Source organism: Danio rerio, chromosome 20, assembly GCF_049306965.1.
Source record: "Danio rerio strain Tuebingen ecotype United States chromosome 20, GRCz12tu, whole genome shotgun sequence".
Classification (NCBI taxonomy): domain Eukaryota; kingdom Metazoa; phylum Chordata; class Actinopteri; order Cypriniformes; family Danionidae; genus Danio; species Danio rerio.
This window is the reverse complement of record NC_133195.1, coordinates 18,177,190-18,249,042: the sequence shown is the minus strand read 5'-3', so window position 1 is coordinate 18,249,042 and position 71,853 is coordinate 18,177,190. Positions and strand designations below refer to the sequence as shown.

The 71,853-nt window shown below is 47.4% G+C and overlaps 1 protein-coding gene across 2 annotated transcripts; it reads left to right on the top strand.

Moving 5' to 3' along the window:
- The first annotated feature begins 46,707 nt into the window (after positions 1-46,707).
- Positions 46,708-69,981, top strand: si:ch73-74h11.1. Of its 2 annotated transcripts, XM_017352716.4 has the most exons (14): positions 46,708-46,840; positions 49,012-49,119; positions 51,739-51,897; positions 51,992-52,130; positions 52,704-52,873; positions 52,973-53,107; positions 53,182-53,367; positions 55,249-55,943; positions 58,117-58,259; positions 59,864-60,085; positions 60,172-60,411; positions 60,499-60,617; positions 62,969-63,274; positions 69,091-69,981. In XM_017352716.4, the coding sequence occupies exons 1-14, from the start codon at positions 46,784-46,786 to the stop codon at positions 69,883-69,885; spliced, it is 3,474 nt and encodes a 1,157-aa protein (XP_017208205.2). In that variant the 5' UTR covers positions 46,708-46,783; the 3' UTR covers positions 69,886-69,981. The 2 variants fall into 2 exon arrangements, with proteins under 2 accessions (XP_017208205.2, XP_073789421.1); XM_073933320.1 differs by lacking the exons at positions 51,739-51,897; positions 51,992-52,130.
- Positions 69,982-71,853: the final 1,872 nt, after the last annotated feature.

Here is a 71,853-nt window from a genome sequence, read left to right as displayed (position 1 = left end):
CTTGGGTCAAAAGCACCTAGGTTGAATGCCAGGGGGCACCCTGGGGCCTATACTATATGTAAAAGGAGAGAGGTGGACCCCTGGGCAGCTTGCTGGGGTCAGAGGCTCCTAGGTGGAAGATATTACAGCACCTTGGGGAATACATTGCAAGTCCAGGGAGAGAGGTGGACCCCTGGGTAGCTTGCAGGGGTTATAGGCCCCTATGTGGAGGGCTAGGGGCATCCTGGGGCCTATACTGCAATTCCAGGGAGAGAGGTGGACCCCTGCCTAGCTTGCTGGGGTCAGGGGCCCCTAGATAAATGTCCAGGGGGCACCCTGTGGCCTATACTGCAAGTCCAGGTGGAGAGGCGTACCCCTGGGTAGCTTGCTGGGGTCAGAGGACCCTAGGTGGAGGGCCAGGAGGCACCCTGGGGCCTATATTGCATATCCAGGGAGAGAGGTGGACCCCTGGGTAGCTTGCTGGGGTCAGAGGCAACTACATGGAGGGCCAGGGGGCACCCTGTGGTCTAAACTGCAAGTCCAGGGAGAGAGGTGGACCCCTGGGTTCCTTGCTGGAGTCAGAGGCCCCTAGGTGGATGGCCCGGGGGTACCCTGGGGCCTATACTGCAAGATCAGGAATAGAGGTGGACCCCTGGGTAGCTTGCTGGGGTCAGAAGCCCCTAGGTGGAGGGCCAGCAGGCACCCTGGAGCCTATACTGCAAGTCCAGGGAGAGAGGTGTACCCCTGGGTAGCTTGCTCGGGTCTAAAGAACCAAGGTTGAGGGCCAGAAGGGACACTGTGGCCTGTACTGCTAGTCCAGAGAGAGAGGTGGACCCATGGGTAGCTTGACGGGGTCAGAGGCAACTAAGTGGAGGGCCAGGGGGCACCCTGGTGCTAATACTGTCCCCTGCGTAGCATGCTAGGGTAAGATACCCCTAGGTGGAGGGCAAGGGGGCCCTCTGGAGCCCAGACTGCAAGTCCAGGGAGAGAGGGTGACCCCAGGGTAGCTTGCTGGGGTCAGGGATCCCTAGTTGGAGGGCAATGGGGCCCTCTGGGGCCCAAACAACAAGTCCATGGAGAGAGGTTGGCCCCTGGGTAGCTTGCTGGGGTCAGGGACCCCTTGGAGAAGGTTAAGGGGAACCTCTGTGGCCCAAAATGCAAGTCCAGGGAGAGAGTGGGGCCCCTAGGTAGCTTGCTGGAGTCAGGGAACCCTAGGTGGAGGGCAAGGGGGCCCTCCGGGCCCCAGACTGCAAAACCAAGGAGACAATTGGGCCCCTGGGTAGCATGCTAGCGTCAGAGACCCGTAGGTGGAGGGCAAGGGGGCCCTCTGGGTCCCAGACTGCAAGCCCACGGAGAGAGGGTGACCCCTAGGTAGCTTGCTGGGGTCAGGGAACCGTAGGTGGAGGGCAAGGGGGCCGTCTGGGGCCCAGACTGCAAGCCCAGGGAGAGAGGCTGACCCCTGGATAGCTTGCTGGTTTCAGGGAACCCTAGGTGAAGGGCAAGGAGGGCCTCTGGGGCCCAGACTGCAAGCCCAGTGAGAGAGGGTGACCCCTGGGTAGCTTGCTGAGGTCAGTTAAATCTAGGTGGATGGCCCTCTGTGGCCTAAACTGCAAGTCCAGGGAGAGAGGTGTACCCCTGGGTAGCTTGCTGGGGTCAGGGACACCTAGGTGAAGGGCAAGGGGGCCCTCTATGGCCCAGACTGCAAGACCAAGGAGATAGGTAGACCCCTGGGTAGCTTGCTGGGATCAGAGACCCCTAGGTGAAGGGCAAGGGCGCCCCCTGGGGCCCAAACTTCAAGCCCAAGGAGAGAGGCTGACCCCTGGGTAGCTTGCTGGGGTCAGGGACCCCTAGGTGGAGGGCAAGGGGGCCCTCTGGGACCCAGACATCAAGTCGAGGAAAAGAGGTTGGCCCCTGGGTAGCTTGCAGGAGTAAGAAAAACTTGGGTGGAGGGATAGGGGCCCTCTGGAGCCCAGATTGCAAGTCCAAGGAGAAAGGTGGACCCCTGGGTAGCTTGCTGGGGTCTGAGACGCGTAGTTGGAGAGCAAGGGGGCCCTCTTTGGTCCAGACTACAAGCCCAGGGAGAATAGTGGGCCTTTGGGTAGCTTGCTGGGGTCAGAGACCCCTAGGTGGAGGGCAAGGGGGCCCTTTGGGGCCCAGACTGCAAGCCCTCGGAGAGAGGGTGACCCCTAGGTAGCTTGCTGGGGTCAGGGAACCCTAGGTGGAGGGCAAGGGGGCCCTCTGGGGCCCAGACTGCAAGACCAAGGAGACAGGTGGGCCCTTGGGTTGCTTGCTGGGGTCAAAGACGCCTAGGTGGAGGGCAAGAGGGCCCTCTGGGGCCCAGCACCAAGACCAGGGAGAGAGGTTTGCCCCTGGGTAGCTTGCTGGGGACAGATACCCCTTGGTCAAAGGCAAGGGGGCCCACGGGGCCCAGACTGCAAGTCCAGCTAGAGAGATGGACACCTGGGTTAGATGCTGGGGTCTGGGATCCTTTAGTTATAGGGTAAGGGGGCTCCCTGGGGCCCACACTGCAAGTCCAGGGTGAGAGGTAGACCCCTGGGTAGCTTGCTGGGGTCCGAGACCTCCAGGTGGAGGGCAGGGGGGTCCTCAGTGGCCTAGGATGCAAGTCCAGGGAGAGGGGTGGACCTCTGGGTAACTTGCTGGGGTCAGAGACCCCTAGCTTGAGTGCAAAGTGGCCCTCTGTGGCCCAGACTGCAAGTCCAGGGAGAAAGGTGGACCCCTGGGTAGCTTGCTGGGGTCTGTGACCCGTAGTTGGAGGGCAAGGGGGCCCTCTGTGGCCTAGACTGCAAGTCCAGGGAGAAGTGGACCCTTTGGTAGCTTGCTGGGGTCAGGGTTCTATAGGTGCAGGGCAAGGGGGCCGTCTGGGGCCCAGACTGCAATTTCAGGGAGATAGGTTCGCCCCTTGGTAGCTTGCTGGGGTCAGAGACCCAAAGATGGAGGGCAAGGGGGCCCTCTGGGGCCCAGACTGCAAGTCCAGGGAGAGAGGTGGACCCCTGGGTAGCTTGCTGGGGTCAGAGACCCCTATCATTGAGGGTAAGGGGGATCTCTGGGGCCCAGACTAAAAGTCCAGGGAGAGAGGTTGGCACCTGGGTAGCTTGCTGGGGTCAAAGACCCCTAGGTGGAGGTCAAGGGGGCCCTCTGAGGCCCAGACTGCAAGACCAAGGAGACAAGTGGGCCCCTGGGTAGAATCCTGGTGTCAGAGAACCCTAGTTTGAGGGCAAGGGGGCCCTCTGGGGCCCATTCTGCAAGCCCAGAGAGAAGGTGGACCCTTGGGTAGCATGCTGGGGTCAGAGACCCCAAGGTGAAGTGCAAAGGGGCCCTTTGGGGCCCAGACTGCAAGCCCTAGGAGAGAGGCTGACCCCTGGATAGCTTGCTGGGGTCAGGGACCCCTAGGTGAAGGGCAAAGGGGCCCTCTGTGGCCCAGACTGCAAGACCAAGGAGACAGGTGGGCCCCTGGGTAGCTTGCTGGGATCAGAGACCCCTTGGTGGAGGGCAAGAGGGCCCTCTGGGGCCCCCTCTGCAAGCCCTAGGAGAGAGACTGACCCCTGGGTAGCTTGCTGGTTTCAGGGACCATTCGGTGAAGAGCACGGTGGCCCTCTGGGACCCAGACATCAAGTCGAGGGAGAGAAATTGGCCCCCGGGTAGCTTGCAGGAATCAGGAACCCTTGTGTGGAGGGATAGGGGCCCTCTGGAGCCCAGATTGCAAGTCCAGGGAGAGAGTTTGGACACTAGGTAGCTTTCTGGGGTCAGAGGCCCCTAGGTGGAAGTTCAAGGGGCACCCCGGGGAATATAGTGCAAGTCCAGAGGAGAGGTGGACCCCTGGGTAGCTTGTTGGTTTCAGAGGCCCCAATAGGTGGAGGGCAAGGGGGCCCTCTGAGGCCCAGACTGCAAGGCCAGGGAGAAAGGTGGGCCCTTGGGTAGCATGCTGGGGTCAGAGACCCCTAGGTTAAGGGCAAGGGGGCCCTCTGGGGTCCAGACTGCAAGCCCAGGGAGAGAGGGTGACCCCTTGGTAGCTTGCTGGGGTCAGGGAACCCTAGGTGGAGGGCAAGCGGGCCCTCTGGGGCCCAGACTGCAAGACCAAGGAGACAGGTGGGCCCTTGGGTAGCTTGCTGGGGTCAGAGACGCCTAGTTGGAGGGCAAGAGTGCCCTCTGGGGCCCAGACACAAAGTCCAGGGAGAGAAGTTGGCCCCTGGGTAGCTTATTGGGGTCAGATACACCTAGGTAAAATGCAAGGGGGCCCACTGGGCCCAGACTGCAAGTCCAGCTAGAGAGATGGACCCCTAGGTTAGATGATGGGGTCAGGGACCCTTTAGTTATAGGGCAATGGGCCCTCTGGGGCCCAGACTGCAAGTCCAGGGTGAGAGGTGGACCCCTGGGTAGCTTGCTGGGGTCCGAAACCCCTAGATGGAGGGCAGGGGGGTCCTCTGTGGCCTAGAATGCAAGTCCAGGGAGAGGGGTGGACCTCTGGGTAACTTGCTAGGGTCAAAGACATCTAGCTTGAGTGCAAAGTGGCCCTCTGTGGCCCAGAGTGCAAGTCCAGGGAGAAAGGTGGACCCCTGGGTTGCTTGCTGGGGTCTGAGACCCCTAGTTGAAGGGCAAGGGGCCCTGTGTGGCCTAGAATGCAAGTCCAGGGAGAGGGGTGGACCTTTGGGTAGCTTGCTGGGGTCAGAGACCCCTAGCTGGAGGACAAGGGGGCCCTCTGTGGCCCAGACTGCAAGTCGAGGGAGAAAGGTGGACCCCTGGGTAGCTTGCTGTGGTCTAAGACCCGTAGTTGGAGGGCAAGGGGGCCCTCTGTGGCCTAGACTGCAAGTCTAGGGAAAGAGGTGGATCTTTGGGTAGCTTGCTGGGGTCAGGGTCCCCCAGGTGGAGGGCAAGGGGGCCGTCTGGGCCCCAGACTGCAATTTCAGGGATATAGGTTTGCCCCTGGGTAGCTTGCTGGGGTCAGAGACCCCAAGTTGGAGGGCAAGGGGGCCCTCTGGGGCCCAGACTGCAAGTCCAGGGAGAGAGGTGGACCCCTGGGTAGCTTGCTGGGGTCAGAGACCCCTAGCATTGAGGGCAAGGGGGCTCTCTGGAGCCCAGACTGCAAGTCCAAGGAGAGAGGTGGGCACCAGGGTAGCTTGCTGGGGTCAGAGACCCCTAGGTGGAGGGCAAGGGAGCCCACTGGGGCCCACACTGCAAGGCCAGGGAGAAAGGTGGGCCCTGAGGTAGCATGCTGGGGTCAGAGACCCCTAGGTCGAGGGCAAAGGGCCCTCTGGGGTCCAGACTTCAAGCCCAGGGAGAGAGGGTGACCCCTTGGTAGCTTGCAGGGGTCAGGGAACCCTAGGTGGAGGGCAAGGGGGCCCTCTGGGGCCCAGACTGCAAGACCAAGGAGACAGGTGGGCCCTTGGGTAGCTTGCTGGGGTCAGAAACGCCTAGTTGGAGGGCAAGAGGGCCCTCTGGGGCCCAGACACCAAGTCCAGGGAGAGAAGTTGGCCCCTGGGTAGCTTGCTGGGGTCAGATACACCTAGGTAAAAAGCAAGGAGGCCCATGGGGCCCAGACTGCAGGTCCAGGGAGAGAGATGAAGCCCTGGGTAGCATGCTGGGGTCAGGGACCCTTTAGTTATAGGGCAAGGGGGCCCTCTGGGGCCCAGACTGCAAGTCCAGGGTGAGAGGTGGACCTCTTGGTAGCTTGCTGGGGTCTGAAACCCCTAGTTGAAGGGCAAGGGGCCCTGTGTGGCCTAGAATGCAAGTCCAGGGAGAGGCGTGGACCTCTGGGTAGCTTGCTGGGATCAGAGACCCCTAGCTGGAAGGCAAGGGGGCCCTCTGTGGCCCAGACTGCAAGTCCAGGGAGAAAGGTGGACCCCTGGGTAGCTTGCTGTGGTCTAAGATCCGTAGTTGGGGGGCAAGGGGTCGTCTGGGACCCAGACTGCAGTTTCAGGGAGATAGGTTCGCCCCTGGGTAGCTTGCTGGGTACAGAGACCCCAAGTTGGAGGGCAAGGGGGCCCTCTGGGGCCCAGACTGCAAGTCCAGGGAGAGAGGTGGACCCCTCGGTAGCTTGTTGGGGTCAGGGACCCCTAGGTTGAGGGCAAGGGGTTCCTCTGGGGCCCAGACTGCAAAACCAAGGAGACACGTGGGCCCTGGTTAGCTTGCTCGGGTCAGAGACTCCTAGGTGGAGGGCAAGGGGCCCCTCTGGGGCCCAGACTACAATTCCAGAGAGAAGTCTGAGCACCTTCTAGCATCCCTCTAAAGGACTTGAAAAAGGCCTGGTACTGTACACTGGTCTTTGGCCTGTAGGAAGAAACCACAATGAAAGAAAGGGAGAAAATCCATCAGTGCAAACCAGTGAGAAACACATTTCCCCCATTGACATTATTAATAACTAATCATTATTTAATAATAACATTAGTTACACAAGCATATCTGTGGACAAAGTTCTTTTTATTTGTTTTGTTGCTTTGTTTTTATTTATGTTTTGTTCCTATATTTTATCTTTGTATTGTACAGTGCACTAATATTTAACATGTCCACAATAATAATTCATAAATTTTCTTTTCTCATTTCAAGATATCTTTTTATTTATTTATTTATTTATTTATTTATTTATTTATTTATTTATTTTATATTCAAGAAAATTAATTTATATATTAAAATATTTGATTTCATATAACTGGAATAACTGTGAGGAGAATAATGACACCTTATGACCAGTTTTAAAAACACTTCACTGACTGCTTAAAGTTTATTGGTGTTTACTCCCATAATTCATATAAAGCATTATAGGGTGTAAGAAAAAGATGGATAAACCGTCCTGATTTTCACAGATCTGCAAAAATGACTAATAGCAATACTGGCCCTGCATGATCTCACAAAACTTAAGTATTTTACATTTTGGTGAAAAAGTAGAAATTCTTTCAAGAGGTAATTCCCTGCAGGTACAGTATGTCAACATGATGTCATATTGATATTGCACCCCAACGTAGTGGGGATTTTGTTTGCAAAAAACGGGTTGACGTCAATGTCCAGCGTCCAACCTAAAATCAACTAAAATCAACGTCTAATCATGTTACATCTTGATGTTGTGTGGATGTCACCACTATGACATCTATCAGACCAACACAACTTGAAATCAACCAAATATCAACGCCTTATCATGTGACACCTTGACGTTGTGTGGACATTATACACTATGACTATTATATCCGTGTGGATAATAAACGTTGCATAAGGAATAAGATGACACACAGACCGTTTTACTGCTCTCCGTTTTTACTTCCGGTTAACATCACAATGCATTCTGGGTGCTGTAGTGAAATAACAATGCCACGAATATAAAACATTTCCTTCCCCTTAAATTTGAAGGTCAACATTTTAATTTTGAACTAGCACCATGCAGAATGAATGTATAACATTCAGTTTACCATTATAACATTCTGTAAACACACATTTATTTATTTATTTATCTGAACGTTTCTTGATTAAATGTCTTAAATGTCCTTGGTAATTTAACACAACTAAATCCCTGGGAATGAGGGTGGACTACCTCAAACTCTGGCTTACCCTTAGGGGATTATTCTGCCCCAACTCAAATACTGTAAGGGTAGCCCCTAACGAAGTATAATCCAAAAAACGCTGAGGTTGACGCTGCTTTCTTATTGGATACCGGCGGCTTACTTGGTCCACATTTTCAGTCGAAACAACAGGAGGTGACAGTTCTTTAGTAGGTGGGGAATCTGTAATCTTGCTAGGCTCTGTAGTAACAGTCGCAGAAGCTGGTGAGCTGCCAACTGAATCACAGACGTCGGTACCTTCAGGAAGGTCAGTGAATGTACTGGCTCCACTCAGTAACTGATCAGTATGTCTCCTCCATAGAAGATTACCAGCAGTTTTAACCCTGTAGGACACGGGACCCGTCTGGGTTTCCACAGTAGCTGGAACCCATTTTGGACCGGTGCCATAGTTCCGGGCCAGCACCGATGAGCCTATCAAAAAGGATCTGTCTTTGGCTCGCAGTTTCCATCACTGTACCTGATTTTCTTGTTGTTGTAGGACAGTTTCTTTGAGTGTTGCTGGTTTAAGTAGCTCAAAGCTTGTCCTGAGCTCTCGATTAAACAACAAATAGGCTGGTTACACTTTGGTAGTTGCGTGTGGAGTACTGCGATAGCACAGCAAGAAGTTATGAAGGCGTTGATGAAATGTGCCTTGTCCAATTGAAGCTTTTAAAGCATGTTTCATGGTCTGAACGAACCTCTCTGCAAGCCCATTTGTTGCAGGATGGTAGGGTGATGACTTGATATGTTGCACTCCATTTGCAAGTAGAAATGTGCCAATTTCATGCGAAATAAATTGAGATCCATTGTCTGAAACAAACTGCACTGGTGGTCCAAATCTACTGAAAATTTCTCCCAACTTCTCAATTGTCTTTTCTGCTGACGAAGATTTCATTATGGCTACTTCAGGCCACTTACTGTGTGCAATGATGACCAGCAGCATTTTGTCCTCGACTGGACCTGCAAAATCAGCATGAATGCGATGCCACGGTTTTTCTGGATATTCCCAGGGGTGCAGCGGTGCCAGTTGTGGTAAGTTGCGTATGCTTTGACATGACGTACATGTTCTTGCCTTCTCTTCAATTTCTCGATCTCAATCTCCTTCATGCGAACCATTCCACAGTGTCCCGCATGCAGCTGTTTTAACACTGATTTACGCAATGTTGGTGGAATGATCACTCTCCTTCCCCACAATAAACAGCCTGTCTGCACTGAGAGTTCATGACGTCGAGTAAGATATGGTTTTAGCTCTAGGTCATGGTTCTCATTTTTTCCTGTCATGACGATATCCATGACCTTGGACAAGACAGGATCATTACGTGTGCCCTTGCACACTTGTGCAGCTGTTATTGGGGTCCTTTCCACTTGGCTAAAGTAGAAAATTTCAGCTACTTTTTTTTCTTTTACCTGGTCAGCAAGAGGCAATCTGGACAGTCCATCTGCGTTTCTGTGCAATTCTGACTTCCGGTACTTGATGTCATAGGTATGAGCAGACAATAACAAAGCCCATCTTTGCATCCTACTAGCAGCAAGAGAGGGGATGCCATGATAAGGACCAAAAATCGCAGTCAGTGGGCGATGATCGGTCAGTAGAGTAAACTTCCTTCCGAAAATATACTGGTAAAACTTGCGCACTCCAAACACAATGCTCAATGCTTCACTTTCAATTTGAGCATAATTTGCTTCGGCTTTGCTCAGACTTCTAGAAGCAAATGTGATCGGTTTCTCTTGACCGTTCGGCATGATGTGGGACAAGACAGCTCCCACACCATATGGGGAGGCGTCGCAGGCCAGCTGAATTGGCAGAGAAGGATCAAAATGAGTGAGGACTTCTGACTTCAGCATGGTCTCCTTTGCTCTTTGGAAAGTCTCCTGACATTCAGTGGTCCACCTCCAGCTATTCTCCTGACACAACAATTTGTGCGGGGGTTTCAACAGAGTAGCGATGTTTGGAATAAAACGTCCATAATAATTAAGCAAGCCGAGGAATGAACGCAGTTGGGTGACATTTTTAGGTGTTGGAGCATCCACTATGGCCTTAACCTTTGCTGGGGATGTATGCAGACCAGAGGCATCAATGACATGCCCTAGGTACTCAACTGCAGACTGGAAAAATTCACATTTGTCCTTCCGCACTCTCAATCCGTACTCTTTCAGTCTTTTTAGGGTATTTGCAGATATGCCTGGTTGAGATCAATTTTACTGAATTTTTGTCCTCCAGTCAGTCCTGCAAAGATGTCATTTATGAGCGGTAAGGGGTATTGTTCCGCCGACAACACTGGGTTCACAGTGACTTTACAATCTCCGCAAATTCTTATGCTACCGTCTTTCTTCAAAACGGGAACAATAGGTGTTGCCCACTTGCTTACACTGACAGGTTTCAGGACACCATCTTTTACAAGTTCAGTTAAGCTTGCCTCCACTTTGGGTTTGAGTGCATATGGCAAAGGTCAGGCCTTTAAGAACTGTCCTTTTTGAAAACGTCTCTGTTTTTCTGAAGAACATCCTCTAAATCCAATGTATTAGATGTCATCATGTGAAAGACCTGCCAGTTCACCTGCAGTTGTTCCAGCCAGGAACGTCCCATCAGTAAGGGGTAATCACCCAAAACCACATACAATTGCAGCTTTTTTATTTGTTTTTTTAGTTTAACGGTAACCTGGAGAAGCCCTTTCATGGTCACTGATTCGCCAGTGTAAGTTTTAAGGGTCACATCGGGTGGTTTTAGTGGCAGGTGGCTCAGAATTTCATGGTATACCACATCTGACACAAGCGACACCGCAGCACCAGTGTCAATCTCCATCTTCACTGGTTGTCCTTCCACCAGCGCTGTGACCTTGTATGACTTGGTTCCCCCTGCCACGGTGAGCACATGCAAAGAAAATTCATCATCTGATGTGTCTGTATTCTTCTTGTTCTCTTGGTCAACTGTGAATACTTGTTTCTTTTGTTTTCTTCTAAATGTTGTTTTGTGCTGCATTTTCCCTTTTTCTGTTTTATTTCTACATGCACGCTCTGTGTCCTTTCTTTTTACAGCTGCGGCACTCCATGTCCTTAAACCAACATGTGACAGGTGTATGTCCAGTTTTTCCACAACGAAAACAAGGGCCCTTCATTTCTGTTTGTTTTTCCGTGACCATTTGTAGTGTCAAGTTGCTCTCTGTTAATAGCCTTTTTTGAATTCCCTCACAGCGAAGTCCACACACTAATCTATCCTGTAGTGTGTCATTTAATGTATCACCAAATTCACAATGTTCAGCTAATTTTTTTAACACTGCTACAAACATTGTAACAGTTTCTCCTTCTAGCTGATTTCGTCGGTGAAACCGAAATCTCTCTGCAGTTACTAATGGCTTTGGGGAGAAATGAGCTTTGAGAGTGTTTACTATTTGCTCATACGTTTTCTCCCTCGGTTTCTCTGGTTGTAGGAGATTACGCAGTAGTGTGAATGTCTTTGGACCTATCACACTTAAAAAGGTGGGTACCACTTTATCATCAGTAATTGAATTTGCTGCCACAAAGTACTCAAATCGTTCTGTATGAGAACTCCACTGTTCACTGCTTTCATCAAACGGACACATATTGCCAAAAACTGTTGCCATTTTGTCCCATTTTCGGTCATCAACAATCAATTCAGTCACTTATCTGAATCGCTGTCGGTCCTCTCCCTTTAAAAGACGTGAAAGCAGCCGGCTCGTACTTTTTTTCTCTCTCTCGTGTCACTCACGCTGCTTCACTTCCGCGTTGTCATAACACACGCGCGAGTGCTTCAATCCTCGTTGCCACTTTATAATATCCGTGTGGATAATAAACGTTGCATAAGGAATAAGATGACACACAAACCGCTTTACTGCTCTCCGTTTTTACTTCGCTATATCAGATGACAACTACAACAACCGGCATTTCCGGTTAACATCACAATGCATTCTGGGTGCTGTTGTGAAATAGTAATGCCACGAATATACAACAATGACATCTATCAGATGTTAGATTTTGGTCACTTTCCAACACAACCTTAAATCAACCAAATAGCAGGCACGTCAGGTCACTACACAGAAAGGATGGGAATGTAGAGAGAGAATCCTGGAGTCAAACAGAAAAAGGTTAACTAAAAACATTCAGGTGGCCTATATTTACTGTTGCAGGGTCAAAAGCAAAAATAATAAATTGGAAGCTAATGAGGAGAAAATTAGCAAAGACAGGTGAAACAAGTAAACTAAATGAATGAGAACGAGGGGGTGAAGAGAAACAATCAGGAGCACAAACAAAGGAACACTTGGCTAATACAAACAAAACAGATAGAACTAGCTAATCAACCAGGACCCTTGACAAATATAGGAATGATTTTCAATTAAAATGTTGCAATAAAAATAATAGTTGCAGTGAAATACTCTAAATAATAGTTACATATGGAAAGTATAAAGTTTTGAAATTGCTACAATGTGTCTTGTAAATGTGGTTTACCTTTATTTAATTGTATCATTGATTTACCTGACATGGTGGCTTAGTGGTCCGCCCTGTCGTCTCGCAGGTTCGAGTTTCAGTTGGACCAGTTGGCATTTCTGTTTGAAGTTTGCATGTTTCCCCTCTGTTGGTATGGCAAGCTACAATCTACAAGCTACAAGCCATAAGCTACAACCTACAGCAGCAACAACAACAACAACTACTACTACTACTACTACTACTTAAAAACAACTCCAACAATTGCATCAACAACTTCAACAAAACAACAAAACCTTCCACTTCAAACACATCTGCTGTGTCTTCAACCCTATTCTTCAGCAAAATGACAGCCAAAGCTATTGCAATGAAACTGAACCCTTACCTTTATCCTAGCGGTGCACATGAAGGGATGCGTTGCAAAATAACTACACCAAACATTTACACTAAAACATTTATAAATGTTTTTCATAACAAGACTAGCGTGAACAATGATTTTAACTAAAGATACTTGCCTCTCAAGCCTCCTGCCCGTCCACAGATCCATAACATTTAACAGCTTGTTTGCTGGAATGTTCAGCAGAGTAGCAGCTATAGTCATAAACAATGGTGAATTTGTTCAACAAAATGGCCGCCGGGCTTTTGAACCTTTTGCATGCCTGAATGACACTCCTTTAAGTTAATAGCCAAGTACATTTAATTTCTGAAAAGATTATTACCCAACCAGGGAATATTACCCAGCTATTGAAAAAAATAAAATAAATAAAAAATAAATAAAATAAAATAAATAAGTAAATAAAAATAAATAAAAAACAAATTAAATAAAATAAAAAGAAATAAAATAAAAAGAAATAAAATAAAAAAATAATAATAATCATTAAATAAAAAATAAAAAATAAATTAAAAAAGTAATTATAATTATATACATCGAGCACTGAAGTCCAATTACACTAGGCCAGTGACTCATTTATTCATACACTAGTGTCTTTATTTATACTAGTGCACTTCCTGCTTTGCTACTGTTCGGACGTCTTTGCCTACTGCTCCGCTGTTTGCACTCTTGCTTTTATATCTTATACTTTAATTTTAGTACTCAAACCATAGTGTCATAGTGCTCAAACAACACAGCTCGAAGATCAGAATCGATTCTACAAACTTTCTGGAATATAGCTTTACTAACAAGAGCGAAATTTTCGACCAAACAATCCTCTCGCTACCCAGGTGCTTCCATTCCTGAGACGGGAAAACACCGCTGTGAAAATGCCTCTCGATCGGATTAATTCAGAATCTCACTGCTGCACAAACTGCCACAAACTTTTACAAGAGATTGCAGTTCTTGAAACAAAGTTACTTGCGATTCGACCAGAACTGCCAGATTCCACAGAACCGCTTTGTGGACCCTCATAGCACACAGCTGGTGAGTCCCATAAATCTATTCCAAATTTGGTTCTGAGAACAGAAAAACAGAATGAAACTGTTAAAAATGAGCGTGATAACAAATGGCAAAAACAAGGTGCAAGACCAAAGGGTACTCGCAGGGTCAGATCATATGCTGCCTCATTAGCGTCCTCTACCCCAAATACAGCTCGGACTCAAATACAGCTTCAGAACAGATTTGAAGTTTTGAGTATTATAGGTGAAAAATACCAAAATGCAGTCAGACAGAGACCGTATGATTCAGCATGGAACAGAGGCTCAAGGATGACTAGACAGCAGCATTCTTCTCCGATTGCACCTGAGATAAGAACACTAGTTGTAGGAGATTCAATAATCAGGAATTTTAGCGGCAAAGCTACAATGAAATACTGCTTTCTTCATGCAACAGTTTCTGATGTAAACAAAGAACTTGGGGAAATTCTAAAGAAGCACAAGAAAACGGATTATCATCCATGTGGGGAATGATATTCGGAAGGAACAGTCAGAACTCCTCAAGAGAGATTTCTATGAGCTCTTGGAAACAGCCGAAAGATTGAAAATTCAGCCGTTCATCAGTGGACCACCCCTGCAAGAGTGACAAATATGTTTTCACGGCTTCTTGGCCTAAATGAATGGCTACATAAAACATGCAACAAGAAAGGACTGAATTTTATTGACAACTTCAATCTCTTCTGGAACCAAAGACAACTGTTTACATTAGACGGCCTTCATCCAAACAAACTTGGTGCCAAAGTGCTAAAGGACAATATCTATTTCTCCCTTCATCATCCATCAGCCGTCATCATCCACACACCTAGCAAATGTCAGAATGACAGGACCTCAAATCAGCTCCTGAGTGGACTTGTGGCTGATGCATCACACAAGGACAGAGATACCATGCAGCCAAAACACCCACTGTTGATAGAGACACTGACGTTGGCCCTCTGCTCAACAAAGACAGACTGTGACGCATCAGAACAGCATCAAGTATCGTCATTCAACGATGATCCTCAGGAAAACAGCCAGGAAAACATATTTCAGCAGCCAGAATCTCCAGATCAACAGCCTCTGTCACCAGACACGTTCTCATTGTCACCTTGCTCACCCCTCTTGGGTTTTTCAAAAAAGATGGAGGAACTGGTGTATGCGAGAACTAAACTTTCACACTCCATTGCCACAAGCCCCCAGTTAGCAACCAAAAAGCGGCCTGCTCCACAACCACCTCTGAGCCCACCTGGAAGAGCCCTACGATTTTTGCCACACTGCCAGGGCCCAAACAACAACGCCCCATCTTCAGCTGGTGAACACAACAGCTCTCACTAATGTGTGTCGGGGGCCTGCTTAGATAACAGTGTATTTATCAAATGTTTTCAGAACAAGCAGGAACCCAGTGTGTCTGTAGCTCTCTCTAAGCAGATATGTGTCTTATTACGTGACAGAAAACCAAAGACTTTTTCAGGCCGTGTAGCAAATCATTCAAATCTGGTGTCTATCAAATGTAGATCTGAGACTTCTGTAGAACAAACGGCTAAAACTGTTAAGTTAGCACTTTTAAACATCAGATCACTCAACAATAAGTCACTTTTAGTCAATGATTTTATCAACACAAATTCCCTTGATTTTATGCTTTTAAATGAAACTTGGCTAGATGACAGTTGTAGCGCAGCAGTTCTGAATGAATCAGCTCCTTTAAACTTTGAGTTTTTGAGTGTTTGCAGAGCTAATAGGAGAGGTGGAGGCATCGCTGCCCTGTTTAAAGATATCTATGAGTGTAACCAAGTGTCATTTGGTGACTATTTGTCTTTTGAATATCTGAGTATAGCACTGAAAGGTGCTCCACGCATCTTACTGATCATTATCTACAGACCTCCAAAATATTCTCCAGCTTTTATTCATTATTTTACAGAGCTGTTAACAATAGTAACATCTGAATTTGACTATTTTACTATTGCTGGGGATTTTAATATTCACATTGATAATCCAGAAATCAATGCTGTAAAAGAACTGATGACTGTTTTTGACACTTTTGATCTGACTCAGCAAGTTCAAGGACCCACACACAATCGTGAACACACTCTTGATCTACTTATAACTAAGGGTTTACACATCTCATCGACTGTTGTTAAGGATGTTGCACTATCTGTATTATTTCTGTATTTTCTTTGATATATTGATCACTCTAGCTATTAAAGACAGATCTGTCTCTGTCAGAAAGAGATCCATAAATGAGAACACTAGTGAGCAGTTTATAAAGGCCATATCGCTAGCACCAAGTATATCTGCAGATTCTGTTGATTCTCTCCTTGATTTGTTTAATTATAAAGTTGAGAACGTCATAAATGACATTGCTCCAGTTAAACTCAGGACGAGAACTGGCAAAGAAAGAGCCCCTTGGAGAAACTCAAGAGCAGTCCACATGATGAAAAGACAATGCAGAAAAGTTGAGCGAATATGGAGAAAGACGAAACTAGTAGTCCATTATAATATCTATAAAAACAGTCTTCATGCTTTTAATATGGAACTAAAAACTGCTAGGCAGACTTTCTTTTCAAGCCTTATAAACAACAACGTAAATAATGCTCGTACACTCTTTGCAACGATAGAGAGACTCACAAACCCCCCCAGTCGGATTCCCAGTGAGCTACTCTCTGAAAGCAAATGTAATGAGTTTGCTCATTTCTTTACTGACAAGATCAATAATATCAGAAAGTCAATCAGCTCATCCAATCAGCCAAGTTGTATCGAAGTCAAACAAGCTCAACCACAACTTAAGAAATCAGACATTATGTCTGATTTCATGGCAATTAATGGTAAAATCTTAGAAGAGATCGTGCAAATTATGAAAACATCAACCTGCAGTCTTGACAGGCTCCCCACATCAATCTTCAAAACGGTGTTTACCTGTTTATAAATGGATCTTCTAAAAGAGGTTAAATGCTTCACTTATTTCAGGGATTTTTCCAAACTCACTTAAAACTGCAGTTGTTAAACCCCTCTTGAAGAAGAGCAACCTGGATAACACCCTTTTGAGCAATTACAGGACCATCTCAAATCTTCCTTTCATTGGCAAAATCATTGAAAAAGTTGTTTTTAACCAGGTTAACAAGTTCTTAAACCTCAGGAGGTGTTTAGACAATTTTCAATCTGGTTTCAGAGCACATCACAGTACAGAGAGCGCCCTTATAAAGATATTCAATGATATACATCTAAATAAAGATTCAGGTAAAATAACAGTGCTGGTATTGTTGGAAGTCAGTGCTGCATTTGATACTGTCAATCACAGCATACTTCTGGATAGGCTGGAAAACTGGGTTGGGCTATCTGGGACGGTCCTCAAATGGTTCAGATCTTACCTTGAAGGGAGAGGTTACCATGTCAGTATAGGTAACCATAGGTCGAAGTGGACACCCATGACATGTGGAGTCCCACAAGGCTCAATTCTGGCACCTCTCCTGTTCAACCTTTACATGCTCCCTCTGAGCCAAATAATGAGAAAGAACCAAATCTCCTACCACAGCTATGCTGATGACACTCAAATCTACTTAGCCTTACTGCCAAATGACTACAGCCCTATTGACACCCTCTGCAAATGCATTGATGAAATTAACAGTTGGATGTGCCAAAACGTTCTTCAGTTAAACATGGAGAAAACAAGTGATTGCGTTTGGGAACAGAGATGAGGTTCTCAAGGTGAATGCGCACCTTAGCACTAAGGGTCAAACGACAAAAAATAATTCCAAGAATCTTGGTGTGACTCTGGAGTCAGATCTGAGTTTCAATAGTCATGTCAAAGCAGTAAGTAAATCAGCATACTATCATCTCAGAAACATTGCAAGAATCAGATGCTTTGTTTCCAGTGAAGACTTAGAGAAACTTGTTCATGCTTTTATTAGCAGCAGGGTGGATTACTGTAACGGCCTCCTCACTGGCCTTCCCAAAAAGACAGTTAGACAGTTGCAGCTCATCCAGAATGCTGCAGCCAGGATTTTGACTAGAAGAAGGAAATCAGAGCACATCACACCTGTCCTCAGGTCTCTACACTTGCTCCCAGTTACATTCAGAATAGAGTTTAAAGTATTATTACTGGTCACTATAAATCATTAAATGGCCTAGGACCTCAATACATTACAGATATGCTGATTGAATACAAACCTAACAGATCACTCAGATTTTTAGGATCATATAAACTAGAAGTTCCAAGAGTCCAGTCAAAGTGGGGTGAATCAGCTTTCAGCCACTATGCTCCTCGCTGTTGGAATCAGCTTCCAGAAATGATCAGATGTGCTCCAACATTAGGCATGTTCAAATCAAGACTGAAAACACATCTATTTAGCTGTGCCTTTACTGAATGAGCACTGTGCTACGTCCGACAGATCGCACGTTTATGTTTTTTTTCTTCTTTTTCATTATCTTATAACATTTTAACACATTTTTATCTGTTTTATCTTTTTTTATTCTTATTCTTATTTTTATAATTTTTATTTTTATTATTTCTTTTCATTTTCTTACACTTGTCTCTTTTACTCTTGTTTATGTAAAGCACTTAGAATTGCCACTGTATATAAAATGTGCTATATAAATAAACTTGCCTTGCCTTGCCTCTTGTGTAAGTTTATTATGGCAAGTCAGTTGGACGTGAAACGGCAAAGAAACAAACTTGCAAAACAAGCTGCTATGAATCGAAGGAGGACATTTCTGACAACGGATCTTCAATAGATACTTACAGGACCACCAGACAAACCATATCCCTTATCCTCAGCTCTCCATCCATCTGCTATTCTGTGGGGAGATAAATGCTCACCTCTACCATCTTTGCACGTTGGGACAATAAGCTATCAGACCATGCTAAGAGACAATGACATTGGGCTGCAGAACCTGACCCTCTTCCAACCCATTACATTCTATATGCACTTCAAATACAATCACACTCTACATAAAGGATGCATTTCCACTCACATAGCCCACACCCTCGATGCCATATTTCACAACTTGCTTTGAATTGCATTGTCACCCTGATACTAACTTCTGATTTCTGATTTCAGGTCTAACCCATGGATCTAACCCGGGTGTTTCAGCCCTCCCTTCCTTAAACTTATTCTGCTCCAATCTACAATCTGCAACTACCGAACCTGAAACAGTGGATTCATTAATCAGTAAAGAATCGATAATAAATTCATGATAGGACCATTCTCACCCCACTTTTCAGCGTTTCTTGTATTAGTCCTATCGGCATTGCAACTTGAAAATTCTCTAGCATAACACTTAATTATCGATCTCCGCTCCTCACAATTCTATATTCCTTAGCATTTAACAGCACTATTCCTTCTGACAAATACTCGCTGATTTACCATGACAAAAACCAAGCCATGTCCCTCGTCAGAATAGCTGGTTGCAACTCCTGGCGAAAATTTATATTTTATTCACCTTTAAAATCATGCCAATCCACCCAGACTTGTAGCGTCCTTCGGCATCAATTGGCGCTCACAATTTTACTTTGCAGTCCGACTAACTTCAGCTGCAAAAGTAGCCCCAAAATTTTGACATGCTTTTAGAGGCAATATGCTGGATTTTATCTAATAACTACAAAATCCCGCACATTAGCCATCTCCTTGATCATTTTCTCCTCGCCCCTGGCTAAATACCTGATGATCACCCAAAAGGTTTCGAGGAAATAGGGATCCCTCTTGCAGGGGAGAAAACAGCTGGTCCCAGCACTTCTATAGATTTCCTGGGCATCAACCTAGATTCGAATAAATTTCAAGCATCCCTTCCTAAAGAGAAAACCATCCGCATAAGCTCCCTTTCTCAAATTCTTCCTCAAAACAAACATGCACTAATTGCGAACTGTTATCTATTCTCGGGCATTTCAAGTTTGCTATGTGCATAATTCCCCAAGGTCGCCAGTTTATTACTCACCTCCTTCAGCTCTCCTCCTCTGAACTTGCAGTCTGGGCCCCAGAGGGCCCCCTTATCCTCCACCTAGGGGTCTCAGACCACAGCTAGCTACCCAGAGGGCCCACCTTTCTCCTTGGTCTAGCAGTCTGGGCCCCAGAGGGCCCCCTTGTTCTCCAACTAGGAGTCTCTGATCACAGCTAGCTACCCAGGGGCCCACCTCTCTCCCTGGACTTGCAGTCTGGGTCCCAGAGTGCCCCCTTGCCCTCCACCTGGGAGTCTCTGACGCCAGCAAGCTACCCAGGGGCCCACCTCCTTCTCTATACTTGCAGTCTGGGCCCCAGAGAGCCCCCTTACCCTCCACCTAGGGGTCCCTGACCCCAGCAAGCTACCCAGGGGTCCACCTCTCTTTCTGGACTTGCAGTCTGGGCCCCCGAGGGCCCCCTTGCTCTCCACCTAGGGGTCTCAGACCCCAGTAAGCTACCCAGGGGTCCACCTCTCTACCTGGCTTTGCAGTTTGGGACACAGAGGGCCCCCTTGCCCTCCATCTAGGGGTCCCTGACCCCAGCAAGCTAACCAGGGTCCAAACTCTCTCCCTGTACTTGCAGCCTGGCCCCCAGTGGGCCCCCTTGTCCTCCAACTAGGGGTCCCTGACCCCAGCAAGCTACCCAGGGTCCAAACTCTCTCCCTGTACTTGCAGCCTGGCCCCCAGTGGGCCCCCTTGTCCTTCAACTAGGGGTCCCTGACCCCAGCAAGCTACCCAGGGGCCAACCCTTCTCCCTTAACTTGCAGTCTGGGACCCAGAGGGCCCCTTGGCCTCCACCTAGGGTACCCTGACCCCAGCAAGCTACCCAGGGGTCCACCTCTCTCGCTGGACTTGCAGTCTAGGCCCCAAAGGGCCCCCTTGCCCTCCACTTAGGAGTCTCTGACCTCAGCATGCTACCCGGGGGGCCCACCTCCTTCTCTGTACTTGCAGTCTGGGCCCCAGAGAGCCCCCTTGCTCTCCACCTAGGGGTCTCTGACCTCAGCAAGCTACCCAGGGGCCCACCTTTCTCCTTGGACTAGCAGTCTGGGCCCTAGATGGGCCCTTTGTCTTCCACCTAGGGGTCTCTGACCCCAGCTAGCTACCCAGGGGCCCACCTCCTTCTCTATACTTGTAGTCTGGGCCCCAGAGAGCCCCCTTGCCCTCAACCTATGGGTCTCTGACGCCAGCAAGCTACCCAGGGGTCCACCTCTCTCACTGGACTTGCAGTCTGGGCCCCAGTGGGCCCCCTTGCCCTATAACTAAAGGGTCCCTGACCCCAGCAAGCTACCCAGGGGGCCACTTCCTTCTCTGTACTTGCAGTCTGGGCCCCAGAGAAACCCCTTACCCTCCACCTAGTAGTCTCTGACCCCAGCAAGCTACCCAGGGGCCCACCTTTCTCCTTGGTCTAGCAGTCTGGGACCCAGTTGGCCCCTTTGCCTTCCACCTAGGGGTCCCTGACCCCAGCAAGCTACCCAGGGGTCCACCTCTCTCCCTGGACTTGCAGTCTGGGCTCCAGAGGTCCCCCTTGCTCTCCACCTAGGGGTCTCTGACCCCAGCAAGCTACCTAGGGGCCAACCTATCTCCCTGAACTTGCAGTCTGGGACCCAGAGGGCCCCCTTGCCCTCCACCTAGGGGTCTCTGACCCCCGCAAGCTACCCAGGGGTCCACGTCTTTCTCTGTACTTGCAGTCTAAGCCCCAGAGAGCCCCCTTGCCATCCACCAAGGGTCTCTGACCCCAGCAAACCACCTAGGGGTCCACCTTTCTTCTAGGACTTGGTGTCTGGACCCCAGAGGGCCCCCTTTCCCTCCACCTCGGGTTCTCTGACCCTAGCAAGCTATCCAGGGGCCCACCTTTCTCCTTGGTCTAGCAGTCTGGGCCTCAGAGGGCTCTTTAACCCTCCACCTAGGGGTCTCTGACACCAGCAAACTACCCAGGGGACCACTTCTCTCCCTGGACTTGCAGTCTGGGCCCCAGAGGGCCCCCTTGCCTTCCACAAAGGGGTCTCTGACCCCAGCAAGCTACCCAAGGGCCCACCTCCTTCTCTATACTTGCAGTGTGGGCCCTAGAGAGCCCACCTAGGGGTCTTTGACCCCAGCAAGCTACCCAGGGGTCCACTTCTCTCCCTGGTAGGAATGGGTATCGTTTTTTTTTTTTTTTTTTTTTGATACCGGTGCTAAATCGATACTTATAAAACGATACCAGTGCCAAAACTGTGCCTGAATCGATACTTTTTAGCCAAAAAATGATGGTGGATGACTCTACAAAAATATTTTATTTGACAAAATATTTTAAAAATCATTTTAATAAAACAATATAATTACAGTTTAAAGTAAACATCAATTCATTTTGTATTACATTAACACATTTCCTTTGATCATTTGTTGGTTATAGCATGACTTTAAGAATTGCTTTATGAAATTACAATAGCTTACTATTAACCTGTGGGGGGCGGGCAGGGGCCACATATTTTTAGGAGCACATTTTAACGTATTTATCACAAAATATTTAAAACATTATTCGAAGTCATTTTTTTTTCTGCAGTCTTCATAAACAAGATAATTAAATAACTTAAACTCAAAATAATCTTCCTTGTTTATTTATTTGACAAGTAACTTTTTACAGGTGTAGGAGAACACATTTCCAAAATTCAAGTACATAAAGGCACATTGTTGCACCTGTAAACTTTCAAAGTCAATTTATTTTGCCTTCTCATTCATTTAAAATAATGTTTCTGAAAATGCTTACAGTGTTTCCTAAAAAAATATTTATTCTGGAGTCATAATAAGTTTGCATTGAAAATGACCAAAACACATTGAATGACAGTAAAAAGTAGCAATTGTACCCAATAAATGCGTTTATAATATCAACTGATTTTTATATAGTCAATGAAATGAACATAAACGAATAAAAACTGCAGCAAACATTTATTTAGGCCTGAACTACAAAACCAAATGTAAAACAATTTTAGTATCGGTTTTGCTTAAGTTGCACGCTAGTGTTGTAGGAGAGGGGAGTGGTCGCTTTAAGACTTGCTATTTAAGGGAGTTGTAGTCCATAGCGAAGTGGGTAGTGTAGTTTGACACGCATGCTGGATGATGTGAACTTGCTGTGTGCTGTGCAGCTGAAGCAAAGAAAAAAAGTTTTACTCAGCTTTGTGTTCTGTTTACTCAAGTTATTCCACCCGAGAGCTGTTTGCACCGTGAACCTGACAACACGAAAATAAGTAAAAGAAGGGCATGCATTGATTACTTTTGTTCGTCTCATTCTTTGCACGAGCTGTTACTCTGCTGCTGGACATTACTGAAGTGGAGAGTCTAACACTAGTTCGATTATGTATAAATATCATTATAACTATCCCTAGTAGCAAAGAATTCTTTAAGGCGGCACACATGATTTGGGCCACATGAAAAACGTAGTATTTGGCCCAGATTTAAAAATTTGATAAGTGGGCCATCTGAGTTTGGCCAGTCTTGACCCACATTTAAAATACACTAAAATCATTTTTAAGTAAAGAAAAAAATTCTACCAATCAGGTCACTTTGAGAAAAAGCGTGCCCATAGTGTGCCTAAAGCGCATCACTCCATGGGTTTATCAAGTTCATTGCAATCTTGACACACCAACCTATCTGGCCCAGTTATGAGTTATTAACTTGGCTGAGACTGGGCCCAGATATGGTCCGTGTTTGGCCCTTGTCTGGAAGCCAGATTTGGTCCAGTCATGTACCGTAATTCACTGCGGCATGTGGGCCAAGCAAAACCTGATTGTGTGGGCCAGAGCTGGGCCAAAGAAATTTAGCTATTTTTGTATATTATATAAATATTATTATAACTGTGAAATAGGGATAGATTGATCTCTGCAGCAGCTGCCGAAGAGCTGCGCGCTGCAGACGCAGCTGGTGTGAAAGGCAAACGCCTGCGTGTTGCTTTTGCTCTCCATGCGCGCTGCTCACGCACTGCTTTCGCTTGCGGTCTGAAAAGAGCATTACACACAACTTTTGTAAAGACAGTTGCTGTGTAAGAATCCTTGCTTGTAAAATACGCTTTAGAATGCTTAGTTTAAGCAAATTGGACGAACATAATCACGCAACTATATCTGAGTATCGTTCTCGCTCACCGAAAACCAGACTAAATGCGCTGTACTACGTTGCGTGCGTCTGTTCCCTAGAGACAATAACAAACGCCTGATATCGCCTGTATGTATTCCTCAAAGTTGTTCAGAACTAAATGTTTAGTGATGTTGTGACACAACGCCTATGTGTGCCTTATTTCATGCACCCCTTTGATGCTTCTTACGTTTTTGCCGCAGTACCGAAAAAGGCACCGGAATTCATTCGCTTATTTAATACTGTTACATACCGGTTACCAAGGTACCGATGCTATAACAGCACCGAGTTTTGGTACCCAAACCTACACACTAGACTTACAGTCTGGGCCCCAGAGGTCCCTCTTGCCCTCCACCTAGGGGTCTCTCACCCCAGCAAGCTACCCAGGGGCCAACCTATCTCCCTGAACTTGCAAATTAGGACCCAGAGGACCCCCTTGCCCTCCACCTAGGGGTCTCTGACCCCAGCAAGCTACCCAGGGGCCTGACTCTCCCTGGACTTGCAGTCTAGAACGCAGAGGATCCCCTTGCCCTCCACTTAGGGGTCTCTGACCCCAGCAAGCTACCCAGGGGTCCACCTCCTTCTCTGTACTTGCAGTCTAAGCCCGATAGAGCCCCCTTTTCCTCCACCTAGGGGTCTCAGACCACAGCTAGCTACCAAGAGGGCCCACCTTTCTCCTTGGTCTAGCAGTCTGGGCCCCAGAGGGCCCCCTTGTTCTCCACCTAGGAGTCTCTGACCATATCAAGCTACCCAGGGGCCCACCTCTCCCTGGACTTGCAGTCTGCGCCCCAGAGGGCCCCCTTGCCCTCCACCTGGGAGTCTCTGACGCCAGCAAGCTACCCAGGGGCCCTCTATCCCTGGACTTGCAGTCTGGGCCCCAGAGGGCCCCCTTGCCCTCCACCTAGGGGTCTCTGACACCAGCAAGCTACCCAGGGGTCCACGTCTCTCCCTGGACTTGCAGTCTGCGCCCCAAAGGGCCCCCTTGCCCTCCACCTGGCGGTCTCTGACCCCAGCAAGCTACCCAGGGGCCCACCTTTTTCCTTGGTCTAGCAGTCTGGGCCTCAGAGGGCCCCTTTGCCCTCCACCTAGGGGTCTCTGACACAAGCAAGCTACCCAGGGGCTCACCTCTCTCCATGGACTTGCAATCTAGGCCCCAGAGGGCCCACTTACCCTCCACCTAGGGGTCTCTGACACCAGCAACCTACCCAGGGTTCCTTTTCTCTCCCTGGGCTTGCAGTGTGTGCCCCAGAGGGCCACCTTGCCATACAACTAGTGGTTTTTGACGCCAGCAAGCTACTTAAGGGCCCACCTTTCACCCTGGACTTGCAGTCTGGGTCCCAGAGTGCCCCCTTACCGTCCACCTAGGGGTCTCTGACCGCAGCAAACTACCTAGGGGTCCACCTCTCTCCTTAGACCTGCAGTCTGGGCCCCAGAGGGCCCCTTTGCCCTCCACATGGGGGTCTCTGACCCCAGCAAGCTACCCAGGGGCCCACTTTTCTCCTTGGACTTGCAGCCTGGGCCCCACTGGGCCCCCTCGCCCTCCACCTAGGGGTCTCTGACACCAGCAAGCTACCCAGGGGTCCACCTCTCTCCCTGGACTTGCAGTCTAGGCCCCAGAGGGCCCACTTGCCCTCAACCTAGGGGTCTCTGACCCCAGCAAGCTACCGAGGGGCCCATATGTCTCCTTGGTTTTGCAGTTTGGGCCCCAGAGGGCCCCCTTGCCCTCCACCCAGGGCTCCCTGACCCCAGCAAACTATCCAGGGGCCCACCTTTCTCCCTGGACTTGCAGTCTGGGCCCCAGAGGGCCCCCTTGCCCTCCACCTAGGGGTCTGACACCAGCAAGCTACCCAGGGGTCCACGTCTCTCGCTGAACTTGCAGTCTGCGCCCCGGTGGGCACCCTTGCCCTCCATCTTGGGGTCTCTGACCCCAGCAAGCTACCCAGGGGCCAACATATCTCCCTGAACTTGCAGCCTTGGCCCCACTGGGCCTCCCTGACCCCAGCAAGCTTCCCAGGGGCCAATCTATCTCCCTGATCTTGCAGTCTGGGACTCAGAGGGCCCACTTGACCTCCACGTAGGGGTCTCTGACCCCAGCAAGCTACCCAGGGGTCCACCTCTCTCCCTGGACTTGCAGTCTAGGCCTCAGAGGGCGTCGTTGCCGTCCACTTAGGGGTCTCTGACACCAGCAAGCTGCCCAGGGGCCCACCTCCTTCTATGTACTTGCAGTCTAGGCCCCAGAGGGCCTCCTTGCCCTCCACTTAGGGGTCTCAGACCCCAGCAAGCTGCCCAGGGGCCCACCTCCTTCTCTGCACTTGCAGTCTAGGCCACAGAGGGTTCCCTTGCCTTCCACCTTGGGGTCTCAGACCCCAGCAAGCTACTCAGGGGTCCACAAGCAAGTTACCCAGTGGTCCACGTCTCTCCCTGGGCTTGCAGTCTGGGCCCCAGAGGGCCCACTTGCCCTCCACCTAGGGGTCTCTGACCCCAGCAAGCTACCGAGGGGCCCATCTGTCTCCTTGGTTTTGCAGTTTGGGCCCCAGAGGGCACCCTTGCCCTCCATCTTGGGGTCTCTGACCCTAGCAAGCTATCTAAAAGCCAACCTATCTCCCTGAACTTGCAGCCTGGGCCCCTCTGCCCTCCACCTAAGGTGTCCCTTACCCCAGCAAGCTACCCAGGGGCCAACCTATCTCCCTGAACTTGCAGTCTGGGACCCAGAGGGCCCCCTTGCCCTTCACTTAGGGGTCTCTGACCCCAGCAAGCTACCCAGGGCACAACCTCTCTCCCTTGACTTGGTGTCTGGGCCTCAGAGAGCCCCCTTGCCCTCCACCTAGGGGTCCTTGACACCAGCAAGCTACCCAAGGGCCCACCTTTCTCCCTGGGCTTGCAGTCTGGGCCCAAGAGTGCCCCCATACCCTCCACTTAAGGGTCCCTGACCCCAGCAAGCTACCCAGGGGCCCACCTCTCTCCCTGGACTTGCAGTCTGGGCCCCAGAGTGCCCCCTTGCCATCCAACTATTGGTCTCTGACCCCAGCAAGCTACCCGGGGGCCCCCTTCTATCCCTAGACTTGCAGTCTGGGACTCAGAGGGCCCCATTGCCCTGCATCTTGGGGTCTCTGACCCCAGCAAGCAACCCAGGGGAAAACCTATCTTCTGAACTTGCAGTAAGGGCCCCAGAGGGCCCACTCACCCTCCACCTAGGGGACCCTGACCCCGGCAAGCTACCCAGGAGTCCACCTCTCTCCCTGGACTTGCAGTGTGTGCCCCAGAGGGCCACCCTGCCAAACAAATAGTGGTCTTTGACCCCAGTAAGCTACCCAAGGGCCCACCTTTCTCCCTGGGCTTGCAGTCTGGGCCCCAGAGTGCCCCCATACCCTCCACCTAAGGGTCCCTGACCCCAGCAAGCTACCCAGGGGTCTCTGACCCCAACAAGCTACCCAGCGGCCCAACCTCTCTCCCTGAACTTGCAGTCTGTGCCCCAGAGGGCCCCCTTGCCCTCCACCTAGGGGTCTCTGACACCAGCAAGCTACCCAGGGGTCCACGTCTCTCCCTGGACTTGCAGTCTGCGCCCCAAAGGGCCCCCTTGCCCTCCACCTGGCGGTCTCTGACCCCAGCAAGCTACCCAGGGGCCCACCTTTTTCCTTGGTCTAGCAGTCTGGGCCTCAGAGGGCCCCTTTGCCCTCCACCTAGGGGTCTCTGACACAAGCAAGCTACCCAGGGGCTCACCTCTCTCCATGGACTTGCAATCTAGGCCCCAGAGGGCCCACTTACCCTCCACCTAGGGGTCTCTGACACCAGCAACCTACCCAGGGTTCCTTTTCTCTCCCTGGGCTTGCAGTGTGTGCCCCAGAGGGCCACCTTGCCATACAACTAGTGGTTTTTGACGCCAGCAAGCTACTTAAGGGCCCACCTTTCACCCTGGACTTGCAGTCTGGGTCCCAGAGTGCCCCCTTACCGTCCACCTAGGGGTCTCTGACCGCAGCAAACTACCTAGGGGTCCACCTCTCTCCTTAGACCTGCAGTCTGGGCCCCAGAGGGCCCCTTTGCCCTCCACATGGGGGTCTCTGACCCCAGCAAGCTACCCAGGGGCCCACTTTTCTCCTTGGACTTGCAGCCTGGGCCCCACTGGGCCCCCTCGCCCTCCACCTAGGGGTCTCTGACACCAGCAAGCTACCCAGGGGTCCACCTCTCTCCCTGGACTTGCAGTCTAGGCCCCAGAGGGCCCACTTGCCCTCAACCTAGGGGTCTCTGACCCCAGCAAGCTACCGAGGGGCCCATATGTCTCCTTGGTTTTGCAGTTTGGGCCCCAGAGGGCCCCCTTGCCCTCCACCCAGGGCTCCCTGACCCCAGCAAACTATCCAGGGGCCCACCTTTCTCCCTGGACTTGCAGTCTGGGCCCCAGAGGGCCCCCTTGCCCTCCACCTAGGGGTCTGACACCAGCAAGCTACCCAGGGGTCCACGTCTCTCGCTGAACTTGCAGTCTACGCCCCGGTGGGCACCCTTGCCCTCCATCTTGGGGTCTCTGACCCCAGCAAGCTACCCAGGGGCCAACCTATCTCCCTGAACTTGCAGCCTTGGCCCCACTGGGCCTCCCTGACCCCAGCAAGCTTCCCAGGGGCCAATCTATCTCCCTGATCTTGCAGTCTGGGACTCAGAGGGCCCACTTGACCTCCACGTAGGGGTCTCTGACCCCAGCAAGCTACCCAGGGGTCCACCTCTCTCCCTGGACTTGCAGTCTAGGCCTCAGAGGGCGTCGTTGCCGTCCACTTAGGGGTCTCTGACACCAGCAAGCTGCCCAGGGGCCCACCTCCTTCTATGTACTTGCAGTCTAGGCCCCAGAGGGCCTCCTTGCCCTCCACTTAGGGGTCTCAGACCCCAGCAAGCTGCCCAGGGGCCCACCTCCTTCTCTGCACTTGCAGTCTAGGCCACAGAGGGTTCCCTTGCCTTCCACCTTGGGGTCTCAGACCCCAGCAAGCTACTCAGGGGTCCACAAGCAAGTTACCCAGTGGTCCACGTCTCTCCCTGGGCTTGCAGTCTGGGCCCCAGAGGGCCCACTTGCCCTCCACCTAGGGGTCTCTGACCCCAGCAAGCTACCGAGGGGCCCATCTGTCTCCTTGGTTTTGCAGTTTGGGCCCCAGAGGGCACCCTTGCCCTCCATCTTGGGGTCTCTGACCCTAGCAAGCTATCTAAAAGCCAACCTATCTCCCTGAACTTGCAGCCTGGGCCCCTCTGCCCTCCACCTAAGGTGTCCCTTACCCCAGCAAGCTACCCAGGGGCCAACCTATCTCCCTGAACTTGCAGTCTGGGACCCAGAGGGCCCCCTTGCCCTTCACTTAGGGGTCTCTGACCCCAGCAAGCTACCCAGGGCACAACCTCTCTCCCTTGACTTGGTGTCTGGGCCTCAGAGAGCCCCCTTGCCCTCCACCTAGGGGTCCTTGACACCAGCAAGCTACCCAAGGGCCCACCTTTCTCCCTGGGCTTGCAGTCTGGGCCCAAGAGTGCCCCCATACCCTCCACTCAAGGGTCCCTGACCCCAGCAAGCTACCCAGGGGCCCACCTCTCTCCCTGGACTTGCAGTCTGGGCCCCAGAGTGCCCCCTTGCCATCCAACTATTGGTCTCTGACCCCAGCAAGCTACCCGGGGGCCCCCTTCTATCCCTAGACTTGCAGTCTGGGACTCAGAGGGCCCCATTGCCCTGCATCTTGGGGTCTCTGACCCCAGCAAGCAACCCAGGGGAAAACCTATCTTCTGAACTTGCAGTAAGGGCCCCAGAGGGCCCACTCACCCTCCACCTAGGGGACCCTGACCCCGGCAAGCTACCCAGGAGTCCACCTCTCTCCCTGGACTTGCAGTGTGTGCCCCAGAGGGCCACCCTGCCAAACAAATAGTGGTCTTTGACCCCAGTAAGCTACCCAAGGGCCCACCTTTCTCCCTGGGCTTGCAGTCTGGGCCCCAGAGTGCCCCCATACCCTCCACCTAAGGGTCCCTGACCCCAGCAAGCTACCCAGGGGTCTCTGACCCCAACAAGCTACCCAGCGGCCCAACCTCTCTCCCTGAACTTGCAGTCTGTGCCCCAGAGGGCCCCCTTGCCCTCCACCTAGGGGTCTCTGACACCAGCAAGCTACCCAGGGGTCCACGTCTCTCCCTGGACTTGCAGTCTGCGCCCCAAAGGGCCCCCTTGCCCTCCACCTGGCGGTCTCTGACCCCAGCAAGCTACCCAGGGGCCCACCTTTTTCCTTGGTCTAGCAGTCTGGGCCTCAGAGGGCCCCTTTGCCCTCCACCTAGGGGTCTCTGACACAAGCAAGCTACCCAGGGGCTCACCTCTCTCCATGGACTTGCAATCTAGGCCCCAGAGGGCCCACTTACCCTCCACCTAGGGGTCTCTGACACCAGCAACCTACCCAGGGTTCCTTTTCTCTCCCTGGGCTTGCAGTGTGTGCCCCAGAGGGCCACCTTGCCATACAACTAGTGGTTTTTGACCCCAGCAAGCTACTTAAGGGCCCACCTTTCACCCTGGACTTGCAGTCTGGGTCCCAGAGTGCCCCCTTACCGTCCACCTAGGGGTCTCTGACCGCAGCAAACTACCTAGGGGTCCACCTCTCTCCTTAGACCTGCAGTCTGGGCCCCAGAGGGCCCCTTTGCCCTCCACATGGGGGTCTCTGACCCCAGCAAGCTACCCAGGGGCCCACTTTTCTCCTTGGACTTGCAGCCTGGGCCCCACTGGGCCCCCTCGCCCTCCACCTAGGGGTCTCTGACACCAGCAAGCTACCCAGGGGTCCACCTCTCTCCCTGGACTTGCAGTCTAGGCCCCAGAGGGCCCACTTGCCCTCAACCTAGGGGTCTCTGACCCCAGCAAGCTACCGAGGGGCCCATATGTCTCCTTGGTTTTGCAGTTTGGGCCCCAGAGGGCCCCCTTGCCCTCCACCCAGGGCTCCCTGACCCCAGCAAACTATCCAGGGGCCCACCTTTCTCCCTGGACTTGCAGTCTGGGCCCCAGAGGGCCCCCTTGCCCTCCACCTAGGGGTCTGACACCAGCAAGCTACCCAGGGGTCCACGTCTCTCGCTGAACTTGCAGTCTGCGCCCCGGTGGGCACCCTTGCGCTCCATCTTGGGGTCTCTGACCCCAGCAAGCTACCCAGGGGCCAACCTATCTCCCTGAACTTGCAGCCTTGGCCCCACTGGGCCTCCCTGACCCCAGCAAGCTTCCCAGGGGCCAATCTATCTCCCTGATCTTGCAGTCTGGGACTCAGAGGGCCCACTTGACCTCCACGTAGGGGTCTCTGACCCCAGCAAGCTACCCAGGGGTCCACCTCTCTCCCTGGACTTGCAGTCTAGGCCTCAGAGGGCGTCGTTGCCGTCCACTTAGGGGTCTCTGACACCAGCAAGCTGCCCAGGGGCCCACCTCCTTCTATGTACTTGCAGTCTAGGCCCCAGAGGGCCTCCTTGCCCTCCACTTAGGGGTCTCAGACCCCAGCAAGCTGCCCAGGGGCCCACCTCCTTCTCTGCACTTGCAGTCTAGGCCACAGAGGGTTCCCTTGCCTTCCACCTTGGGGTCTCAGACCCCAGCAAGCTACTCAGGGGTCCACAAGCAAGTTACCCAGTGGTCCACGTCTCTCCCTGGGCTTGCAGTCTGGGCCCCAGAGGGCCCACTTGCCCTCCACCTAGGGGTCTCTGACCCCAGCAAGCTACCGAGGGGCCCATCTGTCTCCTTGGTTTTGCAGTTTGGGCCCCAGAGGGCACCCTTGCCCTCCATCTTGGGGTCTCTGACCCTAGCAAGCTATCTAAAAGCCAACCTATCTCCCTGAACTTGCAGCCTGGGCCCCTCTGCCCTCCACCTAAGGTGTCCCTTACCCCAGCAAGCTACCCAGGGGCCAACCTATCTCCCTGAACTTGCAGTCTGGGACCCAGAGGGCCCCCTTGCCCTTCACTTAGGGGTCTCTGACCCCAGCAAGCTACCCAGGGCACAACCTCTCTCCCTTGACTTGGTGTCTGGGCCTCAGAGAGCCCCCTTGCTCTCCACCTAGGGGTCCTTGACACCAGCAAGCTACCCAAGGGCCCACCTTTCTCCCTGGGCTTGCAGTCTGGGCCCAAGAGTGCCCCCATACCCTCCACTTAAGGGTCCCTGACCCCAGCAAGCTACCCAGGGGCCCACCTCTCTCCCTGGACTTGCAGTCTGGGCCCCAGAGTGCCCCCTTGCTATCCAACTATTGGTCTCTGACCCCAGCAAACTACCCGGGGGCCCCCTTCTATCCCTAGACTTGCAGTCTGGGACTCAGAGGGCCCCATTGCCCTGCATCTTGGGGTCTCTGACCCCAGCAAGCAACCCAGGGGAAAACCTATCTTCTGAACTTGCAGTAAGGGCCCCAGAGGGCCCACTCACCCTCCACCTAGGGGACCCTGACCCCGGCAAGCTACCCAGGAGTCCACCTCTCTCCCTGGACTTGCAGTGTGTGCCCCAGAGGGCCACCCTGCCAAACAAATAGTGGTCTTTGACCCCAGTAAGCTACCCAAGGGCCCACCTTTCTCCCTGGGCTTGCAGTCTGGGCCCCAGAGTGCCCACATACCCTCCACCTAAGGGTCCCTGACCCCAGCAAGCTACCCAGGGGCCCACCTCTCTCCCTGGGCTTGCAGTCTCGGCCCCAGAGTGTCCCATTGCCCTATAACTAAAGTGTCCTTGACCCCAGTAAGCTACCCAGGGGCCCACCTCTCTCCCTGGACTTGTTGTGTGAGCCCCAGAGTGCCCCCTTACCCTCCACCTAGGGGTCCTTGACCCCAGCAAGCAACCCAGGGGTCCACTTCTTTCTTTGGACTTGCAGCCTAGGCCCCACTGGGCCCCATTGACCTCCAGATAAGGTGTCCTTGACCCCAGCAAGCTACCCAGGGGCCAACTTCTCCCCCTGGGCTTGCAGTCTCGGCCCCAGAGTGCCCCCTTGCCCTATAACTAAAGTGTCTTTGACCCCAGTAAGCTACCCAGGGGCCCACCTCTCTCCCTGGACTTGTTGTGTGGGCCCCAGAGTGCCCCCTTACCCTCCAACTAGGGTTCCCTGACTCCCGCAAGCTACCCAGGGGCCTACCTCTCTCTGGACTTGTTGTCTGGGCCCCAGAGGAACCCCTTGCCCCCCAACTAGGGGTCTCTAAACCTAGCAAGCTCCCCAAGGTACCCACCTGTCTCCTGGGTCTTGCAGTCTGGGCCCCAGAGTGCCTCCTTGCCCTCCAGCTAGGGGTCCCTGACCCCAGCAAGCTACCCAGGGGCCCACCTGTCTCCTGGGTCTTGCAGTCTGGGCCCGAGTGCCCCCTTGCCCTCTAGCTAGGGGTCCCTGACCCCAGCAAGCTACCCAGGGGCCCACCTCTTTCCCTGGAATTGCAGTCTAGGCCCCAGAGGGCCCCTTAACCTCCACCTAGGGGTTTCTGACTCCAGCAAGCTAACCAGGGGTCCATGTCTCTCCCTGGACTTGCAGACTGCGCCCCAGAGGGCAGCTTTGCCCTCCATCTTGGGGTCTCTGACCCCAACAAGCTACCCAGCGGCCCAACCTCTCTCCCTGAACTTGCAGTCTGTGCCCCAGAGGGCCCCTTTGCCCTCCACCTTGGGGACCCTGACCCTAGCAAGCCAACTAAGGGTCCACCTCTCTCCTTGGACTTGCGGTCTGGGCCCCAGAGGGCCCCCTTGCCCTCCACCTGGGACTCTCTGACCCCAGCAAGCTACCCAGGGGCCCACCTTTCTCCTTGGACTTGCAGCCTGGCCCCCACTGGGCCCCCTTGCGCTCCACCTAGAGGTCCTTGACCCCAGCAAGCTACCCAGGGGACCACCTCCTTCTCTGTACTTGCAGTCTGTGCCCCAGAGGGCACTCTTGCCTTCCATCTTGGGGACTCTGATCCCTGCAAGCTACCCAGGGGTCCATCTCTAAACCTGGACTTGCAGTTTAGGCCCCAGAGGTTCCCCTTACCCTCCATCGAGGGATCTCAGACACCAGCAAGCTACCCAGGGGCCCACCTCTCTCCCTGGCTTTGGAGTCTGGGACCCAGAGAGCCCTCTCGCCATCCACCTAGGGGTCTCTGACCCCAGCAAGCTGCCCAAGGGCCCACATTTCTCCTTGGTCTAACATTCTGTGCCCCTGAGGGCCCCATTGCCCTCCACCTAGGGGTCTCTGACCCCAGCAAGCTACCCAGGGATCAACCTCTCTCTCTGGACTTGCAGTATAGGTCCCAGAGGGCCCCCTTGCCCTCCACCTAGGGATCTCTGACACCAGTAAGCTACCCAGGGGCCAACCTCTCTCTCTGGACTTGTTGTCTGGGCCCCAGAGGGCCCCCTTGCCCTCCACCTAGGGGTCCCTGACCCCAACAAGCTACCCAGGGGTTACTGTCTCTCCCTGAGCTTGCAGTCTGGGCCCGTGAGGGCCCCCTTGCCCTCCACCTAGGGGTGTCTGACCCCAGCAAGCTACCCAAGGGCCCATCTCTTTCTCTGTACTTGCAGTCTGAGCCTCAGAGAGCCTCCTTGTCCTCCACCTAGGGATCCTTGATATAAGCAAGCTACCCTGGGGTCCACTTTTCTCCTTGGTCTAGCCGTCTGGGCCCCAGAGGGCCCCCTTTCCTTCCACCTAGGGGTCTCTGACCCCCGCAAGCTACCCAGGGGCCCACCTCGTTCTCTGTACATGCAGTCTGGGCCCCAGAGGGCCCCCTTACACTCTACCTAGGGGTCCCTGACCCCAGCAAGCTACCTAGGGGCCCACCACTCTCACTGGATTTGCAGTCTGGAACCCAGAGGGCCCAATTGCCCTTAACTTGTGGTGGTCTCTGACCCCAGCAAGCTACCCAGGGGCTTATCTTTCTCCCTGGACCTACAGTCTGGGCCCCAGTTGGCTCGCTTGCCCTAAAACTAAATTGTCCCTGACCCCAGCAAGCTACCCAGGGGCCCACCTCTCTCCCTGGACTTGCAGTTTGGTATCCAAGGGGCCCCCTTGCCATCCAACTAGTGATCTCCTACCCCAGCAAGCTACTCAGGGGCCCACTTCTCTCCCTGGCTTTGCAGTCTGGGACCCAGAGAGCCCCCTCACCCTCCACCTATGGGTCTCAGACCCCAGCAAGCTACCCAAGGGACCACCTCTCTCCCTGGACTTGCAGTCTGGGCCCCAGAGGGCCCCCTTGCCCTCCATCTAGGGGTCCCTGACCCCAACAAGCTACCCAGAGGTCACTGTCTCTCCCTGGGCTTGCAGTCTGGGCCGGCGAGGGCCCCCTTGCCCTCCACCTAGGGGTGTCATACCCCAGCAATCTACCCAAGGGCCCATCTCTTTCTCTGTAATTGACTTGCAGTCTGAGCCTCAGAGAGCCCTCTAGTCCTCCACATAGGGATCCTTGGCATAAGCAAGCTACCCTGGGGTCCACTTTTCTCTTTGGCCTAGCAGTCTGGGCCCTAGAGGGTCCTTTTTCCTTCCACCTAGGGGTCTCTGACCCCCGCAAGCTAACCAGGGGCCCACTTCCTTCTCAGTACATGCAGTCTGGGCCCCAGAGGGCCCTCTACCCTTCACCTTTGGGACCCTGTCCCCAGCAAGCTTAGGGGCTTACCTTTCTCCCTGGACCTGCAGTCTGGGCCCCAGTTGGCTCACTTGCCCTAAACATAAATTGTCCTTGACCCCAGCAAGCTACCCAGGGGCCCACCTTTTTTCTTGGTCTAGCAGTCTGGGCCTCAGAGTGCCCCCTTGCCTACCACCTAGGGGTCTCTGACCCCAGCAAGCTACCAAGGGGTCCACCTCTCTCCCTGGACTTGCCGTCTGGGACCCCAGAGGGCCCCCTTGCCCTCCACCTAGGGGTCTCTTACCCCAGCAAGCTATCCAGGGGTCCACTTCTCACCATGGACTTGTATTCTAGGAACCAGAGGGCCCCCTTGCCTTTCACCTAGGGGTCTCTGACCCCAGCAAGCTACCCAGGGGCCCACCTCCTTTTCTGTACTTGCAGTCTGGGCCCTAAAGAGGCCCCTCTCCCTCCCCCTAGGGGTCTCTGACACCAGCAAGCTACCCAGGGGTCCACCTCTCTCCCTGGACTTGCAGTCTAGGCCCCAGAGGGCCCACTTGCCCTCAACCTAGGGGTCTCTGACCCCAGCAAGCTACCGAGGGGCCCATATGTCTCCTTGGTTTTGCAGTTTGGGCCCCAGAGGGCCCCCTTGCCCTCCACCCAGGGCTCCCTGACCCCAGCAAACTATCCAGGGGCCCACCTTTCTCCCTGGACTTGCAGTCTGGGCCCCAGAGGGCCCCCTTGCCCTCCACCTAGGGGTCTGACACCAGCAAGCTACCCAGGGGTCCACGTCTCTCGCTGAACTTGCAGTCTACGCCCCGGTGGGCACCCTTGCCCTCCATCTTGGGGTCTCTGACCCCAGCAAGCTACCCAGGGGCCAACCTATCTCCCTGAACTTGCAGCCTTGGCCCCACTGGGCCTCCCTGACCCCAGCAAGCTTCCCAGGGGCCAATCTATCTCCCTGATCTTGCAGTCTGGGACTCAGAGGGCCCACTTGACCTCCACGTAGGGGTCTCTGACCCCAGCAAGCTACCCAGGGGTCCACCTCTCTCCCTGGACTTGCAGTCTAGGCCTCAGAGGGCGTCGTTGCCGTCCACTTAGGGGTCTCTGACACCAGCAAGCTGCCCAGGGGCCCACCTCCTTCTATGTACTTGCAGTCTAGGCCCCAGAGGGCCTCCTTGCCCTCCACTTAGGGGTCTCAGACCCCAGCAAGCTGCCCAGGGGCCCACCTCCTTCTCTGCACTTGCAGTCTAGGCCACAGAGGGTTCCCTTGCCTTCCACCTTGGGGTCTCAGACCCCAGCAAGCTACTCAGGGGTCCACAAGCAAGTTACCCAGTGGTCCACGTCTCTCCCTGGGCTTGCAGTCTGGGCCCCAGAGGGCCCACTTGCCCTCCACCTAGGGGTCTCTGACCCCAGCAAGCTACCGAGGGGCCCATCTGTCTCCTTGGTTTTGCAGTTTGGGCCCCAGAGGGCACCCTTGCCCTCCATCTTGGGGTCTCTGACCCTAGCAAGCTATCTAAAAGCCAACCTATCTCCCTGAACTTGCAGCCTGGGCCCCTCTGCCCTCCACCTAAGGTGTCCCTTACCCCAGCAAGCTACCCAGGGGCCAACCTATCTCCCTGAACTTGCAGTCTGGGACCCAGAGGGCCCCCTTGCCCTTCACTTAGGGGTCTCTGACCCCAGCAAGCTACCCAGGGCACAACCTCTCTCCCTTGACTTGGTGTCTGGGCCTCAGAGAGCCCCCTTGCCCTCCACCTAGGGGTCCTTGACACCAGCAAGCTACCCAAGGGCCCACCTTTCTCCCTGGGCTTGCAGTCTGGGCCCAAGAGTGCCCCCATACCCTCCACTTAAGGGTCCCTGACCCCAGCAAGCTACCCAGGGGCCCACCTCTCTCCCTGGACTTGCAGTCTGGGCCCCAGAGTGCCCCCTTGCCATCCAACTATTGGTCTCTGACCCCAGCAAGCTACCCGGGGGCCCCCTTCTATCCCTAGACTTGCAGTCTGGGACTCAGAGGGCCCCATTGCCCTGCATCTTGGGGTCTCTGACCCCAGCAAGCAACCCAGGGGAAAACCTATCTTCTGAACTTGCAGTAAGGGCCCCAGAGGGCCCACTCACCCTCCACCTAGGGGACCCTGACCCCGGCAAGCTACCCAGGAGTCCACCTCTCTCCCTGGACTTGCAGTGTGTGCCCCAGAGGGCCACCCTGCCAAACAAATAGTGGTCTTTGACCCCAGTAAGCTACCCAAGGGCCCACCTTTCTCCCTGGGCTTGCAGTCTGGGCCCCAGAGTGCCCCCATACCCTCCACCTAAGGGTCCCTGACCCCAGCAAGCTACCCAGGGGTCTCTGACCCCAACAAGCTACCCAGCGGCCCAACCTCTCTCCCTGAACTTGCAGTCTGTGCCCCAGAGGGCCCCCTTGCCCTCCACCTAGGGGTCTCTGACACCAGCAAGCTACCCAGGGGTCCACGTCTCTCCCTGGACTTGCAGTCTGCGCCCCAAAGGGCCCCCTTGCCCTCCACCTGGCGGTCTCTGACCCCAGCAAGCTACCCAGGGGCCCACCTTTTTCCTTGGTCTAGCAGTCTGGGCCTCAGAGGGCCCCTTTGCCCTCCACCTAGGGGTCTCTGACACAAGCAAGCTACCCAGGGGCTCACCTCTCTCCATGGACTTGCAATCTAGGCCCCAGAGGGCCCACTTACCCTCCACCTAGGGGTCTCTGACACCAGCAACCTACCCAGGGTTCCTTTTCTCTCCCTGGGCTTGCAGTGTGTGCCCCAGAGGGCCACCTTGCCATACAACTAGTGGTTTTTGACCCCAGCAAGCTACTTAAGGGCCCACCTTTCACCCTGGACTTGCAGTCTGGGTCCCAGAGTGCCCCCTTACCGTCCACCTAGGGGTCTCTGACCGCAGCAAACTACCTAGGGGTCCACCTCTCTCCTTAGACCTGCAGTCTGGGCCCCAGAGGGCCCCTTTGCCCTCCACATGGGGGTCTCTGACCCCAGCAAGCTACCCAGGGGCCCACTTTTCTCCTTGGACTTGCAGCCTGGGCCCCACTGGGCCCCCTCGCCCTCCACCTAGGGGTCTCTGACACCAGCAAGCTACCCAGGGGTCCACCTCTCTCCCTGGACTTGCAGTCTAGGCCCCAGAGGGCCCACTTGCCCTCAACCTAGGGGTCTCTGACCCCAGCAAGCTACCGAGGGGCCCATATGTCTCCTTGGTTTTGCAGTTTGGGCCCCAGAGGGCCCCCTTGCCCTCCACCCAGGGCTCCCTGACCCCAGCAAACTATCCAGGGGCCCACCTTTCTCCCTGGACTTGCAGTCTGGGCCCCAGAGGGCCCCCTTGCCCTCCACCTAGGGGTCTGACACCAGCAAGCTACCCAGGGGTCCACGTCTCTCGCTGAACTTGCAGTCTGCGCCCCGGTGGGCACCCTTGCGCTCCATCTTGGGGTCTCTGACCCCAGCAAGCTACCCAGGGGCCAACCTATCTCCCTGAACTTGCAGCCTTGGCCCCACTGGGCCTCCCTGACCCCAGCAAGCTTCCCAGGGGCCAATCTATCTCCCTGATCTTGCAGTCTGGGACTCAGAGGGCCCACTTGACCTCCACGTAGGGGTCTCTGACCCCAGCAAGCTACCCAGGGGTCCACCTCTCTCCCTGGACTTGCAGTCTAGGCCTCAGAGGGCGTCGTTGCCGTCCACTTAGGGGTCTCTGACACCAGCAAGCTGCCCAGGGGCCCACCTCCTTCTATGTACTTGCAGTCTAGGCCCCAGAGGGCCTCCTTGCCCTCCACTTAGGGGTCTCAGACCCCAGCAAGCTGCCCAGGGGCCCACCTCCTTCTCTGCACTTGCAGTCTAGGCCACAGAGGGTTCCCTTGCCTTCCACCTTGGGGTCTCAGACCCCAGCAAGCTACTCAGGGGTCCACAAGCAAGTTACCCAGTGGTCCACGTCTCTCCCTGGGCTTGCAGTCTGGGCCCCAGAGGGCCCACTTGCCCTCCACCTAGGGGTCTCTGACCCCAGCAAGCTACCGAGGGGCCCATCTGTCTCCTTGGTTTTGCAGTTTGGGCCCCAGAGGGCACCCTTGCCCTCCATCTTGGGGTCTCTGACCCTAGCAAGCTATCTAAAAGCCAACCTATCTCCCTGAACTTGCAGCCTGGGCCCCTCTGCCCTCCACCTAAGGTGTCCCTTACCCCAGCAAGCTACCCAGGGGCCAACCTATCTCCCTGAACTTGCAGTCTGGGACCCAGAGGGCCCCCTTGCCCTTCACTTAGGGGTCTCTGACCCCAGCAAGCTACCCAGGGCACAACCTCTCTCCCTTGACTTGGTGTCTGGGCCTCAGAGAGCCCCCTTGCTCTCCACCTAGGGGTCCTTGACACCAGCAAGCTACCCAAGGGCCCACCTTTCTCCCTGGGCTTGCAGTCTGGGCCCAAGAGTGCCCCCATACCCTCCACTTAAGGGTCCCTGACCCCAGCAAGCTACCCAGGGGCCCACCTCTCTCCCTGGACTTGCAGTCTGGGCCCCAGAGTGCCCCCTTGCTATCCAACTATTGGTCTCTGACCCCAGCAAACTACCCGGGGGCCCCCTTCTATCCCTAGACTTGCAGTCTGGGACTCAGAGGGCCCCATTGCCCTGCATCTTGGGGTCTCTGACCCCAGCAAGCAACCAAGGGGAAAACCTATCTTCTGAACTTGCAGTAAGGGCCCCAGAGGGCCCACTCACCCTCCACCTAGGGGACCCTGACCCCGGCAAGCTACCCAGGAGTCCACCTCTCTCCCTGGACTTGCAGTGTGTGCCCCAGAGGGCCACCCTGCCAAACAAATAGTGGTCTTTGACCCCAGTAAGCTACCCAAGGGCCCACCTTTCTCCCTGGGCTTGCAGTCTGGGCCCCAGAGTGCCCACATACCCTCCACCTAAGGGTCCCTGACCCCAGCAAGCTACCCAGGGGCCCACCTCTCTCCCTGGGCTTGCAGTCTCGGCCCCAGAGTGTCCCATTGCCCTATAACTAAAGTGTCCTTGACCCCAGTAAGCTACCCAGGGGCCCACCTCTCTCCCTGGACTTGTTGTGTGAGCCCCAGAGTGCCCCCTTACCCTCCACCTAGGGGTCCTTGACCCCAGCAAGCAACCCAGGGGTCCACTTCTTTCTTTGGACTTGCAGCCTAGGCCCCACTGGGCCCCATTGACCTCCAGATAAGGTGTCCTTGACCCCAGCAAGCTACCCAGGGGCCAACTTCTCCCCCTGGGCTTGCAGTCTCGGCCCCAGAGTGCCCCCTTGCCCTATAACTAAAGTGTCTTTGACCCCAGTAAGCTACCCAGGGGCCCACCTCTCTCCCTGGACTTGTTGTGTGGGCCCCAGAGTGCCCCCTTACCCTCCAACTAGGGTTCCCTGACTCCCGCAAGCTACCCAGGGGCCTACCTCTCTCTGGACTTGTTGTCTGGGCCCCAGAGGAACCCCTTGCCCCCCAACTAGGGGTCTCTAAACCTAGCAAGCTCCCCAAGGTACCCACCTGTCTCCTGGGTCTTGCAGTCTGGGCCCCAGAGTGCCTCCTTGCCCTCCAGCTAGGGGTCCCTGACCCCAGCAAGCTACCCAGGGGCCCACCTGTCTCCTGGGTCTTGCAGTCTGGGCCCGAGTGCCCCCTTGCCCTCTAGCTAGGGGTCCCTGACCCCAGCAAGCTACCCAGGGGCCCACCTCTTTCCCTGGAATTGCAGTCTAGGCCCCAGAGGGCCCCTTAACCTCCACCTAGGGGTTTCTGACTCCAGCAAGCTAACCAGGGGTCCATGTCTCTCCCTGGACTTGCAGACTGCGCCCCAGAGGGCAGCTTTGCCCTCCATCTTGGGGTCTCTGACCCCAACAAGCTACCCAGCGGCCCAACCTCTCTCCCTGAACTTGCAGTCTGTGCCCCAGAGGGCCCCTTTGCCCTCCACCTTGGGGACCCTGACCCTAGCAAGCCAACTAAGGGTCCACCTCTCTCCTTGGACTTGCGGTCTGGGCCCCAGAGGGCCCCCTTGCCCTCCACCTGGGACTCTCTGACCCCAGCAAGCTACCCAGGGGCCCACCTTTCTCCTTGGACTTGCAGCCTGGCCCCCACTGGGCCCCCTTGCGCTCCACCTAGAGGTCCTTGACCCCAGCAAGCTACCCAGGGGACCACCTCCTTCTCTGTACTTGCAGTCTGTGCCCCAGAGGGCACTCTTGCCTTCCATCTTGGGGACTCTGATCCCTGCAAGCTACCCAGGGGTCCATCTCTAAACCTGGACTTGCAGTTTAGGCCCCAGAGGTTCCCCTTACCCTCCATCGAGGGATCTCAGACACCAGCAAGCTACCCAGGGGCCCACCTCTCTCCCTGGCTTTGGAGTCTGGGACCCAGAGAGCCCTCTCGCCATCCACCTAGGGGTCTCTGACACCAGCAAGCTGCCCAAGGGCCCACATTTCTCCTTGGTCTAACATTCTGTGCCCCTGAGGGCCCCATTGCCCTCCACCTAGGGGTCTCTGACCCCAGCAAGCTACCCAGGGATCAACCTCTCTCTCTGGACTTGCAGTATAGGTCCCAGAGGGCCCCCTTGCCCTCCACCTAGGGATCTCTGACACCAGTAAGCTACCCAGGGGCCAACCTCTCTCTCTGGACTTGTTGTCTGGGCCCCAGAGGGCCCCCTTGCCCTCCACCTAGGGGTCCCTGACCCCAACAAGCTACCCAGGGGTTACTGTCTCTCCCTGAGCTTGCAGTCTGGGCCCGTGAGGGCCCCCTTGCCCTCCACCTAGGGGTGTCTGACCCCAGCAAGCTACCCAAGGGCCCATCTCTTTCTCTGTACTTGCAGTCTGAGCCTCAGAGAGCCTCCTTGTCCTCCACCTAGGGATCCTTGATATAAGCAAGCTACCCTGGGGTCCACTTTTCTCCTTGGTCTAGCCGTCTGGGCCCCAGAGGGCCCCCTTTCCTTCCACCTAGGGGTCTCTGACCCCCGCAAGCTACCCAGGGGCCCACCTCGTTCTCTGTACATGCAGTCTGGGCCCCAGAGGGCCCCCTTACACTCTACCTAGGGGTCCCTGACCCCAGCAAGCTACCTAGGGGCCCACCACTCTCACTGGATTTGCAGTCTGGAACCCAGAGGGCCCAATTGCCCTTAACTTGTGGTGGTCTCTGACCCCAGCAAGCTACCCAGGGGCTTATCTTTCTCCCTGGACCTACAGTCTGGGCCCCAGTTGGCTCGCTTGCCCTAAAACTAAATTGTCCCTGACCCCAGCAAGCTACCCAGGGGCCCACCTCTCTCCCTGGACTTGCAGTTTGGTATCCAAGGGGCCCCCTTGCCATCCAACTAGTGATCTCCTACCCCAGCAAGCTACTCAGGGGCCCACTTCTCTCCCTGGCTTTGCAGTCTGGGACCCAGAGAGCCCCCTCACCCTCCACCTATGGGTCTCAGACCCCAGCAAGCTACCCAAGGGACCACCTCTCTCCCTGGACTTGCAGTCTGGGCCCCAGAGGGCCCCCTTGCCCTCCATCTAGGGGTCCCTGACCCCAACAAGCTACCCAGAGGTCACTGTCTCTCCCTGGGCTTGCAGTCTGGGCCGGCGAGGGCCCCCTTGCCCTCCACCTAGGGGTGTCATACCCCAGCAATCTACCCAAGGGCCCATCTCTTTCTCTGTAATTGACTTGCAGTCTGAGCCTCAGAGAGCCCTCTAGTCCTCCACATAGGGATCCTTGGCATAAGCAAGCTACCCTGGGGTCCACTTTTCTCTTTGGCCTAGCAGTCTGGGCCCTAGAGGGTCCTTTTTCCTTCCACCTAGGGGTCTCTGACCCCCGCAAGCTAACCAGGGGCCCACTTCCTTCTCAGTACATGCAGTCTGGGCCCCAGAGGGCCCTCTACCCTTCACCTTTGGGACCCTGTCCCCAGCAAGCTTAGGGGCTTACCTTTCTCCCTGGACCTGCAGTCTGGGCCCCAGTTGGCTCACTTGCCCTAAACATAAATTGTCCTTGACCCCAGCAAGCTACCCAGGGGCCCACCTTTTTTCTTGGTCTAGCAGTCTGGGCCTCAGAGTGCCCCCTTGCCTACCACCTAGGGGTCTCTGACCCCAGCAAGCTACCAAGGGGTCCACCTCTCTCCCTGGACTTGCCGTCTGGGACCCCAGAGGGCCCCCTTGCCCTCCACCTAGGGGTCTCTTACCCCAGCAAGCTATCCAGGGGTCCACTTCTCACCATGGACTTGTATTCTAGGAACCAGAGGGCCCCCTTGCCTTTCACCTAGGGGTCTCTGACCCCAGCAAGCTACCCAGGGGCCCACCTCCTTTTCTGTACTTGCAGTCTGGGCCCTAAAGAGGCCCCTCTCCCTCCCCCTAGGGGTCTCTGACCCCAGCAAGCTACCCAGTAGTCCACCTCTCTCCCTGGACTTGCAGTCTGAGCCCCAGAGGGTCCCCTTACCCTTCACCTAGGAGACCCTGACCTCAGCAGGTTACCCATGGGTTCACCCCTCTACCTGGACTTGCTGGCTATGCCACAGAGTTCCCCCTTGCCCTCCAACTAGGGGTCTCAGACCCCAGCAAGGTACTCAGGGGACCACCTCTCTCCCTGGACTTGCAGTCTGGCCCCCAGAGGGCCCCACTGCCATCCATCTAGGGGTCCATGACCCCAGCAAGCTACCCAGGGGTCCACCTCTCAGGGCAAAGGTTCCCTCTGAGGCCCAGACTGCAAGTCTAGGGAGAATGGGTAACCCCTGGGTGGCTTGCTTTCTTCAGGGACCCTTAGGTGGAGGGCAAGGGGGCCCTCTGGGGCCCAGACTGCAAGTCCAGGGAGAGTAGTGGGCCCCTAGGTAGCTTGCTGGGGTCAGAGATCCCTCGGTGGAGGGCAAGGGGGCCCTCTGGGTCCCAGACTTCAAGTCCAGGGAGAGTTGTGGGCCCCTAGGTAGCTAAAAAGTCTGGCCTGGGAAGAATTCGGGAAGACCATGGAGGAAGAATACCGGTTGGCCCCAAACAGATTCTGGCAAACCATCATGTGTCTCCGGAGAGGAAAACAGCTCCACATCGACACTCTTTACAGTGGAAGCGGGGAGCTGTTGACCTCAAATGGGGATGTAGTCAGACGGGGATGTTGAAGGAATACTTTGAGGATCTCCTTAACCCCAAGTAAGCTCTGCAGTGGCAAAGCAACGGGGGTGGATGAGATTCACCCTGTGTATCTTAGGTCTTTGGAGGTTGTGGGGCTGTCTTAACTGACATGTCTCTACAATGTTGCATGGAGGTGCGGAACAGTATCTTTAGAGTGGGCAACTGGGGTGGTGGTTCCCATTTTTAAGAAGGGGGACCGGAGGGTGAGCTCCAACTATAGGGGATCACACTCCTCAGCCTCCCGGGGAAAGTCTATGCCAGGGTACTGGTGTGGAGGATCCAGCCGCTGGTTGAACCTAGGATCCAGGAGGAACAATGCGGTTTTCGTCCAGGCCGTGGTACACTGGACTGGCTCTCTACCCTCACCAGGGTGCTAGAGGGTTCATGGGAGTATGCCCAACCAGTCCACATGTATTTTGTGGACTCGAAGAAGGCTTTCAACTATTTCCCTTGTGAAATTATGTGGAGGGTGCTCTAGGAGTATGGGGTCAGAGGCGTTCTGTTAAGGGCTGTCTCTTCCCTATATGAACAAAGTAGGAGTCTGGTTCGCATTGCCGCCTATATATCAGACTTGTTTCCAGTGTATGTTGGACTCCGGGAGGGCTGCCCCTTGTCACCAATTCTGTTCATAATTTTTATAGACATAATTTTAATGACCACAGGATTTCATCTCTGTTATTTGCAGACAATGCTGTTCTGTTGGATTCAACGAGCATGAACCTTCAGCATGCACTGGGGCAGTTTGCTGCAGAGTTTGACACAGCTGGGATGAAATTCAGCACCTCCAAGTCCGAGGCCAAGTGATCCACCGGAAAAAGGTGGTTTGCCATATCCAGGTTGGAGGAAAGTTCTTACCTCAGGTGAAGGATTTTTGTTCACGAGTGAGGGAAGGATGGAACGTGAGATTGACAGGCTGATTGGTGCAGCGGCTGCAGTAATGTGGTCAATGTACCGGTCCGTCGTGGTAAAGAAAGAGCTGAGTCGAAAGGAAAAGCTCTCGATTTACCGGTCAATCTACATTCCTACTCTCACTTATGGTCATGAGATTTGGGTCATGAGCAAAAGGACAAGATATTGGATACAATTGGTCGAAATGAGTTTCCTTAGCAGAGTGGCAGGGCGCACCCTTACGCCTCATTCACACGGGGCGTCAGCATCAACGCTTCCCATTCACTTTAAATGGGTGACGTCAGGCATTGCCGAACTGCATTGTGGATTCATCAGCGCTGCTTCAGAGGAGTTGCTCGCTGCAGAAGTTGGGAATAGCTCAATCAGATCGCTGTATGCAAATACACCAGCTAGACAGTGGCCTAAATCTGACTGAATTTTAATGGCTGACTCTTCTATGACGATCGTTTTAGCTCCAACTTCAGACATGCCTTTAGTCAATCATTGACGCTGAAGCCCCGTGTGAATGGGGCGTTATAGATAGGGTGAGGAGCTCTGACACTCGGGAGGAGCTCAGAGTATAGCCGTTGCTCCTCCACATTGAGAGAAGTCAGCTGAGGTGGCTCTGACATCTGTTTCGAATGCCTCCGGGACACCTACCTAGGGAGGTGTTCCAGGCATGTCCCACCAGGAGGAGGCCTCGGGGAAGACTTAGGACATGCTGGAGGGACTATGTCTCTCAACTGGCCTGGGAACACCTCGGGATCCCCCTAAGGAGCTGGAGGAAGTGTCTGGGGAGAGGGAAGTCTGGGGTTCTCTCCTAAGACTGCTGTCCCCGTGGCCCAGCCCCGGAAAAGCGGTAGAAAATTAATGAATGAATAAATAAAGGAATGAATGAATTACCTGAATTTTACCTCTGAATACTGGACCGACACAGTATCAATTTACTATAACTTCTATGTTAAGCTGCTTTGACACAATCTACATTGTAAAACGCTACAGAAAAAAAACATGAATTGAATTGAAATTTAAATGAAATTAAGCGCATCTTTCATTTTTATGAGAAAGTGAAACATATCTCTCATTCAGTTTTCACTGTGGAATAGAATATTTGTACCACAACTTTATTATCTAAAATTAGTTTTTTAAGTTATTTTAATTTTAAGTTATTTTAAAGTCCAATATATATATATATATATATATATATATATATATATATATATATATATATATATATATATATATATATATATATATATATATATATATATATATATATATATATTTGTCCCAAAAATAAACAGTGTACAACTTTATTTTCTGAAAATATTTTTCACCAACAAGGCTTGAATGTTGAGTACACAAAGGTGGAGCATGTCAAAAGTGAGCAATTCACGGCTTCACTTTGTTTCTGTACATAACCTAAAGGCATCATTTGCATGTACATGCACTGAGTGTTACTAATTTCAGTCTTGTCATTCACACTGCCACTAAAATTATTATTTTTTAATCCAAAATGACCCTTTTTATGCTCATGCACACCTGTAAAACCTTACATACAGCTGCCACTAAAACTTTAGATTTTAGTATAAATGTTTTATGTGCTTCTTTCACATAAAACAAAACTGATTGTGAACTTCATACACAGTAAGTTGGGAAAGAGATGGAAGGGGGCTCCTTTACAACAGAAACGCTCTCAAGTTTGGGAGGTGTTCAAGAGAAAATGTTGTTTCAAAGGCCCCACCCAAAAGTGATTAGAAACCTCCCCCCCCCCCCCCCCCCCCCCATTTCCAACCCTCTCCTCAAACCTTCTACACAAGCACAGCTCTGATCAACAGGTCACGGCTGAAAGTGAAGGACGAGAGAAGACGTAAGAAACAAGGACTGACTGCTTGCAGTTTTAAAACCACAGCAGTCATGTCTCCTGTTTGGCTTGGACAAATACTTTTGGTCTTGCTGATGTTCAGGATTGTGGTAAGTGACAGAACCAATTGGTGTTAGGGCATCAAATATATTGCATATTCCGCCATATTGTGTTTGTTCTAAATTATATTTTTACAGGTAATGATGACTAAGCACTATTTATTAATAACATACTATAACTTCACATATTTGCTACAGTTGGTCAAACTAACTCTTAAAACTTAAAATGTTTTTAATAAATAATAATTATAAAAATAAAAAGCTTTTATATGTAACATTTTGTAGTGTTAAATTTATAGACTTGTTCAGATCAGTTCTGAAAAGACAATTAAATGTTAAGCACAAGCAATTAAAAGCATAGTGCGTATGAAAATGAGTGTCATAGTCCTTAATTGGTAAGGCCTAATGTCATCTTAATCCTTGGCAGGGAGACGTACTGTAGACGAGCTATCATAGCTGATATGAAAAGTGCCTGTGGGTAGCATAGTCTCAAGTTAAAACCTGCAGGTTCTTACTGCAGACATGTAGATAGAGGCACCTCTGTGTATGTGGAACAACATGTTCTAGTTTAGTTTACTGTAAAACAGAAGGATTTAGTTACTTTATAGGCATTCAGATCACGTCACATTTAAGGATGTTTTTTTTTTTTTCAATTAATGTATATTCACTTCTGTGTACAAATACTACTGGCATGTCTTGTGTGCTGTAATGCTCAAAAATAATTTCCAAAAGTATTTACAAACACAGAGAGAAAGTGTAAAAGGGTAATGTTCACATGGTATGCACTAGTGCTGCAATAAATCATTATTGTATGCATTTATGCACATAAATAAATAGTATTTTGATCTATTTTTCTTAACCCTCAACAGAGGCCAAACATAAACTGTTTACAGTGTAGATAGAATTGGCGTGACTTGTCATGAAGGTCACTAAAACGGCACCTAATAATGCAGTTATTCCATATTACCTTTGTTTTTATGGCTACACACTTTAGACCACCTCCAAACACTTGTACATTTTGATTATCTCCTTAAATCAAAGATAAGTGATTAACCTCATTAGGCTCCAGGATCTGAAATGGCAGTGTCTGACAAAAGTAATTGTAGGGGTGTTTTTTTTTAGTATATTTAAGTATTTCTATTTTAGTATATATATGTTAAACTACATAAATATACATAATATAACATAAATATATTACTAATTATGTGGCTGAAATTGCATTGAAGGAAAATGTTTAATCAGGTTAAACTTGGCATTGATATCTATGTTGTACTATTTGAGCTACAAGAAGTCTTTCCACATTAGGGCTGGGCAATTTGGTTGATTTATTTCGATTAATTGAACATTGTAACTCAATTGCAATTAATGAACGATTATTTTATTTATTTATTTATTTATTTATTTATTTATTTATTTATTTATTTATTGCCTTCACAGTTCACCAACAAATTGTGTACAGTAAATATGCTCACATTATTCAAGTGAGAGATTTTTGAATGAAGGGTGCATTACTTGATTTTAAAATGACTGAAGAAAACATACACTATCTACTATCTTTGATTGTTTATTGAATATCAAATTTGAACAACTGAAAATAAAACTCACAGTGTCTAAAACAATCAGTGACTGTTTTATTATAAAAAGTACAAATAAATAACTTGTAAAATTTTGATCGATTATTGGTTCTAAATGTCAATTTTGATTACTTTTTGATTAATCGCCCAGCCCTATCCCTCATAAAAAAATTGATATGTGGTAATATAAGGAAATTATTTATGCAGTATGTCAAACATGTTCGTATTTGGATTTTACATATAAAATATATCATTAACGCAATATTTATTTCTAAGTGTTGCAAAAAAATGCACACTTTCACTTATATGAAACACTCCAATATAATAGCTATAATTTTTTAAGTGTTCATAAATAGCCACACACACACTAATAATATAATAATATGTGTACTTTATAAATGTAAAATTTAAACATAAACCTGTCATATATGTAATTTGCATACATCAATTCATTTCAGATTTCTATATTGGTTGTTTGTTTTGTTCATTTTATCTTAAGTAGTTTCTCGTAATAGCCCAAAGAACATATAAAATAAATGATTGTGGGGTAGATATGATAGAATGAATAACTGATCATGTTTTTCAATGTCAATGCTAAACGTTGTAAATGTATAAAAAATATATATAAATTTTTTTGTTTTTTTTTAGGGATCAAAAGCCAACATCAGATCTCATCGGAAGAAGCGAGAGTGGATTCTTCCACCAACAAGACTTTATGAGAATGTAGACTACACAAAAGAGGAATATGTGGCAAAAGTAAGCATAAGTATTTTATGTGCGACTGAACACCTGCTGCCTGGTTTTTGTCACTTTGTTGGTATGTTCCCACAAGCAATGCCGGTCATTTTAGACTTTGTAGGAACATTCTTTTGGATTCCATCAGGAAAACGCCACATAAATCATGCTGAATTATTTTATATTTTTTAAATGTTTTCTGTGAGGGTCCGGATTAGGGCTAGACTTGAGCTAAGAGGACAGAATTATATTGTCCGAAGAAGAAAAAAATCTTCTATTAGAAGTCCCCATAAAACATGAAAACTCAGCATGTATGTCTGGGTCGGTGTTTGCTGGATGTTGGCCTCACTAAAAAGCATATTTTGCATATGGGTGGCCCTGATAGTCTTTCCTTGTTTGTGCAATCATCTGAAAAACACGAGATCTGGACGCACTGGTTCTTCTATAAGCTGCATATTTCACCTGTTTCATAAATTCATCCTATATGCAGCTCCATATCTGAGACTCAGCAAAAACCAAAGCTGTTAGCATTTATATTTGAATTAGAGCAAGTTTTATTATTTAATCCTTACTTTGTGTGTGTGTGTGTGTGTGTGTGTGTGTGTGTGTGTGTGTGTGTGTGTGTGTGTGTGTGCGTGCGTGCGTGCGTGCGTGCGTGCGTGCGTGCGTGCGTGCGTGCGTATGTATGTATATATATATATATATATATATATATATATATATATATATATATATATATATATATATATATATATATATATATATATATATTCATTCATTCATTCATTCATTCTCTTGTTGGCTTAGTCCCTTTATTAATCCGGGGTCGCTACAGCGGAATGAACTGCCAACTTATCCAGCAAGTTTTTACGCAGCGGATGCCCTTCCAGCCGCAATCTATCTCTGGGAAACATTCACACACACACTCATACACTACAGACAAATTAGCCTACCCAATTCCCAATTTACCTGTACTGCATGTCTTTGGACTGCGGTGGAAACCCACACGAAGGCAGGGAGAACATGCAAACTCCACACAGAAACGCCAACTAAGCCGAGGTTCGAACCAGCGACTCAGCGACCTTCTTGCTGTAAGACGACAGCACTACCTACTGCCACACTATATGGTTGAAGTCAGAATTATTAGCCCCGCTTTGAATGAAATCAAATGATGTTTAACAGAGCAAGGACATTTTTACAGCATGTATAATAATATTTTTTTCTTCTGGAGAAAATCTTATTTGTTTTATTTCGGCTAGAATAAAAGTAGTTTTTACAAAGCCATTTTAAGGTCAAAATTATTAGCCCTTTTAAGCTATATATTTTTCCGATAGTCTACAGAACAAACCATCTTTATTCAATAGGTTGCCTAATTACCCTTATCTACCTAGTTAAACTAATTAACCTAGTTAAGCCTTTAAATATTAGTTTAGCTGCATAGAAGTGTCTTGAATTATTTACTGTAATTATGGCAAAGATATAAGAAATCATTTATTAGAAATGAGTTATCAAAACTATTATGTTTAGAAATGTATTAAAAAATCTTCACTTCATTAAACAGAAAATTGGGAAAAAATAAATGGTTCTAATAATTCAGGGGGACTAATAATTCTGACTTCAACTGTATATAAATATAAGCTTCTTTAACAAACTGAGAATAGAAATCGATGAAAGGGTAATGGAAATTGTTACTTACCTTATACGTTGTCTTGAAATTGAATCGCGGTTTAGTAAATTCCACATATAAGCCTTCAGGCCATTGGGTTTTCACTCGAGGAACATAAACTTCATGTGAGGCGAAAATTTACTCTAATTTTTAAGAATATACAATTCCATACACCGGTAAGTAATTTAGCTAACTGCAACGAGCCATTGTTCAATATATTTTAACTCTCGAATTTGTCAAGATTTACCAGCGTGGATGACTGAGAATGATGCACAACGCATGGAGATTCTGCCTGCGAAATTAGCTTTAAAATAGGACGCTTTGAGGGTCATTCTACATTAACGTACATTCTTCTGTTTTTTAGACTTAACAGCATATTACACATAAAAAAATCTTCAGGTTTAGCTACATTGACATTTAGCTACAATAAATACATTTTCTATTTATTTTAAAACGAAACAGAGTTTGAACAATTAGCCTACTCTCTTTTTTCTTGGTGGGGGGGGGGGGGGGGTCATAAATGTGACAATGATTGTTTTAACACCATAAAAGGTGTTTTTGAGGTCAAAACTATCATTCTACCATTAAAAATGTAACAGTGAAATATGGTATATGATGTAAATTACATAAAAAACTAATAGAAAAAAATGATTAAAATAAATTAATCATAATGGCCTAGTTGTTGATAATTGTTTTTCTGTATCTATGCTAAATATGCTGAAATAAAGTATAATTGGACAAAAAAAAAAAAAAAAAAAAAGTTGGTAACACCAGTGACAAAAAATGGTTCATGCGATCTTTAGGCTCATTAAAATCATTGTGCTGTCATGTGTTTTCATAAATTCAATTGGTAATTGATTAACGTAGTCTAAGTTTAAATGTTAAATAAAGAAATAGATTTTTAGTACTTTTCCTAAACAAAAAGTGCATGTTTTCATGTTTTTTTCTTGTAATATTGTCTTGCTCTTTTCTAGATTCGCTCTGATAAAGATATTAACTGGCAGGTGGTGGAATATGGATTAACAGGTCATGGTGCCAACAAGCTACCCTATAATTTGTTTGTTATCAATCCTGAGAATGGTTATGTCAAAGTCACAGGTCTGCTAGACAGAGAAAAAACATCTTCATACAACGTGAGTTGTGTCCCGTGTTTGGGATAGTCAAAGCTACCGAAATGACAATTGACTGAAAAAATTAATTACTGAGAAACATTTTTCTTTTGTGCAGCTGACTGGCATTGCTAAATATCGTAACGGATCAATAGCTGAAGAAAACATTATGCTTAAGATTAAAGTTGAGGATCAGAATGATAACTTTCCGATATTCAGAGAGCAAAGTGGATCTGTGAAAGAAAGCAGCAAGATTGGTGGGTTCATTTATTTATTATTTTTCTGCTCTCTGAATTATGACAGATTCTCCACCACATAATTAAAATAAAAAATAACTATTCTGACATGTAATTTGTCTAAATTGATATGAATATCTTGAAACTTACAAATGAATATATTGAAGTTGAAACTTATGTCTGTGTTTCCATGTCATGTTATTTTTTGAGCTTTAAGTTTTTTTTTTTTTTTTTTGAGTTTAGCATCTGTCAATTCTGTTTTTGAAATTGAATGAATATATCAGCGCTTTAAGTTTATATCACAATTAATACTTTTATTCATATTTTTTGTATAAAATTGATTTATTATTTGATTTATATCTGGAAAAAGTCAGAAATGCAGATTAGAAAAGTCGAAATTCTTATGTACGAGTTCGAAGTTAAGGATTGTGAGATATAAAGGGAAATTTTAGGTTGGGGAAACAACCATTCTCCATTAACAGATGATACTAATTAATATGCGGTAAATTTGCATAAAATTAAAAAAAGTATATATATTTTAATAGATAACAGCAAGCAGCTGCATATTATCTCAACATTATTATGAAATTACAGGAACACCTGTTATGCAGATAAGAGCTACTGATGCAGACGAGGAGGGCACAATCAATTCCAAAATAGCATACAGTATAATAAAACAATCCCCTGCAGAATCAGGAAATATGTTCTCCATCGATAGAGCAACTGGGAATGTCTATGTGAAGGAGAAAATCCTGGATCGAGAGGTAACATTAAACGGATAAAAATATCCCATGATATTTGCAGGTTCATGTAAAATGCAACATGATAGTTTAAATTCAGGTTTCTGGACATTTTTTTTACAGAGACATGATAAATATACTTTAATAGTTCAGGGAGTTGATATGGACGGACATCCATCTGGCAACACAGGAACAGGCACAGTGCATATTAATATTCTGGACATAAATGACAATGTTCCCACTCTTGAGAAAGAAGAGGTAAGAACTAACAAATGGAAGTTGTTGCATTTTTAAGGTTTTGTATTTAATAGCTTTTGTTTTTCCTCTATTAGTATTCAGGCAGTGTTGATGAAGGTGTGGTTGATGTGGTTGTCATGAGAATTAAAGCCCAGGACAAAGATCTGAAATTCACTGATAACTGGCTGGCAGTGTTTGACATTCTGAAAGGAAATGAAGACAATCTCTTCTCCATTGAAACAGACCCTAAAACCAACGAGGGAATTCTAAAACTCATCAAGGTAAATGTTTTGTTTAATAAAAATACAGTCTTTTATATAATAACACTTGTTCAGGGCTCAATACAGTCATTTGTCCTATAAATTTTTGCTTTTTTTTAATGCGTAAGCTTGTAAAATGTATGATGATTTACAGTATGTGATATTTAAAAAAGGATACTTCGAGTAAGTAATAAATACTTTAAAAAACATAAACCAATACGAACTCAATATACAGTGAATCATAACTGAGTACATCACACTTTGAAAATTAATATTTGTATCCATTTCTCAATGAATATAGGCAATGCGTTTTGATTTGTGACGGGTATACTTATATATGCTGAGTACTGTATGTGTGTATACGGAGTTTAAGTCAGAATCATTAGCCTCCCTAATTTATTAACCCCCCTGTTTATTTAATTACTTTTTTATTCAATAGTTGGTTCTGTAGACTATTAGGGAAAAAATTAAAGGGGCTATTAGTTTTGTCCTTAAAATGTTTTATTAAAAATTAAAAACTGCTTATATAGCTGAAATAAAACAAATAAGGCTAATAATTCTGACTTTAACTTCAAATATATACACATACATTATACTTAGCATATATAAGTACACCCCTTAAAAAATGTCTGACTGTCCACAGAACAAACCATCATTATACAATAACTTGCCTAATTACTCTAATCTGCCAGGTTAAACTAATTAACCTAGTTAAGCCTTTAAATGTCACTTTAGCTGTACAGAAGTGTCTTGAAAATTATCTAGTCAAATATTATTTACTGTCATCATGACAAAGATAAAATAAAACAGTTATTAGAAATGAGTTATTAAAACTATTATGTTTAGAAATGTGTTAAAATAATCTCTCTGTTAAACAGAAATAAACGGGGCTAATAATTCAAGGGGGCTAATAATTCTGACTTCAACTGTGTGTGTATGTGTGTGTGTGTGTGTGTGTGTGTGTGTGTGTGTGTGTGTGTGTGTGTGTGTGTGTGTGTGTGTGTGTGTGTGTGTGTGTGTGTGTGTGTGTGTGTTTAAAATATTACATAAATAGGCAGAGAGAAAATATATCATTTAAAACAGTAACACTTTACAATGTGTCATTTGTTAGCATTAGCTAACTCTGCATGAAAAATACACCTAAAGCATTCATTATAGCTAAAATGAACAAATATGCCTTTTAATTTGGATAATGTAGTAATGTAATAGAACATGGTTGTATTGTTATTAACAACTATTAGGAGAGATTACAGCAAATTGATCATTGTTAGTTTATTTTAGTAAATGCTATGACTAATGTTAACTAACAGCCCTTAAAGTGTCCAATTATTTTCAGTTATGAATTTTTTTTAAAACAAAGGTTATAAACATTCTCACATGTTTAAATTTATTCAAGTAGTAAGACAAGGCTGTTATCAACTTTTACACTACATGCCTACTGTTAAAAGTGCAGTATATTAAAGTGATAGTTCATCCCATTGTTCATCATTTATTCTTCTTCATATGGTTTTAAATCTTTATGAGTTTCTTTCTTTGTTAAACACAAAATAAGATATATGGAAGTAAGCTGGTTGATGGGACCCATTGACTTCCATAATAGGGGAAAATAATACTATGGAAGTCAGTGGGTACCAGCTGCCACCATTTTTTTTAAAATAGCTGCTTTTGTGTTCAACAGAAGAAAAAAACTCAAACAGGTTTGTGAAAAATGAGGGGTGAGTAAATCTTGACAGATTTTTTCGTTTTGAGTAAGCTATTTAATATGTGTGTGTGTGTTTCATTTTATGTTAAAGAGCCTGAGGCAATTTTGGAATTTCCTGTTACTGTTTAAATACTTAAAATTATACAATCTGATTTATACCCGTTTTATCTTTTTCCCCATGCCTGTCTACTTTCCTGAAGCCTGTTGATTTTGAAAAGGTCAAAGAGCTGGACCTCAATTTGGTTATATCAAATGTAGCTCCTTTTATAAACGGAAGTGCTTTAGAGCTGGACGTCAATCTGGACAAGGGTGGAGCAGGTGCCGGAGCAGGGGCTGGGGTGGGAGCCGGTTTGGGAGTTGGATTAGGAGTAGGGTTAGGTTTAGGGTTAGATGCTGGACTGGATGCTGGGCCGAATGCTGGACTTGGTGCAGGATTGGATTTAGGTGCTGGACTAGATGCAGGACTAGATGCTGAACTGGATGCTGGACTAGATGCTGGACTAGATGCTGGATTAGATGCTGGACTGGATGCTGGAGTGGATTTGGGTGCCGGAATGGATGCAGGTGGAGATGTTGGGCTTAAGCCTGGAGTTAATCCTGGAGCCAAGCCTGGTCCTTCACTTGGTGTCAAGCCAGGGCCAAAACCAGGGCCAAAACCAGGAACAAAACCTGGAACTAGTCCTTCTGGCAAACCTGTAAGCGATCCTGATAAAAAACCAGCTGGGAAAGGTTACCCGGTTAAGATCAGTGTAAACAACCTACCTGACGGGCCTGGCTTCTCACCTTCTGTGAAAGACTTCCCAGTGTCAGAGGATCCAAATGAAGATTTCCCTGTGGTGTTGGGCACCTTTGCTGCTTTAGATGGAGACACTGGAGAACCAGCTGAAAATGTGAGGTAAGCATTGAACCAAGGTAAAGATCATATCAGTAGTATACTACTGCTAGTTGTATACATTATTATGTTGGCTTGAGAAAGCCAACAGACTGTTATATTACATAAACCTCTTCTTCTTCATTTGTCTTCTTCTTCCTCTTTTTCTTAGACTATTTTAAGAACGCATCTCCTCTTAGAGTGTTCATACTACAACCACCAAACTCCAGACCCCTAAACTAATTAAGTAGCAATATCTTTTTTTAACTTATCCGACTTATGATTTTCCAAAAACTGACCAGGAAAATTCTGAAAAGTCCCATTGACTTAACATTGGAACAAAAATTTGTGCCCTCGTAACTTTGTGCCAGATTGTCATACAGACTTAAGGTTGGGCTTATTTAACTCAGACTACCAATCTGCCAATCACTGATAACCTTTCAACTTACTAGCCACACCCTAGCAACCACTTACGGCACCCTAGCAACTGTATAGACTTCCATTATAAAAAACTGCCATTGACTTTACATTGGACATACTAACAACATACCAAATCATGCTAACAATATACTAATTATTCTAGAAACATACTAATCATACTAGCAATATGCTAGTTCATACTATAAAAATACTAGCAACATGCTAATTCATATTAGAACTATGCTAATTTATGTTAGCAACTGCCTAGCAACTACTCAGAACACCTTAGCAACGACCTAGAACACCTTAGTAACTGCCTAGCAACACTTTAACAAAACATAGCAACCACCTAGCAACGCCTTAGCAACCGCCTAGCAACCAATCAGAACACCCGAGCAACCACCTAGCAAAACCATAGCAACACTCAGAACACCCTAGAAACCATCTAACAACAACTTAGAAACAACCTAGAACACCCTAGCAACCACCTAACAACTAATCAGAACACCATAGCAACCGTCCAGCAACACCTTAGCAACAGCCTAGCGACACCTTAGCAACCACCTAGCAAACAATCAGAACACCATAGCAACCACATAGCAACAATCAAGCAACACTTTAACAACGTCCTAACAACACCTTAGTAACCACCTACCAACAACTTAGCAACTGAATAGCAACCACTCAGTACACCCTAGCAACCACCTAGCAACACCTTAGTAACCAAATAGCAACCACCCAGAACACTATAGCACCACCTTAGCAATCACCTAGTAACCATTCAGGACACCCTAGCAACCACCTATCAACATCTTAGCAATCACGTAAAACACCGTCGCAATGCCTTAGCAACTACTTAGAACACCCTAGCAACCGCAAAGAAACAACTTGCAACCTCCTAGCAACACCTTAGCAACCACCCAGAACACCATAGAAACATCTTAGCAACTGCCTAGCAACTACTCAAAATACCCTTGCAACCACCTATTAACATCTTAACAACTACATAAAACATCCTAGCAACACCTTAGCAACTACTCAGAACACCCTAGCAACTGCATAACAACAACTTGCAACCCCCTAACATTACCTTAGTAACCGACTAGCAACCATTCAGAACACCATAGCAACCACCTAGCAACACCTTAACAACCAGTCAAAACACCCTAGCAACCCCTTAGAAACTGCCTGTCAACATCTTAGCAACCACCTAACAACACCTTAGCAACGTCCTAGCAACACCTTAGCAACCACCTAGCAACACCTTAGCAACTGCCAAGCAAACACTCAGAACACCCAAGCAACCACCTAGTAACATCTTAGCAACTGCCTAGCAAACACTCAGAACACTCTAGCATCCGCCTAGCAAACACTCAGAACACTCTAGCATCCGCCTAGCAAACACTCAGAACACTCTAGCATCCGCCTAGCAAACACTCAGAACACTCTAGCATCCGCCTAGCAACACCTTATTATGCCAATCCATACTAGAAACATGCTAACCTATATATAGTTTAACTGTTTCAGTCTTCTTAAAAACTACTTCAAGCTTTCAGACTGGGTTTTCTCAAGCCACCATAAAGTTTGTCTATGAACTGTACTTTTCTAGTTAGTTTTATTTTGCATTTTAAATATAGAAACATGTAGATTTAGTTTGTTTTTACCATTGATTTCTGTGATTGTTTTTTAATGATTTCATTATTACCATTTATGTACCCAAAAATCATTAGTCAGCTATAGTCATATCATTATTTTTGACCATTGATTAAATACTCAGGTATGCCAAAGGTCACGACCCCGATAACTGGATAACCATTGATGAGGAAACTGCTGAGATTAAGCTGACAAAGGCTCCAGACAGAGAATCAAAGTTTTTGGTCAATGGAACCTACTTTGCAAAGATTATCTGCATGACTCAAGGCAAGCATCATCATTTTTCATTGGTTTCATTCATCACTGAAATTAATTCAATCTGTCAGGGAGCAAAATTTGGACATTTAAAAGAGAAAGAGAAAACCTAGATGCATAAATCTTTCAAAAATGTCTTTTTAAAATAACGAATGTGTGGTAAATATGTTGGTAAGAATGTTAATATTCTCCTTTAAATATTTATTATTTATTGAAACTTTTGTCGCTGCAATATTATTTCAGTAAAAAAAAAAAAGCTAATAGAGCCAACCAGTGATGCTGTACTTATCAAACAGTCAGTCACTGCATTTCTGAGAGTAAAAGTAATAAATAATAAAGTTTCAAAGTAAATGTTTCGTAGAATAATTACTTAAAGAGGACCTAACAATCATTTAAACAGGACCTATTTTTACAACATGTAAAAGTCTCTGATGTCCCTAGAGTGTGTAGGTGAAGATTCAGCTTAAAATACTCCACTATTAATGTTTTATAACTCTTAGAAACTCTCCCTTTTAGGCTTCAATAGTATCTGGATTCAGCCTTTGTGATGCAAGCTGAGATTGCATCACTTAGGGATGCAACGTCAGACACAATGCACTCAGGTAGGGTTAGGGGTGGGGTTAGGTGAGCGCATTAAAAAGCATTGGATGCAGCACAGATTGCACTGCACCAGGTCTGTATCCAGATCCCTCTCTTAGGCTTTGATCCCAATTGTGCCATTTTGATGACCGTTGCTTTAAATTCAAATGAGATTGTGCTGTCAGGCATCTTCAAAAAAGGAGGAGCTAAAAATACCTAGGTGTCAGCAAAGTGGCAGATTCAAAAACAAGACTAACCTATGCTAATGAGGGAAAGATCATCACAATTGGGCCGGGCTTTCCACCTCTGATGACATGTACAAAAGGAGAATGGCCGGCAGCTAGCTCTCTGCAACTCTCACATGGTCGCCCACTGAAGCTAAGCAGGGCTGCGCCCGGTCAGTACCTGGATGGGAGACCACATGGGAAAGCTAGGTTGCTGCCGGAAGTGGTGTTAGTGAGGCCAGCAGGGGGCGCCCAACCTGCGGTCTGTGTAGGTCCATCCAGGCCAAATCTGCCCACTGGCCTTTGTCCATCATGGCCTCCTAACCATCCCCATATTCCAATTGGCTTCATCGCTGTCTCCTCTCCACCAATCAGCTGGTGTGTGGTGTGCGGTCTGGTGCAAAATGGCTGCCGTCGCGTCATCCAGGTGGATGCTGCACACTGGTGGTGGATGAGGAGATTTCCCCCATTGTGTGTAAAGCGCTTTGAGTGCCCAGAAAATATATAAATATATATAATGTAAGGAATTATTATTATTATTATTAATTATCAAAGTGTTTCTGCAGACTGTTCTGATCAAGTGTAATTAAAAAAATAGAATGAATGAATTTTCATGATTAGAAACTGGTTATATTCAGAGACTGTTGCCACACAGCTGTGTTTAAATCCCTTTAAAAGTGATTATAATATTAATAGGTGCCTTTTAAGATATTCACTTTCGTATTAAAATGCACAAACAACAAGGCCTTATCGCATTGACTAAGTTGGAAAGTTTCCTTAATTAATACCTACATATTTTCTTTCACATTTTAGATGTGCCAGCTAAAACCGCTACCGGCACAATAGCATTAAAGGTGGAGGATACCAATGACCACTGCCCCACACTGACCAGCTGCTATCATCAAACTTGTGATAACAATAAAGTGGTAAATGTCACAGCTTTCGATGAGGACGCCGATCCAAACGCCACACCTTTCCAATTTGCTCTGATAGAAGAGGAGAGTGTCGGAAAATGGCAGATGGTGCCAATAAACGGTACAGATAAAGAAGGTTTATTGTCTTAAAACCACACAAACTCCAATAGAATTGATAGGACTTCTGTTCTTTTGTCTTATTCACAGGAACCACAGTGAGTTTTCATACACAGGAGACTTTGTGGCCTGGCATTTATGAGCTGACAGTGAAGATCACGGATGCTCAAGGTTTGGCTTGTCCAGACAACCAAAAGTTTGAGGTTGAGGTGTGCAGCTGTGAGGAAAAAAGCTCATGCGGGCCGAGGCTTGCTGCACAGCGCAGCGTCCCACTCAAAATAGGAAAGCCAGCTCTCGGCTTGTTCCTCAGCGGCGCAGCTCTACTCTTGCGTGAGTTATCCAATCACCCAAAACATTTAAACAGGCTGTCCCAGGATTAAGATTATCATACATACTTTGTGTTCTTTGCATTTTTAGTGGTACCGTTCCTTCTGCTCTTCTGCCAGTGTGGGACCGTGAATGAGTTCACAGATTTGCCATTTGACGCTAAAGAATATCTTATTCCATATCACACTGAAGGCATAGGGGAGGACAAGGTAAAAAAAAAAAAAAGTAAATAATTATAACCTGATTGGACTGGACACTGACTTTAAACAAGGGTGTCCAGTACTGTTCATGAAAGGCCAACACCCTACATATTTTTGCCAAACCAGTTTGACTAGAAGTTTCAGGGTCATATTTTATTGCAAAGGGCTCATTTCTATGATTTAGTCCATTCAAAGGGTTAACCCTTTAGTGTGAGAACTTCAAAGTAATAGAGGAACCAAAAAAAAAAAAAAATAGCTCTGCACAAAGAATTATGAGAGCAAGTTTTTTTTGCAGGTGCAAATTTGTTTTATAACTGGAGTTAACTTGTTAACAAAGGTTTGGCAGTGGAACCAAGCCTCTCTTCCTCTCCTTAACCAATCACCTACTCCCTAAAACGTATTTAAGGCAGACTAGCCCTCTAGCACTGTTCTTCTCATTCTCTTGAACCCACCCTCCCTCCCTCATTTTTCTTGCTTTCCATTAACAATCCTTTTAACCCTCTCTTCCCTCCGAGGTTAAATCGGGGGGTCCAGTCACTCTACCAAAATGTTACAAAGACTGGGCATCATCAAAGGACGCCCGATCAACCTACCTACCTGTTCACTGTTTATCTTCTTACATTCCTTCCCCTTCATCCCACTGTTCTCTCACCATCTTTTTGATTCCTACATTTCTACAATGAAGTGTAGCTCAAAGTGTGACATGGTCCATGTCATTTTAAAATAAAAAAATAAAAAAATGTTTTGGCTCTTAATTTACTAGTGGTTTGGTGGATCACAAAATGGTTCAGATTTCTTTCATAGTTTTTGATTTGGACAATTTGGATGATTTTTTTTTTTTTATCAGAAAAAAAAGGCAAATACAGTTTACTTACCCTTTACAATGGGAACACTCTCATTTATCAAATATAACCTATACTGCATTCTTAACCCTCTACCGCATGATGTTGCCAAATGCCAACATGATATTTGTGTTTATTTCCCTGCCACTGTTTTTTTAAGACCAACATTCACATTTTTTGTTGGAAAAAGAAGACCTTAGTTTATCCAGTGATGTGCTTTGGTTGTCACATGACATGCAGTATTTTTCTGCAGCATGATTTCTGATAGACTGTCGTTCATTGTGAGTAGTTGCTGAATGCAAATGTGAACATTCATAAAAACAAAGGATCAAATTATGTCAGATCAACAAAACAATTTGGATAATTTTTTTAAACAGAAAAAAGGCAAACCCAGTTTGCTTACCATTTATTATGCGAATACTCATATTTTTCATAACCTGTTAATTTTTAATAAAAAATAGCATTATCTAACTTTATAGTGAGTTATATTACACATAATTTCCCTCAGTTGGTCTCATTTAATTAAAATTGTTTACATGAATAAAAACATAATGGAACAATACTCTGTGTATATCTGGCAATATCAGTCTTTGTGACACTATGTTTACATGGACACCAATAATGTAATTTTAATACGATTAAGACAATAGTCTGATTATAGGGTCTACCATGTACACAATTTTTGATTACCTTAATCTAAAGTCATACTTGAACTAAACAGAAATTGAATTAAGACATGTGGAGTATGTCGACTTTAATTGCATTATTGAAGTGCAGTATAGACATGTAATTAAACTATTACCATCGTGTTGGATTTTTGCCGCATTTTCAACAGGGTAGTCTGTGTATACACGGCTGTTTGACACTATTCTCTGCACCTATTGTGTCAGTGAAGAACCACATACACCTGCATCATAAAATGTGGAAGGTTTTTTCCATTTGGCATGCAGTATCAAATTCCTTTAAAGCAACACTCTTCCAGCAGTTCATACTTGCATTCAATATCTTAATTGTCATAAGGAACATACATGAAATGTTCCATAATGAAATTGAAAGTGACAAACTGCAGTTAAAGTCAACAAATTAAAAATGAAACACCTGAAATTACACAAAACTCAGGAGATAACTTGGATAGCTTAGTGATGCAACTGCGTTAATTGAATTTATGTGTTATAACATGTAAAACAGGATCATGAAACTCATGTAAACATCCTAATCATGTTATTCTCTTAATCAGATTAAGGCAAATAATTTGATTACTAATGTCCATGTAAACGTAATCACTGATGAGCATTGTTAAGTAGATAAGGCTGAACAGCCTAGAAAAGGTAACCTTTAAATCTTTTTGAGTTTAAAAGAGGTGAGGGGAAATGTTTGGAATGCACACTAGTGAGAGTGAAGAGCTTGATTAGCTGGTTTAGGTATGTTTAATTATGGTTGAACTACACTGTGTAGGTCAGTAGGAATGGTTTAAACACGCCGGTTTTATAATGTAAAATTTTGTTTTTCGTCCTACAGGAGATTCCTGCTCTCAGTGGTCTTGCTGCTACAATAGACCAAAAGCAGCTGCTTCAGGTTTCCAACACTGTATCCAAAATGCACTTTCAAACAAGTGTTGCTAATGACTCCAGAATGCTCAACCAGGACATAAACAATGATGGGTTAACAGAATCTGATGGCCGGATTTGGTACAGAGAAAACACAATTTCAACGGCCAACCACCGCAACAGTGCTCTCTATTCTGCATCATTCATTCAAGAAAAGCAAGACATTTATGGGGACATGGCATTAGGAGATGTCTTTCTGAATGAATACTTCTCTCAGGTATGGAATTAATTATATAGCAGCTTATTCATATTTAAGTTAATTCATAATTAAAATAGGGCGTCACGGTGGTGCAGTAGGTAGCACAATCACAGAATGAAAGACGCTGGTTCGAGCCTCAGCTGGGTCAGTTGGCTTTTCTGTGTGAAGTTTACATGTTCTCCAGGTGCTCCGTTTTCCGCCATAGTCCAAAGACATGTGCTATAGGTCAATTGCGTAAGCTTAAAGGGGTGGTCCACTATGATTTCATATTTTAAATTTTAGTTGATGTGTAATGTAGCTGTGTGAACATAAACAACATCTCTGAATGTAAAAATTTCTAAGTTCAATGCAAAGGGAGACCTTGGGTTTTTTACATAGTTAGCTTAACCAAGCCTACAATGAACGAATTTTGGGAACTACAAAAAATACTTCCGCCCCCTGTGAGATCAAAAAAGTTTGTTACTGCGCATCCAAACTGAGCAGGTAAGGCCCGTGGCCAGAGGCGCTATAACGTTATAGCAGAGATGAAGCTAAAAATGCGTCTAAACGCTGCTATTTCCACAGAGCTTCGTCTGTTTTTGTATTTAGGCTTCCAGAGGACACGACACAAACACAGAAGTGCTTACAGTTCAATATTAATTATGTTCCAGTGAATTATAAAATACATAGCAAGCATGATTTGACAAAACAGCTCCAGAATCTCTCCCAGTTCAGTGCTGGATTGGGCTAAAATCTCCTCAAAGCAGAAGGAGGTACAACCAGTAAGTGTTTTATTAGTTAAAATTGATCATGACATGTACAGTGTCTAGCGTTAACGGTATGCTGTAGCATCGATGTAAACAATGGGTAATGCTGCTTTGCGTGCAAACGATTTAGCTAAAAACTCATATTTATCAGTCAAACTGCTGTTAACACACACACTCCACCAACACGTCCGTGTCTCATGTGTGTGCGCGCGCGCGACTGGCTGCACTGATTGTCTTCAGGCAGCTTTTCCATGCGTTACACATCTCAGATAATGAAGTCGCAAAAGATATGTGGATGATTCATATTACTTACACCTGCATATTCCGTATACATGTGAAAGCCGTCATGTTACGCGTTGAGTTAAAAAAAAATACAAAGCTAGCACCAGAAAAATAAATCCAGGCTCAAACAGGTAGCATCCCACATCTTGTGCTTTATTCTTCTGTCACAATATATTACAGAAAAATAACTTAATCTGAGCGTCAGAGAAAAAGAAAGTCCCACGCACGTGCGCTTGTTACAGAAAGTTTACACATTCACACACACACACACACACACACACACACACACACACACACACACACACACACACACACACAAACACACACACACACACACACACACATAGAAGCACATGCAAACGCTATTAAAGGAGCCGCACCCCATTTTCATTTGTTACAGAAACTTGTCAGATGTTATTTTAGAGCAGGCAGGAGGTTGACTGAGGTTTACACAGCAGAAAAGCGTGTGTTTTTACGGGCGTGACATGGAGCCGATTCGCCAAACGCAGCACATTATGACGATGACCAATCAGAGTCACTTAAGGGCGGGCCTTTCAGAGGAACTAGGAAATTTGACAGTCGTTTTAATGTTAGCTGAGTAGCTGTGTGTAATCAAAGTGAGATGTATGAAAAAATAACGCGATTTCCTTCAAGTGAAACATTGGCACAAATTGCTTTGCATCTTATAAACACAACCAAGCCTTAAAATTACATTGTGGACCACCCCTTTAAATTGTCCGTAGTGTATGTGCAATGAGTGCGTATGGATGTTTCCCAGTGATGGGTTGCAGCTGGAAGGGCATCTGCTGTGTAAAACATTTGCTGGATAAGTTGGCAGTTCATTCCACTGTGGTGACCCCAGATTCGATAAAGGGATAAAGTCAAAAAGAAAATGAATGAATGAATAATTGAAATATGTATAAAGTGGGGAGGCACGATGGCTCAGTGGTTAGCACTGTTGCTTTACACAGTAAGAAAGCTGCTGAATGGAGGTTTGCATGTTCTCCCTGTGTTCGCATGGGTTTCCTTCGGGTGCTCTGCTTTCCCCCACAATCCAAAGATATGTGCTATAGTTGAATTGAATAAATTAAATTGGCCGTAGTGTATGAGGGTGTGTATAAGTGTGTATGGGTGTTTCCCAGTACTGGATTGCTACTGGAAGGGAATCCACTGCATAAAACATATGGTAGAATAGTTGCCAGTTCATTCCGCTGTGGTGACTTCTAAAATAGAGACTAAGCCGAAGGAAAATGAATGAATGAATATGTTTAGAGTGAATAAGAAATGGCAATGTGAAGCTATAAATGACTTCAACCATTAACATTATCAAAGTAATCCATACGACTACACAATACTCCAATTAAGTCATCTTAAGTAATACGAATTCTTTTTGAGGAACAGACCTTTTTTTCTTGACATCTATTTTAAATAATTTTGGAACATTCATGAAAGAAGTCAAATCCTTCTTTCAAGAGTTCACGCTTAGCTGATGATTGATTATAAAGCTTAATTGGCATGCTGTCCCGGGAAAGAGCACTGAGCTCATAAGATCCTCGAGCCTGGGGCTCACTCCCGTTTGCAAGGCAAGAGGGGAGTTTGAGCTCAGGTAGATCCCGAGAACTGGTGACCGTCCCTCCGTGATCTCCCAGAAATATTAAAGTAGCTAATGAATAGATAGTGATTGGTCTTAAGAGATAACTACTTACTAGGAGCATGCATGGTGTCAATTTGTATTAGTCAATTAACTTAAGTTGCGTGTTTTTGGACTGAGGGAGGAAACCGGGGAACTCAGGGGAAACCTGCGTGTGCCCACAAGAGAATATGCAAACTCCACACAGAAATGTCGGCTGGCTTCATAAGGCCTAGAACCAGTGATGTTCTTGCTGCAAGGCAAAAGTACTAACCACCGTGCCACCGTGCCACCCATTTAGGACATGAGGAGGAGTATGGGTAGAAGGGGGGATTCTTTAAAACAAAGATGGCTGTCAGATGGAACTTAGGGTATTTACAGTGGCTTAGGAATTGTCTGATTGGTGAATTATTAATTGAATAATGCAGAACCAACTGCAAGCAATCATAAGCATGTGATCCTCTCGAAATTAGTTTATAAATAAACTTCACTTTGAGTCAGACTTTTAAATGATTTGGTGAACATGATCATATTCATACCTTACAGTTAATTACATTTTTACTGTAAAATGGTTATGTTTAGTTTAAGGGGAGGGTTAAAAGAACTCAAAAAAACATTTTTTAAACAAACTTTAAAAGTGGTTGTGCACAAATCATCATGATATAAATTATTTGTAAATGTTTTATATTTTTTTTAGCTCCAGATATGTAATGTTGGGTTTTAAATGTTTCAAATTGTACGTCTTAGATGCATTCCAAAATACTAACACCTACATATAATGGTGAGCCAAGCAAACCAGCTGATCCAGATGAAACCAGTCAGTTTTTCAAAACGAACTCACTAAATCAATGATTTGTTGTAAACATTTGACAGCCACACTGGCTCAAAGATCATCATAATGCAACGACTGTGTAAGAACAGTTTTAATATTTCTGGGAGATCACGGAGGGACGGTCACCAACTGTACCCAACTTAAATGTAAAATTAAAGTTACCAGAGGTAGAAGGAGAGACACGGAGGGAGGGAGAGAGAGACAAAGAGAGCAGGCCCAAAAGCCTGATTGCAGTAGAGTCAGAGAAGATAGACTACAGAGAAGGATAGGAGCAGAGCAGGAGAGAAGCAGGCCAGGAAAAGAGAGGGCAGGAAAAGAAAACAGAGCTTGAGTTTACCACCTATTTTGTATCTTTCTTGACCATGTGACTAAAGCCATTCAAGACATTCAAACTGACCAATCAACATGTGACCACACCATAAAACCCCCAAAGTCCACACAACAGGCCCTGATCTTATCAGTTTCTGCCTTTGTACTCAGGCCCCGTTTACACTAGTGCGTTTTAGTTTGAAAACGCATAAGTTTTGCTACGGTTACGCCATCCGTCCACACTACGCCGGAGTTCTCGAGCGCCGAAAACGGAGCTTTTTGAAAACACTGGAGAGGCCGTTTTCATTCTAAAACGCTGCTGCTCCGTCTCAGTGTGGATGGGGAAAGACGGAGACATCTGAAAACGGAGGCGGGGCTGCAAACGTTCGCCTATCTGATTGGGGCTTTTCCTCAATATTAAGTAGCCCACACACAGTTCAGTCTCGCATCCTCTTCTTGTAAGTTAAGATTTCGCAAGTTTGATTAAGGCTGCAGTCTCCCCCTTTTCAGTTTGATATGGAAAACATACCGAGGACACAGGTAAATTTTCAAAGGGAACAGTGTACTTTATAACTTCATTCACATCACCTTGGCTACGTTGTTTCACTTTCTCAACAATAAAATGTAAACATGATTTAAGGAACTGCCTATTTTCTTTTTAATATTAGCAACTTAACAGACAGCAGAAATGTTGAGGCGCCGTGCTGCATATATGAGCGTCATCTTCACTGTGTGGATATTTATAACAAAACGGAGCCTATAACAACTGCCTCCTTTCAATTTCAGTGAAAATACGAAACGCACCCTCTCTTTTGCTGAATATCAGTTTTAATAATCGATAATTATAAAAGTATAACATACAATAAGTTTATACATTGTAGGAAATAAAGGCAAGCGATCAGTCAATGTACCTGGATTAATCATTAACTTATCTTTGCGCTTAACCAAAACATGTTACCCGTGAACAAGTAACTTAATAGATTTCAATGACCAAAGTCAGGGAATTGGCCTATGTCGTTAGATAAAGACAACAACATGAATGAAATATCACGTTTAGCAAATTTAGTGAGATTAGATCCAGCGGGAGATGCTTGATTAGCAGTCCGACAAGCAGAGCTCTCATCTGGGTAGAAATGCTGGAGCGCTTGCCCGAGAGTGTCTGTGTGGTCACGTGATGTGCGTTTTCAGCGTTTTGGTGTGGACGGAGAGCTGTTCAGAAACGCTGGGTAAAACGCGAGAGTGGACGCGGATCGTTTTCATTCTACAACGCCGTTTTAAAACTAAAACGCACTAGTGTAAACGGGGCCTCAGTATGGACCTTCTTGAGTCAAAAAGACATGTTTTGTCATATAAACAAATGCATATGATAATTTAGCCTCTTACAACTGGAATTTCAGTCTTCATTCATTTTCTTTTCGGCTTAGTCCCTTTATTAATTTGGGGTCGCCACATGCAGCGTAATAAACCACCAACTTATCCAGCAAGTTTCACGCAGTAGATGCCCTTCCAGCTGCAACCCATCACTTGGAAACATCATTACACACACACACATACACTACAGACAATTTAGCAAACCCAATTCACCTATAGCACTTTTTTTTTTTTGACTTGTGGGGGAAACCAGAGCACTCAGTAGAAAACCCACGCAAACACTGAGAGAACATGCAAACTCCACACAGAAATGCTAACTGACCCAGCTGGGGCTTGAACCAGCGACCTTTTTGCTGTGAGACGATTGTGCTACCCACTGCACCACCGTGCTGTCAGAATTTTAGTCTTCACACCCACAAATATATAATTTGTTACTGAAGCAAATACCACTTTTACCATATTTTAAGATATTAATTGACGTACAATTTGACAGCCTCAGTCTTATTTATTTTCATTCAAATTAAATATTTAGATATTTGAAGATATATTCTTTGAATATTTATTCTTTGAAGATGTACAGTTTTGTGTTCAACAAAACATTATAAAGGTTTAAAATGACATCACTCTAAATAAATGATGTTTTTTATTTGATTTTTCAAAACAGAAAGCAAGTAGTGCTGCAGCCAACCCTCCTCTGGCAGACGGTCTTCTGGTTTATGAGTATGTTGGTCAAGGATCCCCTGCTGGCTCCCTTGGATGTTGCAGCATCCTTGAGTCTGATGATGACCTGGAGTTCCTGAACAACCTGGGTTCAAAGTTTCTTACATTAGCCGAAATATGCAATCCTCCAAAGCCTTCTTTACCTCCTACCAAAACTGAACAAGTTGTCAAATCGGTTGAAACCAGCTACAAATCTGAGAGTTCTGTCAGCACTAGCACCATCCAGGTTACTAAAGAAAAAACAGCACCACAGCAGGTACAACAAAGCTCTGTAACCAAAGTCGAGACGGTTAATACATTTGCAACACTACCAACAGCAAGCCAAACGGTTTATGTCGAACAGCAGCCTCTATTCTACTTTGTGGAAGAGCAAATGCCAAACATTTCATTCGTTGAGAGTCCCACTCAGGGTTTGTTTGTAATAAACGGGAACCACGGGATGGAAGGTTTGATTCTTCAAGACGGAAAGATTTCACAGCGTCAAGGACAGCAGGCAATGTACTTGGTTAATGGAGCCGCTGTAGCCGCTAATCAGCCAATACAGTTCCAAACAGAAGGCCAGGAACAGGAGGGTGTGCTGGGATTCAGTTCTCTCTCATCTCCTATTGGATCACATAAAGGTGTAGTGCTAATGCAGACACATTTTCAGGGGAAAGCAGTGCAAGGGGATGCTGGAAGATCACCAGCGAAGCTTGAAAAACAGAACAAGAAGACCCTGTCTACTTCGTTATCTAAATAGATTCAAGAAGAACCACATAATAGGGTTCAGGGTGTTTTTTACCCCATTTGAAAAAAAAATGTAGTACATCAGTACTTTGACTATTAAAATTGGCTATAGAAAGATTTAGAGATTACTACTTTGGAAACATCATTACATTTCTGTTGTGTGTGGAGATACTGGCTGTATTTTTTGGAGAATGGATTTCATAGTAAATAATTCGTTCTAATATTGATTTAATAGTTGCATACAAAGATTTGGGATTGTCTTTGTAACAATATAAAATTCTTTATTGAAAAGTGCTGGATACTCGATCATTAGTGAATACTGTAAGGGGGGTAATTATGCCTTTTGATAGACTTAATATATTTTATACAATGTTGTTAAAGCTTTATTATGAGCTTAACAAAACTTAGTAACTGGGGCTTTAGGCCCATAGCCAGACGGGGTTCGAGTGGTGCAAAAGACCCATACCTCCCTGCCAAAGGTCCAGAATTTGTCCCATATATGAGCTTATTTGTCCTATTTTGACTGATACACCATCCTAAATAGTGAAATAATCCATTGAAAAAGACTTTAAGACCAAGCCGAATCCTCTGTTGGCTGTTGCTCAATATAAAGTCCAATATAGTCCAATATAAAGCTGTGCAAGAAAGTATACAATCTGATGATGTAAGGGAAGTTATATTTCTCTACTGTATTGTTTTTAAATAGATAAAACATTTTACTAGTAACTTTTATTCTAAATCTCTCTCTTAAAACAAATAATAACCCATATTAGGATTATTTGAATCCCGTCTAGGCTATTGTTGTTATCCATAAATTTTCAGATGGACTTTATTACAAGAGAGACTACAAAAATCGTGAAGCTCAACATTATTATTATTATTATTATTATTATTATTATTATTATTATTATTATTATTATTATTATTATTATTATGTTTTAAGTGTTGTATTATTCAAATGTCAAATTGTGACTGAGGAAAGTTGAATGTGCTGGCCAGTTTGTTATTTGCCTAATAAATGTCAATAGGCAAGTTTTTTTTTTTTTTTAAAAACATGAACAGATTCTCTTTTTTTCTAATGATATAGGATAAAATAAATTAGTTTATTTAAAAATCATATTTTATCATTATCATATTTTAAATTATCATATTTTTTATATTTCTTTATTTTAAATTCTCACTAAATGTTTTTGGTACATCAAAAAGTGTGTTTATGCTGACCATCCAAAAAGCTAATCCAGTTTTAAAAAGTGCTTAAAATGTCACTGAAATGCAGTATTTAAATCTAAATCAATTTAAATCAGTAATTAAATAGAATATGAGGCATATAAATGAAGAAAAGTCCATTTTTTTGGGAAAAAAAGAACCATCCCTTTCACCAGGCTGGCTACAGGCCTGGGTTTACAGTGATATTAGACATGTTTTCCTTAGAATTATAAGGTTCTATCTGACATTTTTGTCAAAATAGAGTTATTGACATATTCTTATTAAATGTCAACTTATTTACATGATGGGATGTTTTTTAAAAATGGTTGACATTTTATGACTTTTTATTTAAAAAAAAAAAATGTTACACACATACTGTTTGCTATGGAATGCAAAAACTTCGAAAGCTCAATATTTCAAAATCATTCAGAATGCAGATAGAACCTTATTCCAAGGTGACGATTTGCAGCAGTGTTCACACGGAGTAACAACTCCTAATTTTCATCCAGTATCTTTACACAGAACATATTTTCATGCTAATTTACATGCTAAAATCAATGAGCGTACGTTTTGTGAGTCAGTAACTGCAAAAGTGACTGTTGCTGTCTTTAAAAAAATATATTAATTTTGGTTGATGGATGGATGAAGACAGCTGTGAGTAAAAGGGTTTTGAGTGATTTATCTGTCGAAAGAAGTCAATGATTGACAAGAGAAGTGATTCAAAAGCAATGGAAGCTTTAAAAATGTACAAACAGATATGATCACTTGAACAATA

Excerpts from the sequence above, each read along its gene's own strand:
- si:ch73-74h11.1 (XM_017352716.4), top strand. The coding sequence starts at position 46,784 with ATGTCTCCTGTTTGGCTTGGACAAATACTTTTGGTCTTGCTGATGTTC. Across the intron at positions 49,120-51,738 it reads AAGAGGAATATGTGGCAAAA|ATTCGCTCTGATAAAGATAT; the intron begins GTAAGCATAAGT and ends GCTCTTTTCTAG. Across the intron at positions 52,131-52,703 it reads GAAAGAAAGCAGCAAGATTG|GAACACCTGTTATGCAGATA; the intron begins GTGGGTTCATTT and ends ATGAAATTACAG.